Source organism: Watersipora subatra, chromosome 4, assembly GCF_963576615.1.
Source record: "Watersipora subatra chromosome 4, tzWatSuba1.1, whole genome shotgun sequence".
NCBI classification, from domain to species: Eukaryota; Metazoa; Bryozoa; class Gymnolaemata; order Cheilostomatida; family Watersiporidae; genus Watersipora; species Watersipora subatra.
The window spans coordinates 10,776,666-10,848,754 of NC_088711.1; the positions used below are offsets into that span (position 1 = coordinate 10,776,666).

At 33.5% G+C, this 72,089-nt stretch overlaps 7 protein-coding genes and 1 long non-coding RNA gene across 8 annotated transcripts; 7 read left to right on the plus strand and 1 right to left on the minus strand.

Annotated features, from left to right (window-relative positions):
- Positions 1-1,791: 1,791 nt before the first annotated feature.
- LOC137394842 (uncharacterized) lies at positions 1,792-3,139 on the plus strand. Its single transcript, XR_010978387.1, has 3 exons — positions 1,792-1,830; positions 2,008-2,299; positions 2,835-3,139. It is a non-coding gene; the product is annotated as an uncharacterized lncRNA (long non-coding RNA).
- Positions 3,140-10,613: 7,474 nt separating this feature from the next.
- On the plus strand, positions 10,614-12,135 carry LOC137393908 (uncharacterized). Its single transcript, XM_068080622.1, has 2 exons — positions 10,614-11,140; positions 11,256-12,135. The coding sequence occupies exons 1-2, from the start codon at positions 10,668-10,670 to the stop codon at positions 12,133-12,135; spliced, it is 1,353 nt and encodes a 450-aa protein (XP_067936723.1). The 5' UTR covers positions 10,614-10,667.
- A 2,213-nt stretch (positions 12,136-14,348) lies between these two features.
- Positions 14,349-14,705, plus strand: LOC137393910 (uncharacterized). Its single transcript, XM_068080623.1, has one exon. It carries the CDS (start codon positions 14,349-14,351, stop codon positions 14,703-14,705), a length of 357 nt encoding a protein of 118 aa, XP_067936724.1.
- An 8,123-nt stretch (positions 14,706-22,828) lies between these two features.
- On the plus strand, positions 22,829-23,179 carry LOC137393911 (keratin-associated protein 19-2-like). Its single transcript, XM_068080624.1, has one exon. It carries the CDS (start codon positions 22,829-22,831, stop codon positions 23,177-23,179), a length of 351 nt encoding a protein of 116 aa, XP_067936725.1.
- A 10,217-nt stretch (positions 23,180-33,396) lies between these two features.
- LOC137393912 (keratin-associated protein 19-2-like) lies at positions 33,397-33,717 on the plus strand. Its single transcript, XM_068080625.1, has one exon. It carries the CDS (start codon positions 33,397-33,399, stop codon positions 33,715-33,717), a length of 321 nt encoding a protein of 106 aa, XP_067936726.1.
- Positions 33,718-39,123: 5,406 nt separating this feature from the next.
- LOC137393913 (keratin-associated protein 19-2-like) lies at positions 39,124-39,459 on the plus strand. Its single transcript, XM_068080627.1, has one exon. It carries the CDS (start codon positions 39,124-39,126, stop codon positions 39,457-39,459), a length of 336 nt encoding a protein of 111 aa, XP_067936728.1.
- Positions 39,460-49,455: 9,996 nt separating this feature from the next.
- On the minus strand, positions 49,456-49,821 carry LOC137393914 (TATA-binding protein-associated factor 2N-like). The gene has a single exon (XM_068080628.1). It carries the CDS (start codon positions 49,819-49,821, stop codon positions 49,456-49,458), a length of 366 nt encoding a protein of 121 aa, XP_067936729.1.
- Positions 49,822-57,422: 7,601 nt separating this feature from the next.
- Positions 57,423-57,773, plus strand: LOC137393915 (keratin-associated protein 19-2-like). Its single transcript, XM_068080629.1, has one exon. The coding sequence runs from the start codon at positions 57,423-57,425 to the stop codon at positions 57,771-57,773; it is 351 nt and encodes a 116-aa protein (XP_067936730.1).
- Positions 57,774-72,089: the final 14,316 nt, after the last annotated feature.

Consider the following 72,089-nt stretch of genomic DNA (forward strand, 5'->3'; position numbering starts at 1 on the left):
GCGTGATGAAATAGTGGGAGCAGTGCCAGAAATATATAAGAGATTCTAAAAGTGAATCACCCTCCGGACATGCCAAACCTTCCTACTCCTGTTTGGTGGAAACGAAATCAATGAAAAACAAGAAATATTTTGGCAACTTGTATCTGGCTGAGTGCCTTTAGGAAACATGTCTGACAACGTGAGAGTAAATGTCTGTTAGAGGCCCATATTATTATTTATTTTTGTTATTTCATTAGCCATGAGAAGTTTTTGGTTATTTTTAATAAAAAATAGTGTAACGATGCCAACTGGCTTTAGCCAGTCTATTAGTAAAAACAAGGAAATACCAACTGGTTCTAAAGAGAGGATGGTACGGAGGAAGAAGACAAATTAATCTCTCTTCAACTCACGGCGCCAGATAAATACAGAAGCGTATGCTGTATGACCAAAAAAGCAACCTGAACATTTACGATGAAAAATTGAAATGTTTTGAAAGCGCGTGTCACATGTTAACATTACTCATGTAATAAAAACATTATACCAATTAAACAAGGCTTCCATTTCTTCTTGTTACCTGTTCAGATAAGTTCTACAGTAAGTAGGAATGTGCACATTACTATAGAAGTTCTTTTGAGGACCTTTTTGACTTTTTCATAAGCTATTTTATATAAAATGTGTGTTCAAATAAAATAATCTCTTGAGAGGCTCTTATAATATTAAGCTATAGATGGCTATGTTATATTATACATACGTTATACATTCTTCAATTAAGACATCTGCGGAAAGTTGAATTTAAATTCGCCGATATCAATAGATGCAGCTCACAACCCTCACTCATGCACATTTTAAGAGACACTTAAAATTATTCTATATCATTAATACTATTCTCTTTATACTTATTAAATATTACCATTTTAAACATTTCTATCATAATACTCTAGTAAATAAGAGTACTTAAATCAGTGTAGGTACTTTAAACTGATTATATATGATTGGAGATTTTTTTATGAATTAAAATTAAAGGAATTAATAATACTTGACTTCAAATAGATATGAGGTGGTATTATTTGCAATATGCTGGCACAAAACTCTGTAACAAAAATATGACCTTCGCACAAATTATAGATCAGACAGGCTAAAACATATGAGCTGACCTAATCATCTGGCTGCAGCAAACTCTAGTAATACACCACAGACATGAGTGTAGTCAACTCTAGGAATGACTGGAGTCAAGTGTAGTCTTAACTTTAGTACAAAAAGTTACAAACGAACTAAATACAGTAAGGATGTTATGTTCTGAGATGTTATTTAAACACCAGGTGTGTTACTGAGAGATGTGTAAGGCAGTTAAGTATGGTGCCTACAGTTCATGTCTGATAATATTCATAGAACAATGATTAGCCATATGAAGCTGTGCCAAATCAACTCTCTATGTATGCAGGTCTGTAGTTGAAGATGACAAGGAACATCGGATGGATGGTGGATCTTACGAGGAGACTAAAGTAACACCATGTAGGACCTTGCATCATCCAATCTCTCCAATATGACTAGCTAATTCAGGTGCAGACTTGCATTGCATCATGGAACAATGAATGATCATTTATAATGTGGGAAAATATGGCTTTGTACCATTCTGTGCTCAAAGATCGTGATACATACACTTTCCAAATATTAGGAATAACAAACTAGATTTTAATTTAGGAAGTGTCAAAAACGTTTGGCAGTCGGTATAATGATCTTGAGACATTTATGCAAATTCACTAGAGAAAAAAAGTATATATAGAGGTGTATTCTGTAGCTAACTGTACTTCACCTTCTTAACTCATATTCTACAGTCAGCTAGTAGATTCAGTAAGTAACCAGTTTAAACTCTCTAATTGTTAGAAATATTACAGTATATAATTACAGACTTTAGGATGTTATAAAGTTTATTATATTTTGTTTTACTTTAATAATTATTTCACAGCTGACAAATTCTCACATGAAAGTATTTTTAAAACTTAAACATTGTGTTCATCTTTGTTGCAGGCCTTCAAACAAAATGAAAGTTCTTGCAATCCTATTGGCTCTTTGCCTTGTACTTGTCAATGCAACCTACAGTGGCTACTATCAAGGCCAATATCTGACCAATGGTTATCGAGGAAACAACCAAGGAGGCCAATGGCGGCGCAGAGGTGATGACAACTTGAATAAATTTGGAGATGACTATAAAGACAGAGACTACTATGATGATGGCTATAAAGGTTTTGGCAGCGGTAATCAAAGGTACAGCGGTTACCGTGGCAACAGAGGAAACAGAGGACAGTACTAATATCAAAAGGTAGGATGACCCCTGCCTATGTTAAGCTTTGTTTTAACAAAGCTCAACATATTCCAGTCCAATAGACACTTTGAACAATAACTTAAGAGCCTCAAATCTGTGCTTTCTTCTATGGCGAACTTAAGTAACCAGCCAATAGTCACCAAGCCTTAGTGCGAGTGTCTCTGAGTAGACACAGGTGATAACAAGTTATAGTTGGCTCTATTCTCTTTAATATTCTCACTCGTGTTCAGTAATAGAGATTTTGAGGACATCTCTGATTGGCTGTATGTACTTGTGGCTTAGGTTTGAGGTTAAGGTAATGTTATACTATAGCAAAAAATTATTTAGCTATCAGAAGTAATATATTGAATATTTGCTTCTTTACTGAGTTCAATAGCTTGAAGCATGAATTTAGTACATATTTGAATTATTAAATTATTTATTTGAGTAGATGTATTGCTATTCATTAGGCAAGGTGGCATCATTTATTAAAGTGATGACTTTTCTTTTTATGTGGTTTTGCTCATCAAACTATGAGCTGCTTTTGTTTTAGGTTTCATCTCACAGAAGACAGAGTGATGAGCTGCCACAGACACAGAAATTGACTTGTTTTTTTATCTTAATTTTTGTTAGGTTATGTCTGATTGCGATCTGTGTGACCTGCCGTGATAAGTTTAGCTACCATACTTGTTATGTTTTACTTATGCATTGGCTATAATACACTGCTGCAACAACAATGTTTAACAACTGCAAAATTAAGTTGTCTTCTCATTCAGCAATCGCTCACAATCTACTAACAGCGTTGCTCGAAATATTGTAGTTGTCTACTAACTGATTTTCAACATGTTGCACCAGCCTTCTCTTTGTCGGGTACTGTTAACAAGCCAAAATTTAATTTTATACACACTAATATTTTCATAGAAATTAATCAAGGCCGTGAGACATCCACACTTGTTAGTTGGTAATGGCTATGATAATAAAGATAGCAAAAACAGCAGTAAACATAATAATAAGAATAATAATAATAGTAATAATACTAATAAGGATTATTATTACCAGCATAGGCTGAACAAACTTTGAGGTTAATAATAACAAGAGTAAAAATAATAGCAGCAATAAAACCACACTGCCAGGATCTAGTGATTACAATGAACTGAAAGAGCAAAACAAGAGCAATTCTGAAACTGATAGTAATTGAAACATTCGTGGTTGTCCATAGCCTGAGTAACTGGATGATATGCTCAAGATTGACTAAAAACAACTGAGCAATATACAGTATTACAAACAACCAGTCTAAGCTCAGTGGAGACCGTGAAGTGTTGTTTATATCACTGTAGGCAACCTAGAAAGAATAATAGGGTAATGAGAAACACAAGCTGAGAAACTTTGATAATAATAATAATAATTCAATTATAATTCAATAATATTAACAATTCAAAAACAATTCAGAAAACAACGCTACTAGGAACTGCCCAAATTCTAAGAAGACTCTTCGGTAGAAATAATCATTAAAGTGATAACCCTTTGACTTTAACTTGAGGCCTGGGTTCGCTTACTACCAACCACTGGTTGTGAAAACAGTTTTTATAATAATAATATTAATAATAGTATAACATTAATAGCGAAGTATTAATAGTGTAATGTTAATGTTGCTGATAGTAAACCATTCCAGTGATAAGTGACGAGGCAAATAGTATCTTTTGGGTTTTAGCAAAAGCCAGAGGCCATTTATTTTGTAATGTGCTAAAATACATGATAATAATAACCACATTAAAATTAACACTAAATTTACAATAAATTAAAATACAAAAAATTTACTAATATCATTATTATTTATAAAAACAAAAAGTACTGACTGAATGAGGCGAAGAAAGAAATATCATTGTAAAATTTCCTTTAGTAGTTTAGTCAGATGAGGAATTGCCTGCTCCGTCTGCTGCTAGCAGTATCAAAGCTATAAATTTGCTTCCAAATTCAATTAGCTTACTTATTATCATATTTCATCACTCTTAATCTTTTTACATCTTTAAACATGAAGCATAACATATCGTCCCAGTTTTTTTTATCAACAAACTGCAAGACAATGGTGATCCTATGTCTGGTCTTATAATGGTAGAAACTTTTAACAAGGCTTTATACAATATTGTCCTCTCCTGAATGTATGATACAAGCAAATAAAGTATATCATCTATAAGTAAGTGCGCTATATATAGTGCAGAATACAGAGAATGGATCATTCTAATGACTTCCATAGACTCTTCAGCTCTGAAAGATTATATGCATTACATAACAAATAATGTGCATAGAACATAAACTGGCCGAATATTTGAGAAACAATTTTTACCTGTGGACCTGTTAGCAATGCATTTAAGAACTTTTAGGAAACAGCATTTAATTATTCTCACTGCTTCAGATCAGCTTGTTACATGAAAACTTGAAAATCTACAAAAATCTCAAAATCTTTACAAAGTCAGGGACCATCTCTTTTCATACACTTATCTGCTTGCTCGAATTTCAAACAGCAATTAAACAAGATATGAAGACTTCTATATACCTATACATATGTGTGTATACGTATGCATATTCATATGCGTATAATACATACATATTTATACGTATGTATTGTATGTATACATATACGTATAATACATACACATGTATTATACGTATATGTATACATATACATGTATATGTATTAGAGTATGTGTATGCATATGTATAGGTACATATATATGTATAGGTATATTCATATGTACATGAATATGTATATGTTCATGTATACTGTATATGTTTATATGTAGCCTATATGTTTATTTATATGTATACATACACATATAAATATACATATATACATATACATGTGTATGTATTTGTATACTTATATGTATATTTATATGTGTATTTATATATATGCACATGTACCTGTAAATGTATCTGTATATATAAATATATGTAATATGCATCCTTTGTTGGTGGTCAGTATTCTATGTATTCAACAAAACACTTGAGAACAATAATGTATAATTGATTTCATTATTCAAAAATAAATAACTGACCTCACCTCTACTCAAAACTTTATGAAATTATCCATACTTGAATGACAATTTAAGATTTAAATGATGAATGTGAGGAGTGACTGTGTTAACAGCCCGCAATGAGCAAGGCAAAAATTTGTTATACTTGACTAAGCAAGCTAAACAATGTAGAATCTCTTTATTAGCAATAATTATTGTATGTGCATGTATACATTTATACTATTATAATATTCATGTACAGCTACATATGTATATACATACAGTAAATGTATGAATAAAGTAATGAAAATTTATATAAATCTTATTTAGACACAAATATATAAATGTATGCGAGTATGTAGATATTATTAACAAGATATTTGGTTGGAGCTGGTCATCAAAAGGTAACAAAAGTTTGACCTTTTTATTGTGCGCTTTAATGAGGTCATCCTTCACATTCACCAAGTAAGTGATCTAGTTAAATCGCATTCACCATTTTCATATGATATGTAGATCTAGTATGATCTAGATAAGAACGATTTAGTTAAATCACATTAACCACTAGTAGTAGAGCAGGAACATAAACTTATCTTTCAGCCTTTTCCTTCGGAGGGTGGGCTACTCAAACAAAGATGTTTTATAGTCAGAAATTTATGCTGAATTCAATTATAATGTTTCTACACCTATGTGTTTGCACATTTCTGAGCTAGAAACCACTTTCGAAATGGGAGGGGGCAACTCCAAGTTTGGTTGGAAAACCTTATATATCAGACAAAGAAAACTATTTTATAATCTCAAAAATTAATAAATGTTTTTATTTGAGATTAAGTGAGTCAATTCTCAGCATTCCTTAACCCATGCCAAGGATGCAGCAAGACCGCTTGTTTCACTGTCTCGCTTAGTCTGTGAATGAAGCCCTAGTCAGAGTGACTAAACTTCAATATGAGACAGCCAAACAGTATTCAAACAGATGATTAATATTAGAAGAAGAGAGCATTCAATGTGAAATTGCTCAAAAAGTGCTAAGCATTGAGAACTTCGATGAGAGTTCAGACTTGTTGTCATTATGCCTGTTATAAAAAGTATTGTAACAAACTCGTTATGGGAAGAGCTGAGAAAAGACATGAGAAGAGACAGAAAGAATGTGATACAGCAGAAGAGGTGAAATTAGATATTTATAACTTTACAAATTCATGATGATTACTCCATGATGATGGTACTTTGGTGGGAGAAAAAGAAAACATTTTCATTTTTGTCTGCATATTTTGTGAGCAGCAAAACTAACTCTTTGCAGTTTAAATGACGTGTTATGGCCTACAATTTGGACATAAATTTATAGATAAATTACATGTACGATCCTTCCTTGGTTTTTTGCATATGACCACACAAACTACGCTAGATATGGCACACTGTACTATGCAGAGGTGACTAATCTGAATGTATAGCGTAGCAAGGTGTATGAGGCTCTTATGAAGAAGGGGTATTTTACTTATCAATCACGACATCACTGTCCATTCAGCTCTATCGATTGTGATCAATCTATTGAGCAAACAGTTAAAAGAGACTCAAAGTCTCACGTTGGAATCATAGGGTTTACCAAAAATCATCGGCCTCTCAATGCTGGACTCTATCTCACCCAGAATGAACAGCTGTACATACAGACATGACGAAGATGCTAGTGCCTGGTGATTCGGATGCCGCAAGTTATGAGATGAGTGAAAAGGCTTGGAAGGCTGATGAGGAAATGAGGGAAGTCATGAAAGACTCATAACAGCAAGAATAAATTCGTTTGCGTTTCAAACCACCAAGCTATTACATATTACCCGTGGTGCAAAAGCCTCCATTGAAGTGAAGCAGGATCTTGAAATGGCAAATGTGATAGGAGAGAAACAGCTTTCAGAATTGGTCCAGAAGAGATTAAGTACCCAAGAGATTGATTTCAATACATCCATCAAGTCAAACAAGCTCAAAACCTTCACCACATTACTATCAGCTAAGAAAAAATCAGAAGAAAAAGTCCCAGAGTGTTCGCACAGACGGTTTGAGAATTTGTTAGTGATCAGCCAACAGCGTAACTTGGATTTGAGAAAAGTGTTATCATTCTCTCTTGGCAACATCAGCTGGTCCTTGGCTAACTCTGATGGCTCTATATTGAAAACTGCCAAGTCGGCTCTGATGGCTGCTGTTGAGGAAGATGTTGATGATCAACTATCAATCTATGTTAACCAGGATCAGCTACCAGTCTTTGATCTGTTGTGGTTGATGCTATGGCCAAAATTCAGACCCTAAAAGCTCCTCCAACTTTTGGCATGGTTGCAAGTCAGTTTTTGCAACGGATAGTTAGTATTACAAACGTATATCACACATTTCGTGTGGATTTTGTTTGTGACACATACTCTGATATCAGCATTAAAGGAGGTGAGAGAAGTCGTAGAAGTGTGAAAGGAAGGCAGAAGGTTGCTGTGTTTAGTCCGAACTAATTAGTGCCAAAAAGGTCTGAATTTTTAGCAGATGGCTCAAACAAGACTGCTTTAGTGAAATTTTTAAAGGATACATGGAGGAATTCAACTGTGAAGCAGATGGTAAAGAGACAAATTCCATCAATGAATTCACAGTGTAAGATCTTCTGCTCACTGTCTCGCACATCACAACCAAACCTACCACCCACACTAGATGAGTTAAATCTCCATATATCTAAGGCTGCATATCAGGCCGCAATATGGAGAAGAGCCAAGCAAATCATCATCAATGCCCCATCCCCCAGCAACATGGATGGTTTATGGAGGATGGAGAGCTTAAAGCTAGATAGATGACACAATAACCAGCACCTCCTGATGTGCTCGTGGACATGTTTTGTTGATGCAAAACTGGGTGTCAGTCTCGTCGCTGTCAGTGCAACAATACAGATCTCAAATGTACGGACATGTGCAGATGCTGCTGCTGTAGCAATAGAAATAAAAAGGATGGAGATGAAAGTAGTGATGCAGAAGACTCAGATGACTGTGAATTAGAAGGTTAGTATTTGAGTGGTGTTGTAACCAAAGGTGCACTTCATGTTTGATTAGAATACATATGTGTCACACTGTATAAAAGACTGACTAATTGCAATTTCACTTGCATAATAAAGTAAACGGTTCAACATAATAAGCATTAATGATGAATATATGTAGGGAAGGTGGGGCTAGTTGAGACAAGGGGCAAGTTGAGACAGTCCCATAATTTCTAGTTTGCTTCATATTAGAGAGTTGTCCTTTTTACTCAATAAAAGGCACTTCCTGTTGGTGTCATCTATGTTGGATACAAAGACATTGGATAACACTCATTCAAGTAAGAATAGATTTTCAAATTTTGAGTAATTTTTCTAAATATTTCCATTGACAGATATTTTTTAATTCTGAAAAAAGAGTTTGAATCATAAAGCTGAAACTTGGCCACATTTTAGTTTTGAATGTTCAACATAAATCACCAAATTTATAGATTGAAATAAAAAAGCATTTTTTATTTGGACCAATTTGGTCTTCAAAAGAAGTGAGGGGGCTAGTTGAGACAGTGTCGGTGGGGTAAGTTGAGACACTGTCTCAACTTGCCCCTAATACAGTACCAGTACACCCTCAGGTTACAAACTTAATCCATTCCAGTTTTGGACTCATATGCCAAGAAAATTGTATAGTGAGATATATAAACCCATAGTGAATATCTAAAGCAAACACTCCTAGTAAAATTCAACAAAATTTTATATACGTACTATATATATTAAAAATTAGTAACAAAACCTTTGTCAATTTTGGTAACTTTATTTACCTACAGTAACTTCAGTGTATTTAGTAGTTATGAGCTAGACTGAAATGTAAAACTACAATGTACTATGTATGTGCAGTGCGTTCGGTAGAAGTTTTTACTTTCTAGACAACTGGTTGTAGATCTTTAAATAATTATTGATTGGAAAGCTGATAAATATCTCTACAAGTTTGCTGTAATTGCATCAGTTAACCCACAAAGGTCTTATAAACTGCGCTGCAAAAAGCGTGGATTGCAATTTTTTGTTTCATTTTAATTTTGAAGGCATATTCTTTATTTTATAGGATATGTAACAATTTTGTAGAAAACTCATTGCACTCAATAACATGTTTGCAACAGTTTTCAGCAGCAACAGGCTTGTTGTAATGTCTTTTAATAATCTTTGTAAAAATTTATAACGTCAATTCCGGCTAACTTGTTTGTTATCAGCTAAATGCCAGTCCATCAATATAATGACATAACCACAGGTGCAAATCAGCCTGCAATCAGGTACAATGCCTTATCGCTGCCGATTCATATTCAAATGGACAACCACAAACTGCTGGAATTGTTTACCTTAGTAAGATTCACCAATCCTCAGCATCCTCATTCTTTTAAAAATAAATGTTTTCAGTATTGTCTCACAAAGTAAAAGAAATAAATGAAATCACTGCTGCCTTTATGTTGTCACTCTAAGCAATACGATGATTCTCTTCCAGTTTTATATAAATTTCCAGCAACCGTTTTCTTATTCATTTCATATTATATTCTCAGAGAGTGTAGACTTCTTTATAACTAAATAGAGCAGAAACTTATTGTACGCCTAAATCTCTCTTGGAAAGGAGTGTAAAAGGTATGTCTGTCTATATGTATGCTTTTATTTTTGGATTAATGTTGTTCATCTATGTTTTTAGTTTCTGCAATTCTTGTCAACACTTCACATTATATTTTATTAGCTATATGTCATATGTTAATCAAGCTTTAAAAACTTTCAGTTTCATGATGTTAAGATGTAAATATAACATGCAGATGTCAATTTTGTTGATTGCAGATCAGCATAAAACATGGTGAGAAACTACAAGAGGAAGACTGACAGAGGTAACAAAAATTTGATTGAGAAGCTTCAGTACGCTGTTCACTTGATGACTGCAGACAATGTTAGCTTGAGAGAGGCAGCAAGAAAGGCGAGTGTTGACAAATCCGCTTTGTCTAGATTTTGTAAAGGAAAACATATAGGTTACATTGCTCCACGCCAGGTTTTTGATGCTGCGTCAGAGGCAAAGCTTGCTGAATATTTGATAACGTCAGCTCACATGAATCATGGATTGACAATGGAAGAAGCAAGACGCCTTGCATATTCATTTGCATCGGCTAAAAATATCAGTGTCCCACAGTGTTGGAATGAAAAGAAAATGGCAGGAAAAGATTGGATTTTGAAGTTTATGGAACGGAATCCGGCATTATCTCTTAGAAAACCGGAGGCGACTAGCCTTGCCAGATCTACAGCATTTAACAAACATACAGTTGGCAAATTCTTTGAAAATCTCAAAGAAATTCATAGCAAGAACAATTTCACCGCTAACAGAATCTACAACATGGATGAAACTGGCCTAACTACAGTTCATGTACCGCCAAAGGTTATTGCCCCTAGAGCTATGAAGCAAGTTGGTCAGGTTACTTCTGGAGAAAGAGGCATTTTAGTCACCCTTGTTTGTTGCATAAGCGCTGATGGCAATTCAATTCCACCTACATTTATCTGGCCACGCAAAACTGAACGTAATCTGGAGTCATATATGACCAATTCTCCACCAGGCAGTCTAGGGCTAGTTCATGAGAGTGGCTGGATGACAACTTCAAACTTCAATAAGTGGATGGCACATTTCATCAGCTTCAGCAAGCCATCTAAAGAGTCACCAGTGTTGCTGATTTTGGATAACCACCAAAGCCATTTGTCCTACGAAGGAATTGAAATGGCAAAAGAAAACAACGTGGTGCTTCTCACATTTCCGCCACATGTGACCAACCATCTTCAACCATTAGACATATCTGTCTATGGACCTTTGAAAAAGTAAGCCTATATGAAATTAAACTAAAATATATAACTATATTATAGAGCCAATATTTATTGACGTTATCAGATTTGGTTATGATGCACTTTAGACACAATGTTCTCCTAATTGTAGATATTACTCTTCCGCCTGCAATGGTTGGATGTTGGACAATGCCGGAAAGGCGATTAGCCTATACCAGATAGCTGGCCTTGCTGGCAAAGCTCTACACCGATCCCAGACACCTGAAAACATTATTTCTGGATTTAGAGCGACAGGAATCTTTCCTTATGACCCCGAGAAATTCACAGATGCTGATTTTATGCCAGCCACTGTCACCGATCGTCCAGTTCCAGTTATGTCTGAGGGTTGCACCCCTACATCTGCCAGTGGAAGTGTGGTTTCCAATTTACTGCTTACTTCGGATCAGCCACACCCAATATCTAAAGTAACACCTGAAATGATAAGGCCTTACCCCAAGGCAGCATCAAGAAAAGGGCAAAGAGAAAGGAGAAGAGGTGAGACATTGGTGCTGACCAACACACCGATAAAAGAGAGAATCCAACAAGAAAGTTTGGCTAAAGAGAAAAAGCGTCGAACAGTCACACTAACAAAAAAGCGACAAATAGTGGCTGTAAGCAGTTCTGAATCATCAGATGACGAGCCAGTGCCTCTTGATGACTCTTCATCTTGTGCTTCTGAAGATGAAGAAATGCAGGTGGAGAAAGACTCGATAACAGAGGGGGCTTATGTGGTTGCAGAATATTTGAGCAGAAAAGTAAAAAAATACTATGTTGGAAAGATACTAAGCACTTCTACCCCCAAAGATGTCGCTGAAGTGACTTTCCTCAAAAGACTAGGTGTAGGGTTCATATGGCCAGATGAGCAGGACATCGACATCATTGATATTAGTGCCATTAAGCTCATATTGCCACCACCTCAACCTTGCCCGGGTACTTCTCGTTCCCGAGACAAACTTCTCTTTGAAGTAGATCTGGACATGGTTAAGGAATAGACTGTTTATATGTATCACACACAGAAATGTGACAGTATACAACATTGTATTTGCATATTATTTGAGTCTAATATAAATAATATATGGGCTGTAATGTTCTAGTTCCAAATATATGGTCAGATTTAATTGTTTTTTTCATAATATTTCATATTGTCTCAACTTGCCCCAGTGTCTGTCTGTACTTACCCCACTCCGGGGCAAGTTGAGACAGCTATTAGTCCTCCACTAAAATGGCCACAGAAATTAAATTTTTTGATCATATACCAAATTGACCAATGAACAATTTGAGCAACATGTGGCATGTTATTTTACACACATCTAATATCCTTAATTCACAATGACCTAAAAGTTATTGCAAAAAAACTGATTTTTGTCTCAACTAGCCCCACCTTCCCCTATATTAATATGTTATATATACATGGTCTGAGTCTTTAAAAATACTTTTCATTTTGTTTTGCAGATCTGTAATGATATATGAGTTGCGGAATAACAAGGACAAACTGTAAAGCTGCCACAATATCAACCAAACTGAGAATACATAATATTATATAATACACTTTTAATATTATAATATTTAAAGAATAAATATTTGAATGTTATCAGAATTGATTCCAATTTAGGTTATTGCTAACTATTTAGTATTTGTATGTCATTTTCATTATTACATTGTTGATAGAAGCACAAGAAACATTACAGACATTTATTTAATTAAAATAGTATAATAATTATATTGCTCAAAAATGAACAATCTGAGAGGTGTAGAAACCAGATATTTGAAATCAGCTCAAAATTCTGATCTAGATGCCACTCTTATCACATAGCCCACCTCCAAAAGGAATAAATCACTTTTTTTGACAGCTTTTTGATGCCCTCCTGCTTTACTATAGGATAAATCGTCATTTAAGTATTTCATATAGAGGTGATGATGAAACAATGAGACCCACCATCATCTCCTTACTGTTGATTATATTAAATTATAAAATAAATCATATGTATTGTTCTCAAAAGTTTTGTTGAATATACAGAACACTGAACATCAACAGAGGCTGCTTGTCACTTCAGTATCGGTATAGATACTTATAATTGTCCATATCTATTCTTTTATTCACAATATCTGCTTCATTCTTCTGAATATATTTTTCAGACAGATGCACATTCTCATAACACATAATCGAACATTAATTTTTTGTTTGTACTTACACGATAGCTCATTTTTATTATAACTCATACCTGAATGTTGCAATGAGTACAAAGTAACTCCTGTCTCACAAGAACTGGGATTCTATGTTATGTATAAACTGCAGTGAGAACTTCAAAAGAGCACGAATCATCATAACTGATGCTTTAAAATAAACAAGACAGATTGCATATATTTGATACAATCACCAAGGATAGACTGAAACCAAATAACATAGAAGGCCTTCGTGGTTGCTCAGATATAAACATACTCTTATTAATGAAAAAAGAATGTTTAGAAAGTCTTCTGCTGAGAATCATAAGTCTCTTGCAACAACAAACATACCTTTTGGAAAGGCTACAAAGAAAGGTTACTATAAATAGATGTGTAAAGGAAGTTGGTTGTTAGGGTCCGGTTCACTATTTCCTTTAAAATATTTTAAAGCTTTAAAAATTTAGATAAAATTAACATATTAATGATATAAACATTCTATTAGTGTTGATTCTGGCACTGATAGGCGAGAGAATTCAGCCAAATAAGCCATTAAACGAGATGACCAAAGGCGTCAATATATGTAAATTATTGGTAAAACGATTGATATTAATGAGGTACTCCACTGAATATATAGCAGCAGTCTGGCATTCAACCAAACTTGAAAGACTACAAATCAAACAAATGACAAGAGGGAAAGGTGCCAGTTATTACAGCTTGGCAGAGACAAGACAACCATAGGTATATAAAGAGCTAACTAGCAGTTAAGACTTCACACTTTTCCCTGCAGCAGAAGCAACTAGTGGGTTCTTTGAAAACACAAGGCAGGTGTCTAGTATATACTGTTAATTGCTTTATTTATTGCTAAAGAATGCAATGATTTGAGACTGTTTTATTAGCTCACATTCAGAGCCCTGATTTTAGAAGTTTATGGTTTAAGAAGACTTTGAAGTAGTGAGGGCACATAGTCACTGACAGTTACAACTCTCATATTTACCTGTTGTATATGTTTTCCTACATAAATTTTACAGTTTTCAAACTAAGAATGAAGGTCCTTGCACTCTTCTTGGCTCTTTGCCTAGCTCTTGCGGCTGGATATGGAGGTGGCGGCTATGGAGGTGGTGGCTACGGAGGTGGCGGCTATGGAGGTGGCGGCTATGGAGGTGGCGGCTATGGAGGTGGCGGATATGGAGGTGGTGGTTATGGTGGCTACAGCAGTAGAGGGTACAAAAGTTACGGACATAAGAGTGCATACAGCAGTGGATACAGCCGTGGATATGGCGGTGGTGGATATGGTGGATATGGCGGTGGATACGGTGGATATGGGGGTGGTGGATATGGTGGACGTGGCGGATATGGAGGCGGTGGATATGGTGGACGTGGTGGATATGGAGGCTACTAAAAACCTAAACAGGTATTAAATTATGTATTTAAAAAAAATTTACATACCTTCTATGAAAGTTTAGTGTTTAACACATGTTTTTATGATTTGGAGAACTTATAGCTTTTCTGTACATTTTAGGTACTTGAACAAGTACAGCCAATAACAACAAACTGGGAGCACATCTCAGAAGATCTGTTGATTTTTTGTTTATTTTTGTTGTCTTGATTGCAGTATTGTGATACTTTTTTGGATATTGAAATAATAAAATGGTTAGTAAGATAAAAAGTACCTTTTCTCATAACGCCATTATATCATACAATATATATTGTGTAATAACATGTATATTCAACTGGTGAATGCACATAATATAGAACAAATAGGGTATATTATTAAAACGGATACAAACTGAGTTGATCCTCTGAGAATAATTGGAAAAATGATTAACTTTACCATTTAAGGTTAAGAAAATACAAGTCACAATAATCATCCTGTAACAGCAGAAACTATAGCCTATATAAACTGCATCTTCTTCACTTTGTTATTTCAAGGTTTACTTTCAATGATAAGGAAAAAAATTGTAAGTGTTAAACGTTTTGTTCAAAACAGAGGTCAAAAATTTATAAATGAAAAAAAATTAAACTTAAATATTTATCGAGGGCCTGAAGAGTGGAAGTTGACCTGATATAATATTTAATTGACTATTATATACTTGATGCAAACTAAAGTGGACCATTTTGAAGTCCTATGTGATTTGTCCAAATAGAAGTCAGCAGTAGGTAAGCTTGCTATTGGGAATGGCTAAGATATTGAGGTGAATGTTCAAAGTACTGTTAGTAAACACAATTAATTTTTATGAAATTATGATTTCTTGTCTCATATTGGCTAACTGATTTTTTAATAATCTCACCTATTAATATGCAAAGGTGATCTAGTAAAATCACACTAACCACCATGATAAACTGTCATTTAAGGATTTCATATAGAGATGATTATAAATCATTGAGACTCGCCATCATCTCTTTACAGTTGATTGTATTTAAATAATAAAATAAACCATCTTATATACTAATTCCTATAAGAGTTTATTAAATATACAGAATACTGAACATCAACAAAGGCTGATTGTCGCTTCAGTATCAGTATAAATACTTAAAATTGTCCATACCTATTCCTCTATCCACAATATCTGCTTCATTCTTCTGAACATGTTCTTCTGATAGAGATCCACGTTCTCATAGCGCGTAATCATACGCTAGTGATGATGTCAGGCTATTTTTTGAAACTGGCCAACTAAGCAATTTTAGCGAAGTCTTGAGTTCTTTGCAAATTGCTGTATAGCAAATAATTGGGAACACAACTGCTGGTGCAAATTGAATGGATTATCCCAAAAATATTGGTCTGAACCAAGTAGCTCATGCACTTAAAATTCTCCTCAGATGTAGGCCTATTGGCTGGAAATTTTCTGTTATTCAGAAAATCTTAAGGTGAAGAAAGCTCTTGGTCAGTGCTAGGACCACCCAAGCATCTTAATCAGTCTTGATGGTCCCTTTCAAAGATGTGAAACAATTCAAGCTTTGATAATTAGGACAGAAACATGCCATACCTTCAACTAAACCACAGGTTCTTATTGATTAAAGTAAAAACACTAGTTGAAATATCTTAAAAAAGCCATATAATAGGTAAATATTAAACATATAAATAAAAATAATATTCTTAAGGAGACAAGAAGTTGACAGACAGTGTTCCAAAGTCAACTCTTAGTTCACTAGACATAGAGATGTTATCTCACTCAACTTACTGCTTACTAAGGCTAATCAGCTGACAAAAGAAGTGTACGAAATTATTTGATCATGTGTATACAAATTTTTCTCATCACGCCAAGATTTCTGGAGTAGTTAAATTGTCTATGAGTGATCATAATTTGGTATTTATTGTGAGAAAAATTGGTGTTGCACATAAACCATTTCCTCGGAAAATCACTTATAGAGATTACTCCAGATTCGTTCCTGATAATATTTCAAATAAGTTTTCCTTCATCAGTTGGAATGATATTTTGATTAAAAAGAACACTAATGACATGATTAACTTATTTATTCAAAAGTTTTCTACGGCTGTCAATGAGTTAGCACCTTTTAAAACTAGAAAAGTCAAGTCAGAATCTTTACCTATCTGGCTTGACAAAGAGGTACAGCAAAATATAAAGTTGAGAGAAAAACTGAAAAACTGCAAAGATTGGACTGCTTACAAAAAGCAGCGCAATTTTGTCACAAATCTCATTAAAAGAAAAAAAACAAAATGTATCAATGACCTTGTTAAACAGTCAAAGCCTGGTAATACGCGTAAGCTTTGGCAAGCTTTGAATGTGAAAAATAAGAAACCTCAAAGCTGTGACACTTGTTTGTCAGCTTCAGAACTTAACTCACATTTTGTGTCTATTGCAAGTAAACTTTCAAATTCAATTTTACAGTCATCCAATCTTTATTTGTCTTGTCAAAACACTGAGTTGAAGACCACCTTTAATGAGTTTCCAAAATTAACTCCTCATGATATTGTAAAATATTTCAGTAACATTCCTAATTCCAAAGCCTCAGGCATAGACAATATTTCTGTAAAAATGATAAAAGCAACTCTTCCATTCATTGTACCTATTATCACTGATATGTTTAACAGAATATTGATTGATGGCTATTTTCCTTCAGCATGGAAACATGCATGAGTTACTCCATTGTTTAAAGGAGGAGATAATAGCAACCCATCAAATTTCCGCCCTATTTCAGTACTCCCTATTTTATCTAAAGTTTTTGAAAAGCACTTAAATATTCACATCTACTCTCATTTGTCCAAAAATAATATTTTACATCCTTATCAGTGTGGTTTCAGAAAAAGTCATTCATGCACTGATACTGCTCATAAACTAATCTCAGATTGTTTGAATTTGAAAACCAGAGGTGAGAAGATTTGCTTGATGTTTTTGGATTTCAGCAAAGCTTTTGACTGTGTCAATCACAAAATATTATATATCATAAACTAGAACTTGCTGGTTTTAAAAATAAATCGTTGCAAATACTTCAATCCTATTTTCACAAAAGGCGCCAAAAGGTCGTGTCAAAGTGCCAATGCCAAAGTGTCAATGATTCCTTGTCATGAATGGCAAGGAATCATTGACACTAGATATTGATGTTGGTGTTCCACTTATTGCGCCACTATTATCTTTAATATATATAAATGATCTTCTTAGACTTATTCCAAAAGGCTTTACCTACGCCGATGATACTGTTTTTGTCAGTTATCACAAAGATGTGCAACTTCTTGAGACGAACTGCAATCTCATCATGCAAATTATTAGCAACTGGTGTACAGCAAATCATATGACAACCAATTTACAAAAATCACACTTTCTTCTTTATAATACTGATGAAAACCTTCGAAACAGTTTTACTCTAAAGTTTAACAGTCAATCCATCACTTGTAGACATGAGACAAAATTGTTAGGATTTGTTTTGACAGATCGACTCTCATGGAATAATCATGTCGAAACTATTTGTAGTAAGGTCACGAAGTCGTTGACTCTGCTCCAGTTTTGCAGGCCATACATGAACTCAAAATCTGCTATTGCATTTTATTATCAGTTTATATTTTGCCATATTATTTATGGTATCCACATTTATTATAATCTAGCTCCAAGATATGTCACTAAGAATTTATTTTTGTTGCAAAAAAGAGCATTTCGACTCATGGCAAATTTACATCATATGCCTGCATATATTATTCCAACAAATGATCTTTCCAAATCTCTGCGTCTTCTTACTCTGCCTATGCTAAATATTTATTTTACTTCAATTCAATGTTTCAAGATTTTTCATGGTTTGTGTCCTCGTTTTTTACATGACAATTACAGGTTCTCAACTCATTTCAACTTACGTGATATGAACAAATTGCATACAATCACTAACAATCATTTTGAAAATGTCATTGCCAGCTGCTTTAACAATCTTCCACCTAATATCCGTTCTCTTAGCAGAGAAAGGCATTTTAAACACTATTTGTCAGACTATTTATTCAATTTTAATGGCTAACTGTTGCTTTTTTTCCCCTTTTTTTTCGTTTTACTATTGTTGTATGGCCTAATTTGAAAAAGATTTCTATTTGTGAAATGAAATTATTGCCAATAAAGTTCTATATATATATATATATACGACTTAGTGTCAGTTTATGCTGCTCTTTACAGAGAAGAAGTGTACGACGTGCAAATATTGGCTATGAGGCCATGCATGCATTGTAGCTGTTATATAAACTCCTGTAGAAACTAACTGTGAGACCATGCATGCATCGTAACTGTTTTATACACTCCTGTAGAAACTAGCCATGAGACCCTGCATGCATTGTGACTGTTTTATACACTCCTGTATAAACTAGCTAGGAGACCCTTCACGCAACTTATTGTAAAATTACCACAATCAGGGTCAATAAAACAAGTAAGATTGATCAAAGAAAGAAGAAAAGTTGTCGGTGCAAACCAATTATACTGCAGTTACGGTACAGCCCACAAATTAAAAGAGCTAAGTCAAGTTTTTCCTTTTTGTCTGGCCAATGGAGTGAGTTTAGAAAGATCTTGAAATGATTTAAACAACTTCCATGTACATTACTATTCTTATAACGTAAAATCTCTATAACGCAAACATTCCTGTAACGGATTATTTACGTTGTAGGAGCGGCTACTGTGCAATTATTTTAAGCCTCAGCAAGGTGGCTTCATGGCTTAGTGGTAACTCGCTTCCTACATATCTGTGTATCCAATGAATATATTAGTTCAATTCCGGTGAGAGGCAATCTTTTTTCTCAACGTCCAGATGGAAGAACAGACACGGCTCTTATTATAGTAAAGACTTTGACTAGCTTAAGTTACTAGCTTAAGTTACTCAAACTTATTGGGTAAAGAAACTTAGCCAATGGCAAATACATTACCTGCCACTATTTTTAAGCTAGTTTAAATTCAGTTGTTAAAACTTTTTTCAACAATTTGTTTTAGCTGATTTTCCAAATATTGTTCCAAATATTTTAATTATGCAAGCTTAATTTGCATAATTAAGCTTGCCTGACACACAGAGAAATAAACAAACTCTTTCATTTAAAGGTTGAATAATAAATTTTGTATATGTTGATTAAAAATAGATCTTCAGTGCAAAAACTTTTGTATTACCTGTGCATTCACCTAGTATATTTGTATATTTGATACAATCACTAAGTCATACTAAATTGTATTTATACAATTTAATATGGACTGAAGCCAAATATGTAGAAGGCTTCTATGGTTGCTGAGACATAAATACACTCTTATTAATGATAAAAGAATGTTTAGGAACTTATTAAGTGAGAATCATAAGTCTCTTGCAACAACAAACATAATTTTTGGAAAGGCTACAAAGAAAGGCTACTATAATAAATAGACGCGTAAAGGAAGTTGGTTGTTAGGATCTGGTTCATTATTTGTAACATTGGTAAAATATTTTAAGACTTTCAATATTTAGATAAAAATAGCATATTGATGATATAACATTCTATTAGTGTTGATTCTGGCACTGGTAGGCCAGAGAATTCAGTCAATTAAGTAATCACACGACATGACCAAAGGTGTCAATATATGGAAATTATTGGTAAAAGGGCTGAGATTGATGGGGTACTCCATCGAATATAGCAGCAATTTGACAGTCAAAGTAACTATCACCTCACAAGAACTAGATTACTCACTAACTCACGATAGCTCCTTTTTATCATAACTCATTATACCTGAATGTTGCAATGAGTACAAAGTAATTCCTGTCTCACAAGAACTGTTATTCTATGGTATGTATAAACTGCAGTGAGAACTTCAAAAGAGCATGAATCATCATAACGGATGATTTAAAATAAATAAGACGGATTGCATATATATATATGTGTGTGTGTATATATATCTACACGTATAGATATATATATATATATATATTTATATATATATATATATCTATATAAATATATATATGAAACTTCGTCTTTTATGTTGTTCTGTCATCCGTATGTCCAGTTATGAACATGAAGTTACAGGAACTAAAAACCACTTCACACTGGAATTGAATTCAGAACCACCAGTTTGGCAGACTGGCATGTTAACCATTACATTACCCAGCCACCTTACATTAGTCTCGAATAATTAACACTAATACTAACGCTATAGTGCGCTTGAAGACCATGATTGTGTGAGAGATCATGACGCGTAATGTTTATAAGTACAGTAGACACCTTTACATGCATAACATATACCTCCTATAACATAAATCCATGTAACGTAAAGAATTCATGTGAAGCTTTGCTTTTTATTACGTAAAAATTCTACATAAGTGTCAATTTGGATGAGTTCTGAAATTTGATTTAAATGTTAACCTATTGTACTTCCTTTAAAGGTTGACTTGCCACAAAATTCACATTCCAGTTATTTGGTATCAAAAGGTTCACCATGTCTTACTCTGCTGTGTTGTAGGCGCAAAATATGTGGAAATGTGATTACAAGCTTTTAAAACCTCAAAAATGAAAAGTCTAATCTACTGCGCTTTCGTGATGGTTGTGATTAACTGTTCGTTTTTGAGCTTTTAAGAGCTTGTAATCACATTTCCACATACGGTATTTTGCGCCTACAACACAGCAGAGTAAGACATGGTGAATCTTTTGATACCAAATAACTGTAATTTTCGTGATGGCTGTGATTAACTGTTCGTTTTTGAGCTTTTAAGAGCTTGTAATCACATTTCCACATACGGTATTTTGCGCCTACAACACAGCAGAGTAAGACATGGTGAATCTTTTGATACCAAATAACTGTAATGTGAATTTTGTTGCAAGTCAACCTTTAAGTTACTCAAATTCATTGGGTAAAGAAACTTAGCCAATGGCAACTACACTACCTGTCACTTTTTTTAAGCTGTTTTAGATCTTGAACGAATGTGTAGCATAAGAAGTAAAAAATGTTTTTCAACAATCTGTTTTAGTTATTCCTCGACCATTCAAGTATTTTAATTATGCGTCTGCCGAACAAACACAGAAATAAACAAACACTTCCATTTAAAAGTTAGAATGATAAATTTTGTATATGTTGGTTAAAAAAGATCTTCTGTGCAAAAACCTTTGTATTACTTGCGCATTCATCCAGTTAATATATTTATATATATTTGATACAGTCACCAAGTCATACTAAATTGTATTCAGTACAATTTAGTATAGACTGAAGCCAAATAATGTAGAAGGCTTTTTGGTTGCTAGAAATAGATAATAAATTCACTTCTTAATAAAATAATTTTTAGGACTTTATCTGCTGAATATCATAAGTCTCTTGCAACAACAAACATACTTTTTGGAAAGGATACAAATAAAGGTAACTTTAAATAGACGTGTAAAGGAAGTTGGTTGTTAGGGTCCGGCTCACTATTTGTAACATCTCTAAAATATTTTCAAACTTTCAATACTTAGATAAAAATAGCTTATTTAATGATATAAACATTCTTTTAGTGTTTATTCTGGCACTGCTAAGCAAAGAATGCAGCCAATTAAGTGATTACTTGAGATCATCAAAGGTGTCAATATATGTGAATCATTGGTAAAAGAACTGAGATTAATGGGGTACTCTTGTGAATATAATACCAATCTAGCAGTCATACAAACTTGAGAGACAAATCAAACCAATGACAAGAGGGGAAAGTGCAAGTTATTAAAGCTTGGCAAAAACAAGACGGCCAGATGTATATAAAGAGACAGAAAACACTCGAAACTTCACACCTTTCCCTACAGCAGAAGTAACCAGTGGGTTCTTTGACAAGACAAAGCAGGTGTCTAGTATATACTGTTAATTGCTTTATTTATTGCTAGAGCGTGCAATGATTTGAGGCTGTTTTATTAGCTCACATTAGGAGCCTTGATTTTAGAAGTTTATGATAATGAAGAAGTTGTAGTAGTGAATGCACGCAGGCACTGACAGTCACAACTCTCATATTTACTCTCATGGTTTATGAAGACTTTGTAGTAGCCAGTGCATGCAGTCACTGACAGTCTCTTCCTAATGTTTACCTGTTGTATATGTTTTTGGTATAAACCTTACAGACTCCAAACTAAAAATGAAGGTCCTTGCACTCTTCTTGGCTCTCTGCCTCGCTTTTGCGGCCGGACACGGAGGTGGCGGCTACGGAGGTGGCGGTTACGGAGGTGGTGGCTACGGAGGTGGCGGCTACGGAGGTGGCGGCTATGGAGGTGGTGGTTATGGTGGTCGTGGCGGATATGGCGGCTACAGCAGTAGAGGGTACAAGAGTTACGGATATAAAAGTGGATACAGCAGTGGATACAGTCGTGGATATGGCGGTGGTGGATACAGTGGATATGGAGGCGGTGGATATGGTGGACGTGGTGGATATGGAAGCGGTGGATATGGTGGGCGTGGTGGATATGGCGGTGGATATGGAGGCTACTAAAAACCTAAACAGGTACCAAATTATATGTTTTTAGAATTCACATACTTTCTATGAAAGTTTAGTGTTTAACACATGTTTTTATGATTTGGGAAGCTTATAAATTTTTGTATACATTTCAGGTACTTGAACATGTACAGCCAATCCCAACAAACTGGGAGCACATCTGAGAAGATTTGTTCATTTTTGTGTATTTTTGTCTTGATTGCAGTATTATGATACTTTTTTGGATATGGAAATAATAAAATGGTTAGTAAGATAAAAGTACCTTTCTTCATTACGTCATTATATCATACAATATATATTGTGTAATGACATGTATATTCAACTGGTGAATACACATAATGTAGAACAAATAGGGTATGTTATTAAAAAGTTATTGGTCAGTGTTAGGACCACCCAAGCAGCTTAATCAGTCCTGGTGGTCTCTTTCAAAGATGTGAAACAATTCAAGCTTTGTTAATTAGGACAGAAACATGTCGTACTTTTAACTGACTCACAGGTGCTTATTAATTAAAGCAAAAACACTTGTGAAAATCTTACTGAAATTCTACATTGTATTGAATGTTATATATTAAACATATATACCCATAAAAATAATATTCGCAAGGAGACAAGAAGTTGATAGACAGACAGTGTTCCAAAGTCAACTCTTAGTTCACTAGACATAGAGATCTTATCTCACTCAACTTACTGCTTACTAAGGCTAATCAGCTGACAAAAGAAGTGTATGACTTAGTGTCAGTTTATGCTGCTCTTTACAGAAAAAGAAGTGTACTGGCTATACTAGCTATTACTAGCTACTACTAATGCTAACTATGAGACCCTGCATGCATTGTAGCTGCTTTATATACTCGTATAAACTAGATATGAGATCATGCATGCATTGTAACTGTTTTATACACTCCTGTAGAAACTAGATATGAGATCATGCATGCATAGAAGCTAATTTATACGCTACTGTGAAAACTAACTATGAAACCCTGCATGTATAGTAACTGCTTTATACACTCCTGTAGAACCTAGCTAGGAGACCAAACATGCATAGGAGCTGTTTTATACACTCTTGTAGAAGCTAGCTATGAGACCCTGCATGCATTGTAGCTGTTTTATACGCTCCTGCAGAAACTAGCTAGTAGACCAAGCAAGCATAGGAGCTGTTTTATACACTCTTGTAAAAACTAGATATGAGACCCTGCAGGTATAGTAACTGTTTTATACGCTCCTGTAGAAACCAGATATGAGACCGTGCAGGTATAGTAACTGTTTTATACGCTCCTGTATAGAAACCAGATATGAGACCGTGCAGGTATAGTAACTGTTTTATACACTCCTGTAGAAACCAGATATAAGACCCTGCAGGTATAGTAACTGTTTTATATGCTTATTATTATGATATGAAGAGAATTGGTATAGCCAGCATCTACATGTATTTGTGTTTTCATTCAAAAAGTATAGTTCAAGGTGGTCAGTATAATTAACCAATCGCATTCTAAGATTATTGAATACCTTCATGTCAACCAAAATTCAGGTTGCTACACACGACATTCCTGAACTTTGTTGTTTTTCAAAGATTTTATTAGAAAAACTAGTTTTTTTATTGAACCATCAGCTCAAATAAACAGACCTCATGGTAAACTAATAATTTACACACAGATTGACAAATCACATGATGGCATGATTGATTCTTTCTAAATACAGTTTGCTTGCAATCAATATAAGTTTATAGTGGGTGCTGAGTAACTCTTGTCCCACAAGAACTGTTCTTCTTTGTTATGCATAAACTGCTGTGAGATTTTCAAAAGAGCACAAATCATTATAACAGATGATTTAAGATAAACAAGATAGATTGCATATCTATATACATGTATATGGATCTCAGTGATTTTTTGTTGTTCTGTCATCCATAAGTCCACATCGCACTGGAATATAATTCGGAACCACCAGTTTTGCATACTGGCATGCTAACCATTACATTACCCAGCCACCTTACATTAGTCTCGAATAAGTAGCACTAATACTAACGGTAGCACGCTTGAAGAACATGATTGCGTGAGAGATCATGACACGTAACGATCATAAGTACAGTAGACACCCCTATAATGTATACCTGCTATAACGTGAATTCAAAATACTGTAAAGAATTTATGTGAAGTTTTTGCTTCGTAAGATGTAAAAATTCCATATAACATAAAGTGTGAAGTTCGGCGAGCTTTCAAACTTGGTTTAAATGTTAATCTATCTCACCACACTTGCAAGAGAAAAAATGACATGACATTATATATACGTATACAGCTTCCATGACATGAGATTCAGATGTGCTGACAAGTCGGATAATAACTAGCTGCATGATTGTTCATAAACGCTTAAAGGCGATCAATTGGTGTCGAGTATTGTCGGAAGTTATCTTTTATCCTAACTTTGACCTTCTGGGTACGAATAGACGACAAACAGATAGTACCGCTTATTTACATTAAAAATATGTTGTTGTAGGCCTACTGCTTTATTGTAAGTGTATAAAATATTTTTTATTAGTTTTAATTTACAGAGTAGACTTTGCTGTTTGAAAAAAACTAATTGTTATAAAAAAAACTTTGAAGATGGACGCTCCTCATCAACTTGTTTTAAAATTACTCCAATCATGATTTATAAAACCAGTGAGATTGATCAGAAAAAGGATAAAAGCTGTCAATACAAACCAGTAATACTGCAATACTGCAAGCCGGTAATACAACACTTGTGGTACGGCTTAAAAATTGTGGTACAAAATAAAAAAATTAAGTCAAGTTTTTCCTTCTTGTCTGGCCAATGGAGTGAGTTTGAAAAAATCTTGGAACGAATTAGGCAATTTCATGTACTTTACTGTTTTTATAACGTAAAATCTCTATAACGCAAACATTCCTGTAATGGATTATTTACGCTGTAGGAGTGACTACTGTACAATGATTCTAAGCCTCAGCAAGGTGGCTAATGGTTTAATGGTTAGTGGTAATGCACTTCCTTCATATTTGTGTGTCCAATGAATGTAAATGCTCAATTTTGATGAAATGAAATCTTTTTCTTAATGTCCAGATTGAAGGATGAACACAGCTCTTATTATAGTAAAGACTTTGACTAGCTTAGGTTTCTCAAATTCATTGGGTAAAGAAACTTAGCCAATGGCAACTGCATTACCTGCCACTGTTTATAAGCTGTTTTAAATCTTGAACGAGTGTGTAGCATAAGAACTTTTTTTTTGACAATTTGCTTTAGCTATCTTGCAAGCTGTCAAATGTTTGAATTGTGCATTTGCCAAACACGCACAGAAATAAACAAACATTTTCATTTAAAAGTTAGAACAGTAAGTTTTGTATATGTTGATTAGAAATAGATTCTCTGTGCGAAAACTTTTGTATTAAATGTGCATTCACCTAGTATATTTATATATTTGATGCAATCACCAATTCATACTAAATTGTATTTGATATAATTTAGTATAGACTGAAGCCAAATAATATAGAAAGCATCTATGGTTGCTGAGATATAAACATACTCTTATTAATGATGAAAAAATGTTTAGAAAACCATCTGCTGGGAATCATAAGAACTTTGCAAGAACAAACATACTTTTTAAAAAAGGTACAAAGAAAGGCTACTTTAAATAGTTGCCTGAAGGAAGTTTGTTGTTAGGGTCCAGCTCAGTAATTCCTTAAAAATATTTTAAAGCTTTGAATATAATGGCATGTATATTCAACTAGTGAACGCACATAATGTAGAACAAATAGGGTATATTATTAAAATGGAGACAAACCGTGTCGATCCTCTGAGAATATTTGGAAAAATGATTAACTTTACCGGTTAAGAAAATACAAGTCCCAATAATCATCCTGTAACAGCAGAAACAATAACCTGCAAAGACTCCCTTTTTATCGCCTGCAATTTGTATTTCCCAGGTAATCAACATTTTTGTTCAAAACAGAAGTCAAGAACTTTTAAAAGAAAAAATGAAACTGAAATATTTATCAAGAGCCTGAAGAGTGGAAGCTGACCTCCTGTAAACATATAATTGACTAGTATATACTTGATACAAACTAAAGTGGACCATTTTGAAGTCTTATGTGGTTTGCCAAAATAGACGTCATCGATAGAAATGTATAGAGAGAAGAGATGTATACATTATACTATTATTTACTCTTCACATAGTGTATTGAGTGCTTTTTCTTTACTCTTCTTTACGAAATTAGAGTTGCAATAATATATAATTTATATATATATTTGTATATATATAAAGACATTGGAAAATTGAGTCTGAACAATAACATCTGAACATCAAGTTTGTGTTTGTCCAGGTAGAAGTTAACAGTAGGTAAACTCGCCATTGGGAATGTCTAAGATATTGAGGTGAATGTTCAAAGTACTGTTAGTAAACACATTATTAATTTTCATGAAATGATGATCTCTTGTCTCATATTGACTAACTGCTTTTTTAACAATCTTACCTGGATGCAAAAGTGATCTAGTAAAATCACATTCAACACTATGATATACTGCATATTATATTGAGGTGAATATTCAAAGTACTGTTGAAATCTATTGAGTATAAAGAATACTGAACATCAACAAAGGCTGCTTGTCACTTCAGTATTAGTATAAACACTTATAATTGTCTATATCTATTCTTTTATTCACAATATCTGCTTCATTCTTCTGGATATATTCTTCAAATTGCCATCCAAATTTTCAGAATGAGTAATCGTATGGTAGTGACGATGTCAAGCTATTTTTTAAAAACTGGCCAAAGTGCAAATCTCAAGAAGTCATGCGCTTTTTGCGAATTGCTGTATCACAAATAATTGGGAATGCAACTTCTTGTCCAAAATGAAATGCACGGTGGGTTATAAAAAATATTGGTCTGAACCAGGCCTGAGGCAGCTCCTGGCCTGTATTGGCCAATATTGGCCAATATTAGAAGTAAAATGCACTAATAACTATATTAATAATATTGGTTATTCTAATAATATTAGTAGTAATAGAAAACCAATGCACAATTTTGTTTACAATTCCAAACGTCATAGCTAACAATATCAAGAAGTTGTGATATTTATATAGATTTTTAGAAAATCTATTTAATAAAGTGTTTGGTCATGACAAACAGCAATATTGAAAGGAAAAGATCATAAGTTTATATCTCTCCCCTTGCAATAGGAGAAATGCAATAATAGAAGTAAAATGCACTGATATTATTAGAATAACCAATATTATTAATATAGTAATACAGTAATAACAGAAGACCAATGCACAATTTTGTTAACATTTCAAAACGTCATAGCTAACAATATCAAGAAGTTGGGATATTTATATATCTAGATTTTTAGAAAATCTATTTAACAAAACTATTTAGAAAAAATAAAAACAGTAAATTACTGCCCATCATCAATGTTGTTAGTGTGACTATAAGACTTCAATAGTCATCCAAGCTTATAATTAAATATTGTAATAAACTCATAAAAATCGTTAGAAAAAAATACCATCGTCATTTCCTTTACTTTTGCTGCTCTGGACATCAGTTAGAATACCAAAGTACTCAAAAGGGTCCAAAATGTCAGTTTCTTTGAAATCGGCAAAAAAGAAACGATTTCTGTACTTCTACGTTAATTACAGAAACCTTCGGCAATTCAACAATGCTATAGACTGGTGAAATGTGCACGTTATTTTTTCATGAAATACGCACGACTTAATGGTTCTGTTCTCTGCCGCTCGGCGTTTTGTTTGCCGGTCTTAATTTTGATAAAAGTAAGGCTTGGCCAGTTTTAATAAAGATTTTTGGCCAAATTAATCTGTCTATTTATGTATAATCCGATCAGATGGGTTAGTTATAAGATATTGCGGTAACCTTTCAAAGACTTGGTAACATATTTAGATAGGCTCATATGTGTTTTGTATCGTTATTATACTTTAACAACTTTACAAAAAATGGTTAAATTTTTTGAAGAGATTTCGATGCAAGGGTTTGCAACGTTGTTGATGAATAATTTTCGTAAGTTGTGTGCACATGCATTTATCATAAAAACTCTCAAACTTTGCTCCGCTCGTTTGATCGTGGGATAGAAATCTATAAGATTCAGGAAATGGATATAAAAGAACCAGATAAAGAAATGACAGCTAAATTCCAGCTGCTAGAGTTTTATTGAGAGCCATAGCGGGTGCTGAGTAACCCTTGTATCTCAAAAACAATGATTCTATATGTTATGTATAAACTCCAGTAAGAATTTCAAAACAGCATAAATCATTATAACTGATGATTTAAGATAAACAAGCCAGATTGCATATATTTGGTACAATCACCAAGGATAGACTGAAGCCAAATAACATAGAAGGCTTTCATGGTTGCTGAGATATAAATACACTCTTATTAATGATAAAAGAATTTTTAGGAGTTCATCAGTTGAATCATAAGTCTCTTGCAACAAAAAACATACTTTTTGGAAAGATTACAAGAAAGATTACTTTAAATAGGAATACTTCCTTATAAATGAAGTTGGTTGTTAGGGTCCGTCCGGTTCATTATTTCCTCAAAAATATTTGAAAGCTTTAAATATATAGATAAAAATAGCATAATAATGATATAAACATTCTACTAGTGTTTATTCTGGCACTTATAGGCAAGAGAATTCAGCCAATTAAGCCATTAAAAGAGATGATCAAAGGTGTCAATATATGTAGACTATTGGTAAGAGGACTGATATTAATGGAGTACCTCAGCGAATATAGCAACAGTCTGACAGTCAAAGTAGTTCTTGTTCCACAAGAACTGTTATTCTATATCTACTATATAAACGGCAACCGTTGTCTGTCTGTGTATGTGTCCGCCTTATAGAGTACCGTACTTTTCGGACTATTAGCCGCTACTTTTTTCTGATGGTTTGAGCCATGCGGCTTATATATAAGGGTGCGGCTATTCTGTGGTGTTTTCTTTCACCGCTAGGGCGCATTAAAGGAAATCTCCAGTTAGTGCGCCTCTATACATAACCTATTCATCGTTTTTACACAAAAATCACGTGATCTCTGGTTAGCGCGCCTTTTTACAGTGCCCAACGGTTATAATCTCCGGTTAGTGCGCCAACTAAATTAATATGAGTAGTATAAATCTACTATATAAACGGCAGTCATTGTCTGCCTGTCTGTGTAATTGTGTGTTCGCCTTATAGAACGGTTTTTCCTTTTATCATCATACGAATTTTGGTCGTACGAAGCGAACTGAATTAATATGAGTAGTAACAGTAAATAAATTGTAGAGCAATCTTTCTTTTTTCAATCGGTTGTACGAAGCCAAATGAATTAATATGAGTAGTAAAAATCGTAATTTCGGACTATTAGTCGCTACTTTTGTGTGACAATTTGAGCCAAGCAGCTTAATTAAAGGTGCGGCAATTTTGTTGTTTTCCTTTCACCGCTAGGACGCATTAACAGAAATCTCCGGTTAGCGCGACTCTTTACAGTGCCTAACCGCACTGTTCCGTTTTAAACAGCAAAGTTGTTGCCGTGTTAAAAAGCACCGTCCTGAGTTCTGCGGCCTATACAAAGATGTCTATAATACAGCTATACAAATGTACTACTCATTAAATAAAATAAATTAATGAGTAGTTATTTACATGCAATTAATACTTACTGCCAATGTGTACCGAGAAGGTCACGTAAACGTTTGTTTCTTGCGGCCTCTGGAAAAAAACGGAGTTCTCACCTAGTTATGTACAAACTGCAGCGAGAGTTTTAAAAGAGTACGAACCATCATAACGAATGCTTTAAGATAAACAAGACAGATTGCATATCTATATATATATGGATCTCAGTGTTTTTGTGTTATTCTGTCATCCGTATGTCCAGTTCGCACTGGAATATAATTCAGAACCACCGGTTTTGCAGTCTGGCATGCTAACCATTACATTACCCAACCACTTTGCAGTAGTCTCGAATAATTAACACTAATACTAACGCTAGTGCGCTTGAAGACCATGATTGTGGGAGAGATCATGACCCGTAACGATTATAAGTACAGTAGACACCCTTATAATGCATACCTGCTATAACGTAAATTCCAGATAACGTAAATAATTTATGTAAAGGTTTTGCTTCGTACTACATAAAAAATTCCATTTAACATAAAGTGTGAAGCTCGGCGAGCTTTCAAATTTGGTTTAAATGTTAATCTATCTCACGGCACTTGCAAGAGAAAAAATGACATGACATTATATATATGTATACAGCTTTCATGACATGAGATGAGATTCAGATGTGCTGACAAATCGGATAATAAGTAGCTGCATAATTGTTCATAAACGCTTGAAAGGTGATCAATCAGTGTCGAGTACCGTCGGAAGTTATCTTTTATTTTAACGTTGACCTTCTGGGTACGAATAGACGACAAACAGATAGTAGCCTACCGCTTATTTACATTTAAAATATTTTGTTGTACTGCTTATTGTAAGTGTATAAAATATTTGTTATTAGTTTTAATTTGCAGAATAGACTTTGCTGTTTAGAAAAAAAGTTAATTGTAATAAAACAAACTTTGAAGATGGGCGCTCTTCATCAACTTAATGTAAGATTACCCCGATCATGGTTTATAAAAGCAGTGAGGTTGATCAGAGAAAAAAAGTTCTCCATGCAAGCCAGTAATACTACAATTGTGGTACGGCTTAAAAATTGTGGTACAAATTAAAAAAATTAAGTCAAGTTTTTCCTTTATGTCTGGCCAAAGGGGTAAATATGGAAAGATCTTGGAACGAATTAGGTAATTTCCATGTATTTTACTGTTCTTATAATGTACAATCCCTATAACGCAAACATTCCTGTAACAGATTATTTTGGTTGAAAGAGCGACTACTGTACAATTATACCAAGCCTCGGCAAGGTGGCTAATGGTTTAATAGTTAGTGGTAATGCACTTCCTTCATATCTGTGTGTCCAACGAATGTAAATGTTCAATTTCTGTGAGGTGCAATCTTTTTTCTTAACGCCTAGATAGAAGGATGAACACAACTCTTATTATAGTAAAGACTTTGACTAGTTTAAGTTACTCAAGCTCATTGGATGAAGAAACTTAGCCAATGACAACTGCATTACCTGCCACTGTTTATAAGCTGTTTTAAATCTTGAACGAGTGTGTAGCATAAGAACTTTTTTTTTGACAATTTGCTTTAGCTATCTTGCAAGCTGTCAAATGTTTGAATTGTGCATTTGCCAAACACACACAGAAATAAACAAACATTTTCATTTAAAAGTTAGAACAGTAAGTTTTGTATATGTTGATTAGAAATAGATTCTCTGGGCAAAAACCTTTGTATTAAATGTGCATTCAGCTAGTATGTTTATATATTTGATACAATCTCCAATTCATACTAAATTGTATTTGATATAATTTAGTATAGACTGAAGCCAAAATTTAATAATATAGTAAGTTTCTATGGTTGCTGAGGTATAAATAGACTCTTATTGATGATAAAAGAATGTTGAGGAGTTTATCTAGTGAGAATCATAACTCTCTTGCAACAACAAACATAATTTTTGGAACGGGTACAAAGAAAGGTTACTTTAAATAGACACATGAAGGAATTTGGTTGTTAGGGTCCGGCTCAGTATTTCCTTAAAAATATTTTAAAGCTTCGAATATATAGATATAAATAGCATATTAATGATATAAACATTCTATTAGTGTTGATTCTGGCACTGGTAGGCGAGAGAATGCGGCCAATTAAGTCATTACATGAGACGACCAAAGGTGTCAATATATGTGAATTTTTGGTAGAAGGACCGAGATTAATGGGGTACTTCATCAAATATAGCAGATAAACTTGAACGACTACAAATCAAACAAATGACAAGAGGGAAAGGTGTGGTTATTAAAACTTGGCAGAAACAAGACAGCCAGAGGTATATAAAGAGACGAAAAACAGTCAAAACTTCACACCTTTCCCTACAGCTGCAGAAGTAACCCGGGAGTTCCTTGACAACACAAAGCAGGTGCCTAGTCTAAACTGTTACTGTTAAGTAGTTTATTTATTGCTAGAGAATGCAATGATTTGAGACTATTTTATTAGCTCACATTCAGAGCCCTGATTTTAGAAGTTTACTGTTTATCAAGACTTTGTAGTAGAGAGTTCATGTAGTCATTGACAGTTTCATATTAATGTTTACCTGTTGTATATGTTTTTGGTATAAATTTTACAGACTCCAAACTAAAAATGAAAGTCCTTGCAGTATTTTTGGCTCTCTGCCTTGCTTTGGCAGTCGGATACGGAGGTGCTGGCTACGGCGGTGGTGGCTACGGAGGTGGCGGATATGGAGGAGGTGGTTTTGGTGGTAGTGGCGGATATGGCGGCTACAACAGTGGTGGGTACAAGAGTTACGGATATAACAGTGGATACAGCAGTGGATACAGCCGTGGATATGGTGGTGGTGGATACGGTGGATATGGAGGCGGTGGATATGGTGGACGTGGTGGATATGGAGGCGGTGGGTATGGTGGGCGTGGTGGATATGGCGGTGGATATGGAGGCTACTAAAAACCTAAACAGGTATCAAATTATTCTTTTTTAGAGTTTACATACCTTCTATGAAAGTTTAGTGTTTAACACATGTTTTTATGTTTTGGTAGACTTATACATTTTCTGTACATTTCAGGTACTCAAACACGTACAGGCAATCACAACAAACTGGGAGCACATCTCACAAGATCTGTTGATTTTTTGTTTATTTTTGTTGTTTTGATTACAATATTATGACATTTTTTTGGATACTGAAATAATAAAATGGTTAGTAAGATAAAACTACCTTTTTTCCTACAATACATATCATACAGTATGTTACTTTGTGTAATGACATGTATATTCAACTGGCCAGTGCACATCATGTAAAATAAATAAGGTATATCATTAAAACGGATACATACCGTGTCGATCCTCTGAGAATAATTGGAAAAATGGTTAACTTTACCGGTTAAGAAAATACAAGTCACAATAATCATCCTGTAACAGCAGAAACTATAACCTGCAAAGAGTCCCTTTTTATCCCCTGCAATTTTTAATTCCCAGGTGATCAACATTTTTGTTCAAAACAGAAGTCAAGAACTTATAAATAAATAAAAAATTAAACTGAAATATTTATCAATGAGCCTGAAGAGTGGAAGCTGACCTCGTGTAAACATATAATTGACTAGTACATTCTTGATACTAAGTAAAGTAGACTATTTTGAAGTCTTATGTGGTTTGTCCAAGATAGTCGTCAGCGATAGAAATGCATGGAGAGAGTAGGGATTTATACATTATACTATTATTCACTCTTCACATAGTGTATTGAGTGCTTTTTCTTTATTATTATTTATGAAACTGGCGTTTCTAACAATAATATATAGTTTTTTTATATATGTGTATATATATATAATAAAATTAGAAAATTGAGTCTGAGCAATAACATCTGCACGCCAAATGTGGTTTGCCTAAATAGAAGTCAGCAGTAGACAAGCTCCCTATTGGGAATAGCTAAGATCTTGAAGTGAATGCTCAAAGTACTGTTGAACTTTGTTGAATATACAGAATACTGAACATCAACAAAGGCTGTTTGTCACTTCAGTATCAGAATAAATACTTATGATTGTCCATATCTATTCTTCTAGCCACAATATTTGCTTCATTCTTCTGAACATGTTCTTAAAATTGTGATTCACATTTTCATAGTGTGCAATCGTACGCTCGTGATGATGTCAGGTTATTTTTTAAAACTGGCCAAAGGGCAATTCGCACAGTCATGTGCTTCTCGTAAATCTTATGTATCACAAATTATTGAGAACAGAACTGCTCATGCGAATTGGAACGCACAATGGGTTATCAAAAAAATTGATCTGAACCAAGCTTGAGGCAGTTCCTACACCTACATTTCTCCTCAGGTATATTGCCAAGGACTTTTCTCTGATTCAGCCAATTTTGAGGTGAAGAAAGCTCTTGGTCAGTGTTAGGACCACCCAAGCAGCTTAATCAGTCCTGGTGGTCCCTTTCAAAGATGTGAAACAATTCAAGCTTTGTTAATTAGGACAGAAACATGTCGTACTTTTAACCAACTCACAGGTGCTTATTAATTAAAGCAAAAACACTTGTGAAAATCTTTCTGAAATTCTACATTGTATTGAATGTTATATATTAAACATATATACCCATAAAAATAATATTCGCAAGGAGACAAGAAGTTGATAGACAGACAGTGTTCCAAAGTCAACTCTTAGTTCACTAGACATAGAGATCTTATCTCACTCAACTTACTGCTTACTAAGGCTAATCAGCTGACAAAAGAAGTTGAAAAAAAACTAACTGTGAGATCATGCATGCATTGTAGCTGTTTTATACATTCCTGTGGAAACTAGCCATGAGACCCTGCAGGTATTGTAACTGTTTTATACAATCTTTACTATGGTGTGAAAAAAATTAGTATAACCAGCATCTACATGTATTTGTGTGGGTCATAGAAAAGTATAGTTCAAGGTGGTCAGTAGAATTAAACAATCACATTCTAAAATTATTAAATACCTTCATATCAACAAAAATCAGGTTGCTACACAAGACATTCCTGAACTTTGTTGTTTTTTAAAACACCCTGTAAAAACTGCTTCTTTTATTGAACCATCAGCTCAAATAAACAGACTTCATGGTAAACTAGTAATTTACACACAGATTGACAAATCACATGATGGCATGATTGATTCCTTCTAAATACAGTTTGCTTGCAATCAATATGAGTTCATTGATCAGTGTTAGATGAATGTAGCTATTGAACCATCATGACAGTATTTGATATCAGCTATTTTCAAGATATGTTTAAAAACTAAATTGTCTCGCTAGTTGAAAAACTTGAACATGGTGCATATATTTTGTGGTTTCTTAGAGTTGCATTGATGTCATGCCATGTTTCTACCAACTTTGGAGACCCCATTCTATGTCCGTAAAGTCTTGTTCTTTGCCAATGATTTTTTATGAGTAAATATTCAAATCGTGTTTTATTCGTGCTGACCTTCCATATCAATAATTATTTATCTGTAATTAAAGTATATTCGGGTAGAATTTTATGTAAACGATCTCTAACAGTTCAATGATTTTGCATTTACATAAACTAGAAATTCACTGTCATACAGCCCACGACCAAAGTGATATTGGAATAAAGAAAGGGTACTGATGGTTGAGAAATGCAATATTAGCAGTCAAATGACACTGCAGTGCAATAGGATAACTGCAATGGTAGCTGTAATGTACTGGGTGTAGGTGTTATTATATACAACAAACAGCAATAATGAAAGGAAAAGATTATATATGTTTATATCTCTCCTCCTGCAATAGGAGAAATACAATATTGGCCAATATTAGAAGTAAAATGCACTAATAACTATATTAATAATATTGGTTATTCTAATAATATTAGTAATAATAGAAAACCAATGCACAATTTTTTTTACATTTCAAAACGTCATAGCTAACAATATCAAGAAGTTGAGATATTTATATACCTAGATTTTTAGAAAATCTATTTAACAAAACTATTTAGAAAAAATAATAACAGTAAATTACTGCCCATCATCAATGTTGTTAGTGTGACTGTAAGACTTCAATAGTCATCCAAACTTATAATTAAATATTGTAATAAACTCATAAAAATCGTTAGAAAAAAATACCATCGTCATTTCCTTTACTTTCGCTGCTCTGGACATCAGTTAGAATACCAAAGTACTCAAAAGTGTCCAAAATGTCATTTTCTTTGAAATCAGCAAAAAAGACACGATTTCTGTACTTCTACGTTAATTACAGAAACCTTCGGCAATTCGACAATGCTATAGACTAGTGAAATGTGCACGTTATTTTTTCATGAAATGCGCACGACTTAATAGTTCTGTTCTCTGTCGCTCGGCGTTTTGTTTGCCGGTCTTAATTTTGATAAAAGTAAGGCTTGGCCAGTTTTAATAAAGATTTTTGGCCAAATTAATCTGTCTATTTATGTATAATCTGATCAGATGGGTTAGTTTTAAGATATTGCGGTAACCTTTCAAAGACTTGGTAACATATTTAAATAGGCTCATATGTGTTTTGTATCGTTATTATACTTTAACAACTCTACAAAAAATGGTTAAATTTGTTGAAGAGATTTTGATGCAAGGGTCTGCAACGTTGTTGATGAATAATTTTCGTAAGTTGTGTGCACATGCATTTATCATAAAAACTCTCAAACTTTGCTCCGCTCGTTTGATCGTGGGATAAAAATCTATAAGATTCAGGAAATGGATATAAAAGAACCAGATAAAGAAATGACAGCTAAATTCCGGCTGCTAGAGTTTTATTGAGAGCCATAGTGGGTGCTGAGTAACACTTGTCTCTCAAGGACAATGATTCTATATGTTATGTATAAACTCCAGTAAGAATTTCAAAACAGCATAAATCATTATAACTGATGATTTAAGATAAACAAGCCAGATTGCATATATTTGATACAATCACCAAGGATAGACTGAAGCCAAATAACATAGAAGGCCTTCAGGGTTGCTGAGATATAAATACACTCTTATTAATGATAAAAGAATTTTTAGGAGCTCATCTGTTGAATCATAAGTCTCTTGCAACAAAAAACATACTTTTTGGAAAGATTACAAGAAAGATTACTTTAAATAGGAATACTTCCTTATAAATGAAGTTGGTTGTTAGGGTCCGTCCGGTTCATTATTTCCTCAAAAATATTTGAAAGCTTTAAATATATAGATAAAAATAGCATAATAATGATATAAACATTCTACTAGTGTTTATTCTGGCACTAATAGGCAAGAGAATTCAGCCAATTAAGCCATTAAAAGAGATGATCAAAGGTGTCAATATATGTAGACTATTGGTAAAAGGATTGAGATCAATGGGGTTTTCTGGTGAATATAGCAACAGTCTGACAGTCAAAATAACTCTTGTCTCACAAGAACTGTTATTCTATATGTTATAAATTTTGCATATGTTGATTAAAAATAGATTCTCTGGGCAAAAACTTTTGTATCACCTGTGCATTCACCTAGTACATTTATATATTTGATACAATCTCCAATTCATACTAAATTGTATTTGATATAATTTAGTATAGACTGAAGTCAAATATATAGAAAGCATCTATGGTTGCTGATATATAAACACACTCTTATTAATGATAACAGAATGTTTAGGAGTTTATCTAGTGGGAATCATAAGTCTCTTGCAACAACAAACATACCTTTTGAAAAGGATACAAAGAAAGGCTACTTTAAATAGACGGGTAAAGGAAGTTGGTTGTTAGAGTTCGTTCCTTATTTGTAACATTGATAAAATGTTTTAAAACTTTTAATATTTAGATAGAAATAGCATATTAATGATATAAACATTCTTTTAGTGTTGATTCTGGCACTGATATGCAAGAAAATTCAGCCAATTAAGTGATTGCATGAGATGATCAAAGGTGTCAATATATGTGAATCATTGGTAAAAGGACTGAGATTAATGTGGTACTCCAGTGAATATGGCAGCAGTCTGGCAGTCAACCAAACTTGAAAGAATAATCAAGAAACAAATGACGAGAGGAGAAAGTGCCAGTTATTAAAGCTTGGCAAAAACAAGACAGCCAGAGGTATATAAAGAGACAAATAACAATTAAGACTTCACACCTTTCCCTACAGCAGAAGTAACCAGAAGGTTCTTTGACAATACAAGGCAGGTGTCTACTGTAAATTGTTAATTGCTTTATTTATTGTTAAAGCATGCAATGACTTGAGACTGTTTTATTACCTCACATTCAAAACCCTGCTTTCAGAAGTTTACTGTTTATGAAGACTTTAAAGTAGCGAGTGCACATAGTCACTGACAGTTTCATCTTAATGTTTACCTGTTGTATATGTTTTTGGTATTAATTTTACAGACTCCAAACTAAAAATGAAAGTCCTTGCACTCTTCTTGGCTCTCTGCCTAGCTCTTGCAGTCGGATACGGAGGTGGCGGCTATGGAGGTGGTGGCTATGGAGGTGGTGGCTACGGAGGTGGTGGCTACGGAGGTGGTGGTTATGGTAGTCGTGGTGGATATGGCGGCTACAGCAGTAGAGGGTACAAGAGTTACGGATATAACAGTGGATACAGCCGTGGATACAGTCGTGGATATGGTGGTGGTGGATATGGTGGATATGGAGGCGGTGGATATGGTGGACGTGGCGGATATGGAGGCGGTGGATACGGTGGACGGGGTGGATATGGCGGTGGATATGGAGGCTACTAAAAACCTAAACTGGTATCAAATTATTCTTTTTAGAATTTACATACCTTCTATGAAAGTTTAGTGTTTAACACATGTTTTTATGATGTGGGAAACTTATAACTTTTTTGTACATTTCAGGTACTCAAACACGTTGAGGCAATCACAACAAACTGGGAGCACATCTCAGGAGATCTGTTGATTTTTTGTTTATTTCTGTTGTCTTGATTACAATATTATGATACTTTTTTGGATATTGAAATAATAAAATGGTTAGTAAGATAAAAGTACCTTTTCTCATAACGCCATTATATCATACAATATGTATTGTGTAATGACATGTATATTCAACTGGTGAATACACATAATGTAGAACAAATAGGCTATATTATTAAAATGGAGACAAACCGTGTCGATCCTCTGAGAATAATTGGAAAAATGATTAACTGTACAAAATACAAATCACAATAATCATCCTGTAACAGCAGAAAGTATAACCTGCAAATACTCCCTTCTTATCCTCTGCAATTTGTAATTCCCAGGTGATCAACATTTTTGTTCAAAACAGAAGTCAAGAACTTATAAATGAATAAAAAATTAAACTGAAATATTTATCAATTAGCCTGAAGAGTGGAAGCTGACCTCATGCAAACATATAATTGACTAGTACATAATTGATACAAACTAAAGTGGAACATTTTGAAGTCTTATGTGGTTTGCCAAAATAGTCATCAGCAATAGAAATGTATAGGGAGAAAGTAGAGATGTATACATTATACTATTATTCACTCTTCACATCGTGTATTGAGTGCTCCTTCATTATTATTCTTTACAAAACTAGCGTTTCTAGCAATAATATATTGTTTTTTATATATGTGTATATATAATAAAAATGGAAAATTGAGTCCGAGAAATAACATCTGCACGCCAAATGTGGGTTTGCCTAAATAGAAGTCAGCAGTAGACAAGCTCGCTATTAAGAATGTCTAAGATCTTGAGGTGAATGTTCAAAGTACTGTTAGTAAACACATAATTAATTTTATGAAATAATGATCTCTTGTCTCATATAATAACTGACTAACTCTTTTTTAATAATCTTACATATCGATGTGCAAAAGTGATATAGTTAAGCCACATTCATCACCATGATAAACTGTATATTATATCGAGGTGAATGCTCAAAGTACTGTTGAGATTTGTTGAATATACAGAATACTGAACATCAACAAAGGCTGCTTGTCACTTCAGTACCAGTATAAATAATGTACTTATAATTGTCCATATCTATTCCTCTCTCCACAATATCTGCTTCGTTCTTCTGAATATGTTCTTCAAATTGTGATTCACATTCTCATAGTGTGTAATCGTACGCTCGTGATGATGTCAGGTTATTTTTTTAAACTGGCCAAAGGGTAATTTGCACAAAGTCATGCGCTTTTCGCGAATTGCTGTGTCGCAAATTATTGGGAACACAACTGCTCATGCGAATTGGAACGTTCGATGGGTTATCAAAAATATTGGTTTGAACCAAGCTTGAGGCAGTTCCTACACCTAGAATTCTCCTCAGATAGATTGCCCAGGACTATTCTCTGATTCAGCAAAATTTGAGGTGAAGAAAGCTCTTGGTCAGTGTTAGGACCACCCAAGCAGCTTAATTAGTCCTGGTGGTCCCTTTCAAGGATGTGAAACAATCCAAGCTTTGCCAATTAGGACAGAAACATGCCATACTTCTAACTAACTCCCAGGTTCTTATTAATTAAAGCAAAAAACACTAATTGGAATTTTTCAAAATTCTCATATAATGGGTAAATATTAAACAGAAATTGAAACAATATTCTCAAGGAGACAAGACGTTGATAGACAGTGTTCCAAAGTCAACTCTTAGTTCACTATACATAGAGATCTTATCTCACTCAACTTACTGCTTACTAAGGCTAATCAGCTGACAAAAGAAGTTGACAAAAAACTAGCTATGAGACCCTGCATACATCCTAACTGCTTTATACACACCTGTAAAAATTAGATATGAGACCCTGCAGGTATAGTAGCTGTTTTATATGCTCCTGTAAAAACAAGATATGAGACCCTGCAGGAATAGTAACTGTTTTTTACGCTCCTTTAGAAACCAGAGATGAGACCCTGCAGGTATAGTAATTGCTTTATAGGTTCATAATCATCGTATGAAGAAAATTGGTATAACCAGCATCCACATGTATTTGTGTTGTCATTCAAAAAGTAGAGTTCAAAGTGGTCAGCAGAATTAACCAATCACATTCTAAGATTATTGAATACCTTCATGTCAACCAAATTCAGGATGATACACATGACATTCCTGAACTTTGTTGCTTTTTAAACATTCTACCGTATTAGAACAACTAGTTCTTTTATTGAACCATCAGCTCAAATAAACAGACTTAAAGGTAAACTAGTAATTTACACACAGATTGACTAATCGCATGATGGCATAATTGATTCCTTCTAAATACAGTTTGCTTGCAATCAATATGAGTTCATTGATCAGCGTTAGATGAATGTAGCTATTGAACCATCATGACAATATTTGATATCAGCTATTTTCAGGATATGTTTAAAAACTAAATGGTCTGGTAAGTTGAAAAACTTGAACATAGTGCATATAGTATGTGGTTTCTCAGATTTGCGTTGATGTCATGGCATGTTTTTACCAACTTTGGAGACCCAATTCTATATGCGTTAAGTCTTGTTCTTTGCCAATGACTTTTTATGAGCAAATATTCAAATCATGTTGTCTTCATGCTGACCTACCTTAACAATAATTATTTATCTGTACTGAAACTACTCCATGTAGAATTTTATGTAAATGATATTTAACAGTTCAATTACTTTGCATTTCCATAAATAAAAATCTATAAGATTCAGGAAATGGGTATAAAAGAACCAGATAAAGAAATGACAGCTAAATTCTGACTGCTAGTGTTTTATTAGGAGCCACAGTGGGTGCTGAGTAACTCTTGTCTAACAAGAACTATTATTCTATATATTATGTATAAACTGCAGTGAGAATTTGAAAAGAGCATAAACCATCAAAACTGATCCTTTAAGATCAACAATACAGATTGCATATATTTGATACAACCACCAAGGATTGACTGAAGTCAATTAGTATAAAAGGCTTTTCTGGTTGCAGCAATATAAATACACTTTTATTAATGATAAAAGAGTTTTTAGGAGTTCATCTGCTGAGAATCATAAGTCTCTTGCAACAACAAACATACTTTTTGGAAAGGGTACAAAGAAAGGCTACTATAAATAGCTGCGTAAAGGAAGTGCATTGTTAGGGTCTGGCTCATTATTTCCTCCAAAATATTTTAAAACTTTTAATATTTAAATAAAAATAACATTTTAATGATATAAACATTCTATTAGTGTTGATTGATTTATTTGATTAATTGTTGATAGGCGAGAGAATTAAGCCAAATAAGCCATTACATGAGATGACCAAAGGTGTCAAGATATGGAAATTATTGGTAAAACGAATGAAATTGATGAAGTACTCCATCAAATATAGCAGCAGTCTGGCAGTCAAAGTATATAACTCTTGTCTCACAAGAACTGTTATTCTATATGTTATGGATAAACTGCAGTGAGAACTTCAAAAAAGCACGTATCATCATAACGGATGCTTTAAGATAAACAAAATAGATTGCTTATTTATATATATGGATCTCAGTGTTTTTTTGTTGTTCTGTCATCCGTATGTCCAGTTATGGAGATGAAGTACAGGAACGAAAAACTACTTTGCACTTGAAAATAATTCAGAACCACCAGTTACATTACCTAGTCACTTTACAGTTGTCTGGAATAATTAAAACTAACACTAATGCTAGAGCGTTTGAAGACCAAGATTGTGTGAGAGATCATGACGCGTAACGTTTATAAGTACAGTAGACACCCCTACAATGAATATCTGCTATAACGTAAATCCATTTTATGTAAAGAATTTATGTGAAGTTTTTGCTTTTTATTACATAAAAATTTTATATACCATAACATAAATTTTCGAGCCGGGCGAGTTCTGAAATATTTAAAAATTTAAATGTTAATCTATTTTGCTGCACTTGCGAGAAAAAAAACGGTATTTTGCATATTCCGTTATATTTATTATATATATATATGTATACAGCTTTCATGAAAGTCTAGCTCGTCATGATAGATTGTCAGATGTTTTAACAAAACAGAGAATAGGTTGAGAAGGCGATTGATTAGTGCAGGTATTACAGCATTGTCGGTCCACCAATCTGAATGTCACGAGTTGGAGTATTTCCGAAAGTTGTTTTATATCTTAACCTTTACCCCATGAATACAGATATACGACGGCCAAGTAGAACCGCTTTTTATAACGAAAATATTTTATTGTTTTGCCATATTGTACAGATATAAAATATTTGTTATTAGTTTTACCTTGCAGAATAGACTTCTGTTTAGAAAAAAATATAAATCCTAGTAAATAGACTTTGCAGATGCACGTTCCCCATCAACTTGTTGTAAAATTACCACAATCATGGTCTATAAAACCAGTGAGATTGATCATAAAAAAGGTTGTCAATGCAAACCAATGATACTGCAATTACGGTCCAGGTCACAAATTAAAAAAATTAAGTCAAGTTTTTTTCTTTTTGTCTGGCCATTGGAGTGAGTTTGGAAAGATTTTGGAACGGATTAGGCAATTTCCATGTATATTACTGTTCTTATAAGCTAAAATCTCTTTAACAAAAACATTCCTGTAACGGATTATTTACGTTGTAGGAGCCCCTACTTTACAATTATTCCAAGCGTAAGCAAAGTTGGCTACATGGCTTAGTGGTAATGCACTTACTTCATACGTGTGTGTTCAATGAATTTATATGCTCAATTTCTGTGAGATGCAAACTTTTTTCTTAACGCCAAGATGGAAGAACAGACACGGCTCTTATTATAGTAAAGATTTAGACTAGCTTAAGTTACTAGCTTAAGTTACTCAAATTCATTGGGTAAAGAAACTTAGCCAATGACAACTACATGTATATTACTTGCCACTATTTTTAAGCTAGTTTAAATCTTGACCAAATTAATAGCATAAGAAGTAAAAGATGTTTTTTGACAATTCAATATAGACTGAAGCCAAATAGTGAAGAAGGCTTCCACATGTATGGTTGCTGAGATGTAAATACACTTTTGTTTAAGGAGAATAATTTAAGTCTCTTGCAACAACAAACATACCTTTTAGAAAAGGTACAAAGAAAGGCACCAGATAAAGAAATGAAGGCTACATTCTGACTGCTAGTGTTTTATTGAGAGCCACAGTGGGTGCTGAGTAACACTTGTCTCACAAGAACTATTATTCTATATGTTATGTATAAACTGCAGTGGGAATATCAAGAGAGCACGAATCATCATCACTGATGCTTTAAAATAAATAAGACAGATCGCATATATTTGATACAATCACAAGGATAGACTGAAGCCAAATAACATAAAAGGCTTCTATGATTGTTGAGATATAAATACACTCTTATTAATGATAAAAGATTTTTTAGGAGTTCATCTGCTGAGAATCATAAGTCTTTTGCAACAACAAACATACTTTTTGGAAAGGCTACAAAGAAAGGCTACTTTAAATAGACGTGTAAAGGAAGTTGGTCGTTAGGGTCCGGTTCACTATTTGCTCAAAAATATTTTAAAGCTTTAAAAATTTAGATAAAATTAACATATTAATGATATAAACATTCTATTACTGTTGATTCTGGCACTGATAGGCGAGAGAATTCAACCAATTACGGGATTACATGAAACGACCAAAGGCGTCAATATATGTAAATTATTGGTAAAAGGACAGAGATTAATGGAGTAGTCTAGTGAATATAGCAACAATTTTGTTTTCTACAAAAAATAAACAAATTATATATTATACTCCACATTATACGTACTATTATTAACACTTCACATGGTGTATTGAGTGCTTTTTCTTTATTATTCATTACGAGACTAGTTTTTCTTGTATGTTTTTGTATATTTATATATATATAATAACACTAAAAAATTGAATACGAACAATAACATCTGCGCGTCAGATGTGGTTTGCCTAAATAGAAGTCAGAAACTATAACCTGCAGAGACTCCCTTTTTATCCTCTGCAATTTTTAAGTTTCAAGTGATCAACATTTTTGTTCAAAACAGAGGTCAAGAACTTATGAAGGAAAAAAAATTCAACTGAAATATTTATCAAGAGCCTGAAGAGTGGAAGTTGACCTGATGTAAACATATAATTGACGAGTATATACTTGATACAAAGTAAAGTGGAACATTTTGAAGTCTTATGTGGTTTGCCAAAATAGAAGTCAGCAGTAGGTAAACTTGCCATTGGGAATGGCTAAGATCTTGAGGTGAATGTTCAAAATACTTTTAGTAAACACATAATTAATTTTCATGAAATGAAAATCTCTTGTCTCATATTGACTAACTGTATTTCTCACCTATCAATAGTAAAAATGATCTAGTAAAATCACATTAACCACCTTATTAAACTGTCAGCTGAGTATTTCATATAGAGGTGATGATGATGATGATGATGAGAACCAATGAGACCCGCCGGTATCTCCTTACGTTTGATTATGTTAAATAATAAAATAAATCGTATTATACTGTAGTATATTTTTCTCTGGTGTTTTGTTGAATATACAGAAAACTGAACATCAACAAAGGCTTCTTGTCACTTCAGTATCAGTATAAATACTTATAATTGTACATATCTACTCCTCTATTAAAATGCGATTCACAATCTCATACTGTGTAATCGTACGCTAGTGATGATGTCAAGCTGTTTTTTTTTAACTGGCCAAAGTGCAAGTCGCACAAAGTCATGCGCTTTTTGCGAATTGCTGTATCGCAAATTATTGGGAACACAACTGCTCATGCCAATTGAAAAGCACAGTGGGTTATAAAAAATACTGGTCTGAACCAGGCCTGAGGCAGCTCTTGAACTTATAATTCTTCTCAAATATATTGCCCAGGACTTTTCTCTGATTCAGCAAATTTTGAGATGAAGAAAGCTCTTGATCAGTGCTAAGACCACCCAAGCATCTTAATCAGTCCTGGTGGTCCCTTTCAAGGATGTGAAACAATCCAAGCATTGCCAATTAGGACAGAAACCTGCCATACTTCTGAATGAATCACAGGTTCTTATTGATTAAAGTGAAAACACTTGGTAAAATCTCTAAAAGATTCCATATAATGGGTAAATAATAAACAGAGATTGAAATAATATTCTCAAGGAGACTAGAAGTTGATAGACGGTGTTCCAAAGTCAACTCTTAGTTCACTAGACATAGAGATCTTATCTGACTCAACTTACTGTTTACTAAAGCTAATAAGTTGGCAAAAGAAGTGCGCAAATACTAGCTATGAGACCATGCGTGAGAGTTTGAAAAGAGCCCGAGTAATAACGGATGCCTAAAAGTAAACAAAATAGATTGCATATATTTTACTCAATCACCAAGGATAGACTGAAGCCAAATAACATGAAAAGGCTTCTTTGGTTGCTGAGCTATAAATACACTCTTATTGATGATAAAAAAATGTTTAGGAGTTCATCAACTGGGAATCATAACTCTCTTGCAACAACAAACATACTTTCTGGAAAGGATACAAATAAAGGCTACTACAAATAGACACTTAAAGGAAGTTGATTGTTAGGGTCCGTTCCTTATTTGTAACATTGATAAAATTAGCAAAATATTTTAAAGCTTTGAATATATAGATATAAATAGCATATTGATGAAATAAACATTCTATTAGTGTTGATTCTGGCACTGGTAGGCCAGAGAATTCAGCCAATTAAGTAATTACATGACTTGACCAAAGGTGTCAATATATGGAAATTATTGATAAATGGACTGATATTAATGGAGTACTTCAGTGGATATAGCGACAGGTTGACAGGCAGAGTAACTCTTGTCTCACAGGAACTATTATTCTATACGTTTATGTATAAACTGAAGTGAGCACGAATAACAGATGATAATAACATAATAATAATATCATAACAGATGCTTTAAAGGTTGACTTGCAACAAAATGCACATTACAGTTATTTGGTATCAAAAGGTTCGCCATGTCTTAATCTGCTGTGTTGTAAGTGTAAAATATGTAGAAATCTATGGCGTTTTCATGATGGCTGCGATTAACTGTTTGTTTTTGAGCTTTTAAGAGCTAGTAATCACATTTCTACATATTTTGCACCTACAACACAGCAGAGTAAGACATGGGAAATTTTTTGATACCAAATAACTGTCATGTGAATTTTGTTGAAAGTCAACCTTTAATATCTCCCTTGTTGTATGTTCTCTTCTTTTCAAAACCTCTTTTCAAAATATAGGTTCAGAACTCATAATTGTTAAAAGAAATTGAATTGAAACATTTATCAATGAGTGTAAAGAGTAAATATAAACATATTATTGACTTGTATACTCAATACAAACTTACCTAGAACATCTTCAAATATTTGACTATAAAAGTTTTTATTGTCAAATATAAAACCTGATGTTTCTCTATAACCTTTAACAACTATAATAATCTAATTACAAAGTTCTAGTAGTTTTAATAGTTTTAGCTACTTATAAAAGAATCAAAACTGGTATGAATATTTTATCTGCAGATTGCTCGTAACAAGCATAAAACTATTAGTAAAGTGTTTTATCTAAAGTAGTAGTTTAGTTTACCAACATATATAGTTGTATGGTATATATATATTATATATATAGTAGATGTAGTAGTATATGTGGTTTACACTGTAAAGTAAAGTGCTCAATAATCGAGTCAATTAGAGCTGTGTATGAAGTTTATTAAAAACTACTGGTTAAAATCATTACTGCTATTAGTTTCATGCAATCGCGTTGCAATCTTCAGGTAGAAGATTGCAACACGATTGCATGAAACTAATAGTAGTAATGATTTTAACCTGTAGTTTTTAATAAACTTCATATAGTAGATGTATATATATATATATATATATATATATATATATATATATATATATATATATATATATATATATATATATAATATATATATATATGTATGTATATATACACATATATACATATATATATCCTTATATATGTATACATATACTATATAAAAAGTATAATTAATAGGTCTATGATACATATTGTATATATACATTAGAAGTATATATGTCAGTAAACCGGACTATTGCTTTAGATAAAACACTTTACTAATAGTTTTATGCTTGTTACGAGCAATCTGCAGATAAAATATTCATACCAGTTTTGATTATTTTATAAGTAGCTAAAACTATTAAAACTACTAGAATTTTGTAATTAGATTATTATAGTTGTTAAAGGTTATGGAGAAACATCAGGGTTTATATTTGACTTTGATTCACTGATTCATTAATATATTCGAAACTTAACACCTGATATTGTTTTTCATTTTCGTTAAATAACAAATTGCAGAGAATGAAAAGGGAATATTTACAGGCTATAATTTTAATTTTGTTGTTGGAGGAAGAGAATTGTGACTTATCTTCTCCCAAGCATTAATATTAATAAATTGCTAACGTTTTCAATTATTCTCAGAGGATCGACACAGTTAGTCTCCATTCTAATGATATACCGTAATTGTTTTACATTATGTGCACTGACCATTTGAGTGTTTATGTTATAACACAAAGTGACATACTGTATGATATAATTACATTATGAGAAAAGTAGTTCTATCTTACTAACCATTTTATTATTCGAATAGCCAAAACATATATCATAAAACTGTAATCAAAACAGCAACAAAATAAATAAATAAAATATCAAAAGGTCTTCTCCAATGTGCTCCTAGTTTGTTGTGATTGGCTGTACTTGTTCAAGTACCTGAAATGTACAGAAAAGTTAAAAGTTTCCCAAATCATAAAAACATGTGTTGAACATTAAACTTTCACAGAAGGTATGTAAGTTCTAAAAAAGACATAATTTGATACCTGTTTAGGTTTTTAGTAGCCTCCATATCCACCGCCATATCCACCTTGCCCACCATATCTGCTGCCTCCATATCCACCACGTTCACCATATCCACCGCCTCTATATCCACCATATCCACCACCACCATATCCACGACTGTATCCACTGCTGTATCCACTTTTATATTCATAACTCTTGTAACCTTCACTGCTGTAGCCGCCATATCCGCCACGACCACCATAACCACCACCTCCATAGCCGCCACCTCCGTAGCCGCCACCTCCGTAGCCGCCACCTCCGTAGCCACCACCTCCGTAGCCGCCGACTCCATAGCCGCCACCTCTGTGTCCGACCGCAAGAGCGAGGCAGAAAGCCAAGAAGAGTGCAAGGACCTTCATTTTTTGTTTGGAGTCTGTGAAATTTATGCCAAAAACATATACAACTGGTAAACGTTAATATGAGACTGTCAGCACTATGTGCCCTCACTACTACAAAGTCTTGATAAACCGTAAACTTCTAAAATCAGGGCTCTAAATGTGAGCTAAAAAAGCAGTCTCAAATCATTGCATTCTCTAGCAATAAATAAAGCATTTAACAGTTTACACTAGACACCTGCTTTGTGTTGTCAAAGAACTGACTGGTTACTGCTGCTGCAGGAAAAGGTGTGAAGTTTTGAGCGATTTCTGTCTTTTTATATACATCTGGCCGTCTTGTTTTTGCCAAGCTTTAATAACTCGGACCTTTTCCTCTTTTCATTTGTTTGATTCGCCTTTCAAGTTTGGTTGAGTGCCAGACCGCTGCTATATTTGGAGTACCCCACTAATATCAGTCCTTTTATCAATAATTTACATACATATTGACACCTATGAGCATCTCCTGCAATGACTTTATTGGCTGAATCTTCTCGCCTATCACTGCCAGGATCAACACTAATAGAATCTTCATATCACTAATATGCTATTTATATCTAAATATTCAGTCTTAAAGTATTTTAACAATGTTACAAATAGTGAACCAGACCATAACAACCAATTTATTTTACGTGTTTATTTAAAGTAGCCTTTTTTTGTATCCTTTCCAAAAGGTATGTTTGTTGTTGCAAGAGACTTATGATTCCCAGCAAATAAACTCCTAAAAATTCTGTTATCATTAATAAGAGTGTATTTATATCTCAGCAACCAGAGAAGCTTTTTAAATATATTTCACTTCAGTCTATACTAAATTATATCAAATACAATTTGTAATGAATTGGTGATTGTATCAAATATATAAATGTACTATCGCTGAATGAACAGGTAATATAAAGGTTTTTGTGCAGAGGATCTATTTTTGATCAAAATATACAAAATTTATCATTCCAACTTTTAAAAGAAAATGTTTATTTCATTTTGTGTGTGTTCGGTAAATATATAATCAAAATATTTGAAAGCTCGAAAAATAACTCAAACAGATTGTTGAAAAAAATTTCAACAATTTGATTTAACACAGTTTAAAAATAGTGGCAGGTAATGTATTTGCCATTGGCTAAGTTTCTTTACCCAATGAAATTGAGTAACTTAAGCTAGTCAAAGTCTTTACTATAATAAGAGCCGTGTTCATCCTTCAATCTGTGTGTTAAGAAAAAAGATTGCATCTCACCCAAATTGAACATTTATATTCATTGGATACACAGATATGTAGGAAGTGCATTACCACTAAGCCACCTTGCCGAGGCTTGGAATAATTGTACAGTAGGGGCTCCTACAACGTAAATAATCCATTAACGGAATGTTTGCGTTATAAAGCTTTTACGTTATAAGAACAGTAATGTACACGGAAATTGCCTAATTCATTCCAAGACCTTTCCAAACTCATTCCATTGGCCAGACAAAAAGGAAAAAGCTTGACATAACTTTTATAGTTTGTGGGCTGTACCGTAACTGCAGTATAATTGGTTTGCATCGACCACTTTTCGCCTTTTTCTGATCAATCTCTCTATTCGTACTTAGAGGGTCAAAGTTAAGATAAGAAATAACTTTCGACCATACTCCAACTCGTGACATTCAGATTGGTGTACCGAGGCTGTAACACCTGCACCAATCGATCGCCTTTAAGCGTTTATGAACAATTATGCAGCTACTTATTCTACACTTGTATATATTGTCGACACATCTGACGATTTATCAATATAGATATAATGTTGTACGCACGCCGTTTTTTCTTTCACAGTTGCGGTGAGATAGATTACCATTTACATCAAGGATGAAAGCTCGCCGAACTTCACACTTTAAGATATATAGAATTTTTTATGTACTACAAAGCAAAAACTTCATATATATTCTTTACATTATCTGGAATTTACGTTATAGCAGGTATACTTTATAGAGATGTCTACTGTACTGTACTGTCTACTGTACTTATAAACGTTACGCGTCATGATCTTTCACGCAATCATGATCTTCAAGCGTGCTAGCATTAGTATGAGTGCTAATTATTCCAGGCTACTGTAAGGTGGGTGAGTAATGTAATGTTTAGCATACCAGTCTGCAAAACCAGTGATTCCGAATTATGTTCCAGTGTGAAGAAGTTTTCATTCCTGTAACTTCATTTCCATAATTGGACATACGGATGACAGCACAAGAAGAAATAATAATATAATTTTGTGTATAGATATGCAATCTTTTTTGTTTATCTTAAAACATCAGTTATGATGATTCGCGCTATTTTGAAATTCTCACTGTAGTTTATACGTAACATATAGAAAAATACTTCTTGTAAGACAATAGTTACTCTGACTGTCAGCCTGTTCCTATATTCACTGGAGTACTCCATTAATATCAGTCCTTTCACCAATTAATCTCATTTATTGACACCTTTGGTCATCTCATGTAATGGCTTATTTGGTTGAATTCACACACATATATCAGTGCCAGAATCAACACAAATAGAATATTTATATCATTAAAATGTTATTTTTATCTAAATACTCAAAGTTTTAAAATATTTCGGAGTAAATAATTAACCAGACCTTAACAACCAACTTCCTTTAGGCATCTATTTAAAGTAGCCTTCTTTGTATCCTTTCCAAAAGGTATGTTTGTTGTTGCAAGAGACTTATGATTCCCAGCAGATGAACTCCTCAATATTCTTTTATCATTAATAAGAGTATATTTATACCTCAGCAACCATAGAAGCCCTTTCTATATTATTTGGTTTCAGTCAACCCTTGGTGATTGTATCAAATGTATGCAACCTATCTTGTTTATCTTAAAGCATCAGTTATGAGGATTCGTGCTCTTTAAATATATATAAACATATATATGAAACGCTAATCTCGTAAATTTAATACATATTATTGTGTATAATATATAATTTGTTTTTTGTAGACAGCAAAGTTTATACCGTAAATGAAAACTAATACCAAATACTTTATACATATACAATAATGTTAAACAAAAATGTGTTTTCACTATATTGAGAGCTGTGTGCACCTGTCTGTCATTTATCTGTATCTAAGGGATCAATGTTAAAATAAAATATATCTTTTGACGATACCCCAACTTGTGACATTCAGATTGGTAAGTCAATATAAGTATTTCTTAAATATTTTGCGCAGCTACAATACTGTACTTATTCACCCTATTTTGTCGGCACACCAGATGCTCTATCACGGCGAACTCGAATGTCATGAAACTTGAATATGTAATAGATGCTAAACGCTATATGCGCTTCATTTTGTCATTTTATGGCAAAATAACTACAAGATAATCGTTATTTAAGTCGAATTTGAAAACTTGCCCTGTTTTGACACTTTACGTTATATGCAATTTTTATTGTAGTGCGAAACAAAACTTTCACGTCAAATTGTTACGTTATGTGGAAGTTAAGTTATAGGAGAAATACGTTATGGTAGTGTTGACTGAATATACATTGCATACTAGCCATGCTACAGTTCAATGATGTTGCGTTTACATAAATAAAAATCTATAAGATTCAGGAAACGGATATAAAAGAACCAGATAAAGAAATGAAGGCTACATTCTGGCTGCTAGTGTTTTATTGAGAGCCACAGTGGGTGCTGAGTAACACTTGTCTTACAAGAACTATTATTCTATATGTTATGTATAAACTGCAGTGGGAATATCAAGAGAGCACGAATCATCATCACTGATGCTTTAAAATAAATAAGACAGATCGCATATATTTGATACAATCACCAAGGATAGACTGAAGTCAAATAACATAAAAGGCTTCTATGATTGTTGAGATATAAATAAACTCTTATTAATAATAAAAGATTTTTTAGGAGTTCATCTGCTGAGAATCATAAGTCTTTTGCAACAACAAACATACATTTTGGAAAGGGTACAAAGATAGGTTACTTTAAATAGACGTGTAAAGGAAGTTGATCGTTAGGATCCGTTCCTTATTTGTAACATTGATAAAATATTTTAAAATTTTAAATATTTAGATAAAAATAACATTTTAATGATATAAACATTCTATTAGTGTTGATTCTGGCACTGATATGTGTGTGTGAATTCAACCAAATAAGCCATTAAGTGAAACGACCAAGGGTGTCAATAAATGAGATTAATTGGTGAAAGTACTGATATTAATGAAGTATTCCAGTGGATATAGCGACAGTCTGACAGTCAGAGTAACTATTGTCTGACAAGAAGTATTATTCTATATGTTACGTACAGTGAGAATTTCAAAATAGCATGAATCAACATAATTGATATTTTAAGATAAGCAAGAAAGATTGTCTATCTATATACATAATTATATAAATATCCCACGACCAAACGAGCGGATGCGAAGTTTGGGAGTTTTTATGATAAACGCATGTGCACACAACTTATGAAATTTATTCATCAACAATGAGACGAACCCTTGTATCAAAATTTCATCAACAAATTTAGCTATCGTTTTATAGATTAGTTAAAGTATAATAATGATACAAAACACATATAGGCCTAATTAAATATGTTACCAAGTCTTTGTAAATTATTGAAATTCTCTAAAAACTTACCCACCTGATTGGATTATACACAAATAGACAGATCTATTTGGACGAAAATCGTCACAAAACGCTTGAAAAGCTTGGTTTAATAAAAGTTAAGACCGGAAATTGAAACGCCCGGCGACAGAGAATAGAACGATTAAATCGTGCGCATTTCGCGAAAAAATAACGTGCACATTTCACCAGTCTATGGCATTGTCGACGGTTTCTGTAATTAATGTAGGAGTACTGAAATCGTTTCATTTTTGCCGATTTCAAATTGACATTTTAGACACTTGAATACTTTGGTATTCTAACTGATGTCCAACGCAGTGTAAGTAAAGGAAATGACGGTATTTTTTCTAACGATTCTTATGAGATTATTACGATATTTAATTATAAGTTTAGATGACTACAGAACAATGACTACGTAGTACAGATGTTCTAAAAATCTATATAAATATCACAACTTCTTGATATCGCTAACTATGACGTTTTTAAATGTAAACAAAATTGTGCATTGGTTTTATATTATTACTATATTAATAATGTTGATTATTCTAATAATATCAGTGCATTTTACTTCTAATATTGGCCAATATTGCATTTCTCCTATTGCAGGGGGAGAGATATAAACATATAATCTTTTCTTTCATTATTGCTGTTTGTTGTATATAATAACACCCAGTACATTACAGTTACCATTGCAGTTATCCTATTGCACTGCAGTGCCATTTGACTGCTAATATTGCATTTCTCAACCATCAGTACCCTTTCTTTTATCCAATATCACTTTGGTCGTGGGCTGTATGACAGAGGAACTTCTAGTTTTTTTTTGTTCTTTCATCCATATGTCCAGTTATGGAATTGAAGTTACAGGAAAGAAAAACTACTTTGCACTGGAATATAACTCGTAACAACCAGTTTTGCAGACTGGCATGCTTACCAATACATTACCCACCCACCTTACATTAGTCTCGAATAAGTAGCACTAATAATATTGCTAATAGGCTTGAAGACCATGATTGTGTGAGAGATCATGACGCGTAATGTTTATAAGTACAGTAGACATCCCTATAAAGTATACCTGCTATAACGTAAATTCCAGATAACGTAAAGAATATATAGGAATTTTTTGCTTTGTCATACATAAAAGATTCCATATATCTTAAAGTGTGAAATCAGGCGAGTTTTTATGCTTGATGTAAGTGTTAATCTATCTCACCACAATTGCAAGAAAAAAAACGGCGTGCGTACAGCATTATGTCTATTGTGATAAATCGTCAGACGTGTCGACAATATATACAAGTTTAGAATAAGTAGCTGCATAATTGTTCATAAACGCTTAAAGGTGATCGATTGGTGCAGGTGTTACAGCCTCGGTACACCAATCTGAATGTCACGACTTGGAGTATGGTCGAAGGTTTTTTCTTATCTTAACTTTGACCCTCTAAGTACGAATAAAAAGATTGATCAGAAAAGAAGAAAAGTTGTCGATGCAAACCAATTATACTGCAGTTACGGTACAACCCACAATCTATCAAAGTTAAGTCAAGCTTTTTTCTTTTTGTCTGGCCAATGGAGTGAGTTTGGAAAAATCTTGAAATAATTTAGGCAATTTCTTTAGCGCAAACATTCCTTTAATAGATTATTTACGTTGTGGGAGCCCCTACTGTACAATTGTTCTAAGCCTTGGCAAGGTTGCTATGTGGCTTAGTGGTAATGCACTTTCTACATATCTGTGTATCCAATGAATGTATGGGTTTGATTTGGGTGAGATGCAATTTTTTTTCTGAACGCCAAGATAGAAGGATGAACATGGCTCTTATTATAGTAAAGAATTTGACTAGCTTAAGTTGCTTGAGTTCATTGGGTAAAGAAACTTAGCCAATGGCTAATACCTTACCTGCCACTGTTTATAAGCTGTTTTAAATTCAGTTGTTGAAATTTTTCAACAGTCTGTTTTAGCTGTTTCTCAAGCTTTCAAATATTTTAATTAGGTATTTGCCGGACACACACAAAACGGAACAAACACTTTCATTTAAAAGTTAAAATGATAAATTTTGTATATGTTGGTCAAAAATAGATCCTCTGTGCAAAAACCTTTATATTACCTGTGCGTTCAGCGATAGTACATTTATATATTTGATACAATCACCAATTCATTCCAAATTGTATTTGATATAATTTAGTATAGACTGAAGTGGAATATATTTAAAAAGTTTCTCTGGTTGCTGAGATATAAATACAGTCTTATTAATGATGAAAGAATGATTAGAGATCTATTAAGTGAGAATCGTGAGTCTCTTGCAACAACAAACATACTTTTGGAAAGGGTACAAAGAAAGGCTACTTTAAATAAACACATAAAATAAATTGGTTGTTAGGATCTGGTTCCTTATATATGTAACATTGGTAAAATATTTTAAGACTTTTAATATTTAGATATAAATAGCATATTAATGATATAAAGATTCTATTCGTGTTGATTCTGGAACTGATAGGCGAGAAAATTCAGCCAATTAAGTCATCGCACGAGATGGTCAAAGGTGTCAATATGTATGTAAATTATAGATAAAAGGAATGATATTAGTGGGGTACTCCAAATATAGCAGTGGTCTGGCACTCAACCAAACTTGAAAAGCAAATCAAACCAATGAAAAGAGGGAAAGGTGCGGGTTATTAAAGCTTGGAAAAAACAAGACGGCCAGATGTATATAAAGAGACAGAAAACGCTCGAAACTTCACACCTTTTCCTACAGCAGAAGTAACCAGCCGGTTCTTTGACAACGCAAGGCAGGTGTCTAGTGTAAACTGTTAATTGCTGTATTTATTGCAGGAGAATGCAATGATTTGAGACTGTTTTATTAGCTCCCATTCAGAGCCCTGATTTTAGAAGTTTACTGTTTATAAAGACTTTGAAGTAGTTAGGGCACATAGTCACTGACAGTTTCATCTTAATTTTTACTTGTTGTATATGTTTTTGGTATAAATTTCACAGACTCCAAACTAAAAATGAAGGTCCTTGCACTCTTTTTGGCTTTCTGCCTCGCTTTTGCGGTCGGACACAGAGGTGGCGGCTATGGAGTTGGCGGCTACGGAGGTGGTGGCTACGGAGGTGGCGGCTACGGAGGTGGCGGCTATGGAGGTGGTGGTTATGGTGGTCGTGGCGGATATGGCGGCTACAGCAATGAAGGGTACAAGAGTTATGAATATAAAAGTGGATACAGCAGTGGATACAGTCATGGATATGGTGGTAGTGGATATGGTGGATATGGAGGCGGTGGATATGGTGGACGTGGTGGATATGGAGGGCGTGGATATGGTGGACGAGGTGGATATGGCGGTGGATATGGAGGTTACTAAAAACCTAAACAGGTACCAAATTATCTCTTTTTTAGAACTTACATACCTTCTGTGAAAGTTTAATGTTTAACACATGTTTTTATGATTTGGGAAACATAACTTTTTTGTACATTTCAGGTACTTGAACAAGTACAGCCAATCACAACAAACTAGGAGCACATTGGAGAAGACCTTTTGATATTTTATTTATTTTGTTGTTGTTTTGATTTCAGTATTATGAAATATCTTTTGGCTATTGGAATAATAAAATGGTTATTAAGATAGAACTACTTTTCTCATAATGTCAGTATATCATGCAATATGTTACATTGTGTAATAACATGAATATGCAACTGGTGAATGCACATAATGTAGAACAAATGAGGTATAATTATTAGAATGGAGACAAACCGTTATTCTCGATCCTCTGAGAATAATTGAAAACATTAGCATTTTATTAACATTAATGTTTCAAAGAATATAAGTCACAATTCTCTTCCTCTAACAACAAAATTATAGCCTGTAAATATTCCCTTTCCATTCTCTGCAATTTATTATTGCTAGGTACGATTTAACTAAAATGAAGAACCATTTCAGGTGTTAAAAATTTCTTTTGAAAATATAGGTTAAGAACTCATAAGTGTTAAAAGAAATTGAATTGAAACATTTATCAATGAGTGTAAAGAGTAAATATAAACATATTATTGACTTGTATACTCAATACAAACTTAACTAGAACATCTTCAAATATTTGACTGTAAAAGTTTTTATTGTCAAATATAAACCCTGATGTTTCTCTATAACCTTTAACAACTATAATAATCTAATTACAAAGTTCTAGTAGTTTTAATAGTTTTAGCTACTTATAAAAGAATCATGGATAACTCGCCCACGGATAGCTCGAACACATGGTTAATTCGAACGGTTTCTTTAGTTCGTTCCCACGTAATGATAAATTGCTATAGATAACTCGAACTCAACACTGTTAGCTCGAACTGTTTTTTCCCAACGGCTACCGAAACGGTTGTTATCGCTTTAGAAAATCACTTTATTCCAAGCCATAAAGGTAAACCTCAACTTTTCGTAATTCATAAGCATCGTTATTACCACCATCGGCAAAATATTTTTGTCAACGACTTTTCTAAAGGTTTGGTGAAATTTGATTTATACCAAACATTCGCTTAGCGATCGCCCTTCGGAAGCAAGGTAAAGTGAGGTAATCTTTGCATAAACTTCAAGAAAAATCGGCAAAATTGATCGTGGGTAAAATGCTCAAAAGAAAAAGATGTCTTTTCCTTTGAGCATTTCAACAATGATCAAGTTTTGCCAATGTCAATCTAAAAAACGCCCTGGCAATAACATCACTTCAAACAACAAACCCATCTCAAGTGATAGAAAAATCTCTATACTTTTTGATAAAAACGTTTTAAACTTTACATTAGAAGCGTTTAATTTGAAACAAGCCATTTGTGCTTTTGATTTATATTATAGTTTGTATACGTACATGTATCTACTAATAAATAAGTAAATACATGGACTTGTGACAGTGCTCTGATAACTCGAACGTTCTGATAATTCGAACACTTTTGCTTGGTCCCGTGAAGTTCGAGTTATCCATGTTTGACTGTATATGTATAGATATATAAATATACAGTCAAACATGGATAACTGGATATATATATAACTATATATATTACTAAGATATAAAGATATACTTACTAACTATACGTTATATATAGTATACGCATATATATATTTATATGTCTATATATAGATATATAAATATATATATATATATATATATATATATATATATATATCTTGTATAAGTACTATATACAGTAGACACTCCTGTAGCGTATACCTCCTATAATGTAAATTACACATAACATTAAAACTTTATGTAAGGTTTTTGTTTTGTACTACATAAAAGATTTCATATAACAGAGTGTCAAATCAGTTAAAGTTCTCAAATTTGATTTAAATAATGATAATCTTGTAGTTATCCTGTCGAAAAAAAAGACACACGTATAGCTTTATCTCTATTATATTTACAGGTTCCATGACGCTCTAGTTCGCCGTGATAGGGCATCTGGTGTGCCGACAAAATAGCGTGGATAATTACAGTATTGTAGCTGCGCAAAATTGTTCAGAAATACTTATGTTGGTTTACCAATCTGAATTTCATAAGTTGGAGTATCGTCAAGAGAGATCTTTTATTTTAACCTTGACCTCTTATATACAGATAGATGACAGACAGGTGAGCACAGCTCTCAATATAGTGAAGATACACTTTTGTTTAACATTATTTTATGTGTATAAAGTATTTGGTATTAGTTTTCATTTACAGCATACACTTTGCTGTCTACAAAAAACAAATTATATATTATACACCATATATGTATTAAATTTATGAGATTAGCATTTCTTATCTATATTTAAAGAGCACGAATCATCATAACTGATGCTTTAAGATAAACAAGATGGATTGCATATATTTGATACAATCACCAAGGATAAGCTGAAGCCAAATAACATAGAAAGAGTTTATGGTTGCTGAGATATAAATACACTTCTAATAATGATAAAATAAATTTTAGGAGTTCATCAGCAGGGAATCATAAACAACAAACATACCTTTTGGAAAGGATACAAAGAAAGGCTACTTTAAATAGACACATGAAGGAAGTTGGTTGTTAGGGTCAGGCTCATTATTTCCTCGGAAATATTTTAAAACTTTGAGTATTTAGATAAAAATAACATTTTAATGATATAAACATTCTATTAGTGTTGATTCTGACACTGATATATGTGTGTGAATTCAACCAAATAAGCCATTAAATGAGATGACCAAGGGTGTCAATAAATGAGATTAATTGGTGAAAGGATTGATATTAATGGAGTACTCCAATGGATATAGCAACAGTCTGACAGTCAGAGTAACTCTTGTCTAACAAGAAGTATTATTCTACATGTTACGTATGAACTGCAGTGAGAATTTCAAAAAAGCACGAATCATCATAACTGATGTTTTAAGATAAGCAAGAAAGATTGCTTATCTATATACATATTTATATTATTATTGTTTGTTGTTCTGTTATCCGTATGTCCAGTTATGGAGATGAAGTACAGGAACGAAAAACTACTTCGCACTGGAATTGAACTCAGAACCACCAGTTTTGCAGACTGGCATGTTAACCATTACATTACCCAGCCACCTTACAGTAGTCTCAAATAATTAACAGTAATACTAAGGCTAGCACATTTGAAGACCAAGATTGCGTGAGAGATCATGAAGCGTAACGTTTGTAAGTACAGTAGACACCCCTGTAAAGTATACTTGCGATAACGTAAATTCCAGATAACGTAAAGAATATATATGAAGTTTTTGGTTTGTAGTACGTAAAAAGTTCCATATATCCTAAAGTGTGAAGTCAGGCGAGTTTTCATGCTTGATGTTAATGTTAATCTATCTTACCGCAATTGCAAGAGAAAAAACAGCGTGCGTACAACATTATATCTATTGTGATAAATCGTCAGATGTGTCAACAATACATACAAGTGTAAAATAAGTAGCTGCATAATTGTTCAGAAACGCTTAAAGGCGATCGATTGGTGTAGGTGTTACAGCCTCAGTACACCAATCTGAAAGTTAGAGTATGGTCGAAAGTTATTTCTTATTTTAACTTTGACCTTTTGGTTACGAATAGAGAGATTGACCAAAAGAAGAAGAAAAGTTGTCAATGCAAACCAATAATACCGCAATTACGGTACAGCCCACAAATTACAAAAGTTAAGTCAAGTTTTTTCCTTTTTGTCTGGCCAATGAAGTGAGTTTGGAAAGATCTTGAAATGAAGTAGGCAATTTCTATGTACCTTACTGTTCTTATAACGTTAAAGCTTTATAACGCAAACATTCCTGTAGCAGATTATTTACGTTGTAAGAGCGCCTACTGTACAATTATTCCAAGCCTCAGCAAGGTCGCTACGTGGCTTAGTGGTAATGCACTTCCTACATTTCTGTGTGTTCAATGAATGTATGGGCTTGATTTGGAGGAGGCAACCTTTTTTTTTAATGCTCAGATAGAAGGAAAAACACAGCTCTCATTATAGTAAATATTTTGACTAGCTTAAGTTACTCAAATTCATTGGGTAAAGAAACTTAGCTAGTGGCAAATACATTACCTGCCACTGTTTATAAGCTCTTTTACATCTTGAACGAAAGTGTAGCATAAGAAATAAAACATGTATTTTGACAATTTAATATAGACTGAAGCCAAATAGTAAATCTGCTTTAGCAATTTACATGTAGCTATTTCAACTTTTAAATATTTTAACGATGAGTTTGCCAGACACACACAGAAATAAACAAACACTTTCATTTAAACATTGGTTTCGCGTATGTTGGTTAAAAATAGATCTTCTGTGTAAAAACTTTTGTATTTATTACCAGTGCATTCAACTAGCATATTTGTATATTTGATATAATCACCAAGTCATACCAAATTGTATTTGATATAACTTAATATAGACTGAAGCCAAATAATATAGAAAGCTTCTATGGTTGCTGAGATATAAATACATTCCTATTAATGATAAAAGAATGTTGAGGAGTTCATCCACTGGGAATCATATCTCTCTTGCAACAACAAACCTAAATTTTGGAGAAGATACAAAGAAAGGCTACTTTAAATAGACAGTTTCCTATTATCCCGGTTCCTTATTTGTAACATTAGTAAAATATTTTAAGTCTTTTAATATTTAGATAAAAATAGCATATTATTGATATAAACATTCTATTAGTGTTGATACTGACACTGATAAGTGAGAGAATGCAGCCAATTAAGCCATTGCATGAGATGATCAAAGATGTCAATATATGTGAATTATTGGTAAAAGGGCTGAGATTAATGGGGTACTCTTGTGAATATAACAGAAGTCTAGCAGGCAGCTAAACTTGAAAGACTACAAATCAAACCAATGACAAGAAGGGAAGGTGCCAGTTATTAAAGCTTGGCAAAAACAAGACAGCCAGATGTATATAAAGAAACAGAAAACACTCAAAACTTCACACCTTTCCCTACAGCTGCAGAGGTAACCAGTGAGTTCTTCGACAGCACAAGGCAGGTGTCTAGTGTAAACTGTTAAATGGTTTATTTATTGCTAGAGAATACATTAATTTGAGACTGTTTTATTAGCTCACATTTAGAGCCCTGATTTTGGTAGTTTACTGTTTATCAAGACTTTGAAGTAGTGAGGGCACGTACGTAGTCACTGACAATCTCATATTAATATTTACCTGCTGTATATGTTTTTGGTATAAATTTTACAAACTCCAAACTAAAAATGAAGGTCCTTGCACTCTTCTTGGCTTTCTGTCTCGCTCTTGCGACCGGATATGGAGGCGGCGGCTATGGAGTTGGCGGCTATGGAGTTGGCGGCTACAGAGGTGGTGGTTTTGGAGGTGGCGGATACGGAGGTGGCGGATATGGAGGTGGTGGTTATGGTGGTCGTAGTGGATATGGTGGCTACAGCAGTAGAGGGTACAAGAGTTACGGATATAAGAGCGGATACAGCAGTGGATACAGTCAAGGATATGGTGGTGGTGGATATGGTGGATATGGAGGCGGTGGATATGGTGGACGGGGTGGATATGGAGGCGGTGGATATGGTGGACATAGTGGATATGGAGGTGGTGGATATGGAGGCTACTAAAAACCTAAACAGGTATCAAACTGTGTCTTTTTTATAATTTACATACCTTCTATGAAAGTTTAGCGTTTAACACATGCTTTTATGATTTGGTAAACTTATAACTTTTTTGTACATTTCAGGTACTTGAACAAGTACAGCCAATCACAACCAACGTGGGAGCACATTGGAGGAAATTTGTAGATTATTTATTTGTTGCTGCTTTGATTACAGCATTATGTTTTATTTGGCTATGGAAATAATAAAATGGTTAGCAAAAAAAAACTACCTTTTTTCATAATGTATTTATATCATACAATATGTTACGTTGTGTAATAACATGTATATTCAACTAGTGAATGCACATAATGTAGAACAAAAAGATTTAATTATTATTAGAACAGAGGCAAACTCTGAAAATAATTGTAAAATTAGCCAGTTATCAACTTTAATGTTTAAGGGAGTATAAGTCACAACTCTTTTCCTTCAACAACAAAATTTATAGCCTGTAAATACTCCCTTTTCATTCTCTGCAATTTTTTATTGCTAGTACACTTTAACTAAAACAAAAAACCATTTCAATTGCTTAACATTTCTTTTCAAAAAAAAGTTAAGAATCCATAAATGTTAAAAGAAATTGAATTAAAACATTTATCAATAAGTGTAAAGAGTAAATATAAACATATTATTGACTCGTATCCTCAATACTCAGTACTCAATACTCAATATACTCAATATTCGTATATTCAATAGAACATCTTCAAATTATTTGACAATAAGAATTCTTACTGTATAATTTTAAAACATGATGTTTCTCAAATTTTTTTATCAACTTTAATCTTTTAGTTGCAAAGTTTAAATAGTGTTAATAGTTTTTGCTATCTATAAAATAATCAAAACTAGTATGAACATTTGATCTGCAGATTGCTCTTAACAAGCATTAAACTATTTGTTAAGTGTTTCATCTAAAGTAATAGTCCAGTTTACCGACGTATATACATATACGGTATATATATATACCGTACATGTCTATACATGTACATACATATATATACCGGTGCATGTACCGTATATATATATTTCCCATTTTGATGGATTTGAACTCACGGAGATTGCAACCACAGGTTTGGAATCCACACCCTCTACTAATGAGCTATACAAGGTGTATTGGTCAAAAGCATTATCATATAGGGTATAGCGTAAGCAGACACTAAATGACGTATTATTGAAGCATATTACTCTGCCCCTGTTATAAAATATTTCTTGCTTAACTTTTGGAAACACGATGTTTTTTCATTATTTCGTCGTTAAGGTGAATTTCTTCTGCCAAACGATATCGACAATAATTTCTCTTGAAATTAAAATTTGGCAATTTTCATACCAGGCCTTTATTTCCTGGGGCGGCTAAGCGGCTGAGCCGCCTCAACTTTTTAGTGATTTTCTGCGGCCAAGTACTAAGAATTGCAGTCTGAGCCCATTCACTTGAAAATTTCAGCAACTAATTTACCAGCAACTTGCATTCTCTATTGTTTCCGTGAAATCTCCCCAAATGAGTGATCTTGTGAGACTTTGCCAAAACTTGGAAACTGAATTTTATTGCTTATAGTGGGGGTGTGAAGAAGACCCCCAAACTTGCATTTTCCTTATCATATAAAACTTAATCAACATACAATCAAAACATCGACGAGGAGCGCTATGGGGCAGGCTCGTGTCAATAATCTTCTAATATTACAAATATATAAAGATGTTGAAATAGATACAGAATTAGTTGTGAAAGATTTCTGCCATAGACACATTGACAGAATAAGAGCTATTGCAATAAAGAATTAATAGTTCTTGTTCTGTCAATGTCCCTTACAGAAATCTGTAGTGTCATGAGTTTTATATCGCTTGTTGAATAAAGAAAAGGTTTTGCCTACCATGAACCATAAACAATATATTTATGTAGCTTTTGATGCTTACAATTGATTGCATTTATGCATACTTTGAGGGTTGTTGATGCTTTCAAGGTCCAGAGCTTCGGGGTGCTGATACGAACCCCTTTGGGTGGCTTACATCGCCCCCAAACCCCCAGATGTTCATATCTAGTCGCCTAACATTTGCCGCACCAACTTGCAACTAGGAATACAGACCTGTTGTGTAATGATACTATATGTTGTTAAGAGGTATACCTTGCTCGCCATGGTGAGTTTAGCGTTAACTGTTAACTGGTAAAGGCGAATAAATGATAAAATTTTAGTCGAAAGTTTGAAGTTTACTAAAGTACATACTAAAACTTCCTTCAATTATGTATTTAGTAAGCTAAATTCATTTAAGTTAGACTCAGCGTTTATGTTACACATTTGTCTCAAAGGTAAGAACTCTCTACGTAGTACAATGTAATGTTATATTATCTTGCAGATCATAACCACCAAATGCACTAAACTGACTAAAATCATTGTAGGTACCTATAATTACTCAGGCTAACATATTGTTTTGTTACTAATTTTTAATGATGATGGTTTTTACCGTGATTGCATTAGATAATTACTATGGGTTTCTATACCACTCTATATATACGTCTATAGACTACGATATTTTCACATGCCAACACTGACATGCAAAAATTAGCATGCCAACTTTTGCATGCCAACACTGAAACTAAAACACACTGAACTAAAATCATATCATTGTATACTAAATAGTTTTTCCTTGTAATCATAGCAAAACAGACTATATTTATCCATTACTCGCTAATGATTTCACATCTACATTTAACTACCTTTAGATTTTTATTTTTTCTCCTAATTTATTTCAAGGTCACACTTTTTTCAAGGTATGAAATTTAAAACCTACAGCTGTTTGAAAATGTTTGAAAACCTTTAAAGTTGTTTTATTCTTTTTCTTAATTCATTTGAACTGCACAAAAATATTTTTCTCATGATATGAAAATTAAAAGTTAGAATAGTAAATGTTGTATATGTTAATAGAAACAAATTTTCTGTCCAAAGACTTTTTTATAACCCGGGCAACACCAGGCATTCATCAAGTATATATATATATGCGATTTTATGTTATAAGAACAGTAAAATGCATGTAAACTACCTATTTCGTTCCAAGATCTTACCAAACTAACCCTTTGGTCATACAAAAAACTTGACTTGACTTTTTTAATATGTGGACTGTACCATAACTGCAGTATTATCGGTTTGTATGAACAACTTTTCTTCTTTTTCTGATCAATTTCACTGGTCTCTCTAGTAATATCACATTCACCACTATGATAAACTGGCATTTAAGGATTTCATATAGAGGTGATGATGATAAACCATTGAGATTCACCATCATCTCCTTATGATTGATTATATTTAAATAATAAAATCAATCATATTAAAATTTTTCTGGTGTTTTGTTGAATATACAGAATACTGAACATCAACAAAGGCTGCTTGTCACTTCAGTATCAGTATAAATACTTATTATAATTGTCCATATCTATTCCTCTATCCACAATATCTGCCTCTGAATATATTCTTCAGACAGAGACCTAGATTCTCTTATTACGGAATTGTATGTTAATATATTGTTTATGCATAGATGACAGCTCAGATGCTTGGATGAGCTATAATTATACATGATGATAGTACTATTAAATGTCCTCTACATTGTGGGCGAGTGCCTGCGATTATACATGTTATTACATGTAGTGCAATATTTCATGATATACTTATGTTATGAAAACAGAAGATATATTTTGCTAGCCAATTTATTATATTAGTAACAACCAAACTTATTATAATATTGTTTCCAAAATACAACAAAGATTAGACAAAAAGGTCAACGAATCTCTTCAGATATGTGTTCTGTTCCATTGTTCCCGTACCTAAAATATTTAAAGAAAGCTATAAAGATCATACAAACAAATGCTAAATACTGAACTTTCCTAAAAATTATGTTAATTTTAAAATACACAATTTATTACCTGTTTCAGTTTTTAGTACAGCCCATATGCATTTCTGGAACCTCTATTGTACCAATCATATCCATCCCTGTAGTCGCTCCTGTATCCATCTCTGTTCCTAAGATATCCTCCATTTCTGCTTCTGTACCCACTGTATCTGCCCTGCGCATCATACCCACCATGGCTGTCATATACATTACTTCTATAGCCCGGATTATAGTTGAAGTTGCGATAGCTTCCTGAATAGCCAGCGGCAGCAAGAGCAAGGCAGACAGCCAAAATGCAAGCAATTACCTTCATTCTCCAACTGAAATCTGTAAGCACACAGGCTGAAAGATATATTTTTACCAAAAGTACTATGATATGTTTCTTAAACACATAATATCACTGAATGTAATTTTTATTCAAAACATATTTTTAAACATTAATTTATTTTGTAAAAAATAAAAAATACACTCTAAAGAATCTTTAACCCAACACAAATATTATGGTGGCTAGCATATATTTTAATAAAATATCACATGTTAAAATATAATCTGTAAACAATATTTTAAGTTTGCCTAATGCATTAATAAAAAATCGGAACAGTTTTATAAGTATATATTTATGATAAGTTTAAAAAAGTATATTACCTAAAGATGACATCATTCCATGAGAGACATTAAACAAGTAGATTTTTGTTAGTTACAAAGTTGCCTCGAGATGGTAGCTATTTTAAAACCAAAAATGTACATGTAGACCTTAAGCTCCGAAGTCGAGCTCAGCTTGATGTCAGACCATCAGATCATATCTTGAATAAACACACCAAACAGAGTAAATAACCTGTAGATAAGATTTAAAATGTGCTTAATACATTATTCAATCAGATTTTTGAAAAAGGTCTGTTAGCTGCAGGTTAGCCTGACTTGGAATGTAAGGACTCGGTAAAGATTAGGGCCTATATTATTCTTCACGAGCAAATGTTCTAGCTAATGATTTAACAACGACTTTGAACACTTTCACTTACATATGACACTTGTCTTGATAACACCTACTGTAATCACTTAATACTTACCTTTATAATATCTATTGTAATCATTTAATACTTACCTACTTAATACTTAACTTTATCAAAAAAAATGTAAGCATAAGAGCAAAAGTGGTTCTCTTTTATAGCTATACATACTTTGAAAAACTATCAAATAGTTTTATTATTCTACACTACTTTACAGTGTTAGTTATAATATGCATTAGTTATGAGGCGTGTATGTTAGTAATGAAATTTTTATGAAAACTGTTTCAAACTTTTGAATATTGAATATAGTGTTTATCAGCACTCATAAGCTCCACTAGCTGTAATGTTAGAGCAGTATTAAAATATCACAGAGCTCTGCAGCTGAAGCTTTAAGATACTCACTATCTTGTTTGATGTACTAGATAATAAATGTTGAATGATGCCTTCACCAACGTCAGCTCTTTTTATACTTTTTAGACCTGCTTCCATCTCCGCTGCCATCTGACATCAGGAAGCCATACCTCTTACAATTTCCTTTTTTTGGCGATAACAATCCACACTTGTCTTATTTTAGGTTCAGCCAGTTGTCTGGCAATATATTTAATGCTTTAATGTTACTTCCATAAAATTCTTTTGATTTAGAACTTTTGAGATATGCTTTGTCATTGGCTGCCTTATCTTTTTTGCAGCATCAGTTTGTTTGTTGCTGATAAAAATCACTCATTAACTAACCAGTCATGCAAGTAGCTTGATGCTTTATCTTGAGATTTGGTATTATGGGTAGAGGTTATCTCTCATATGACTGCTTTAGCATGACAGGCAAGGTGAGCTCTTGATACACCATTGCAAGTTAGAATAAGTTCACATATTCGTGTCATCTGGTATATCCCATATACTATGAAATTTTTAAAGAACAAGTAATAATGGATGCTCTCTTAACTACAGGAAGTCAAGAGAGCATCCATTATTAAATTGCTTCTGTGCTCAGCAAAACACAGAGTTGGAGCCTCAATAAAGCGCTGTACTCTTGCATGGTAGATTTCTTCGGCAGTTCCTGCATCTAGAATTCACCTCAGATGTATTGGCTGGGACATTCCTACGATTCAGCAAATTTTGAGGTGAAGAAAGCTCTTGGTCAGTGCTAAGACCATCCAAGCAGCTTAATCAGTCCTGGTGGTCCCTTTCAAGGATGTGAAACAATCCAAGCTTTGTTAATTAGTACAGAAACATGTCGTACTTTTAACTAACTCACAGGTGCTTATTAATTAAAGCAAAAACACTTTTTAAAAATCTTTAAACACTTCCACACAATGGGTAAATATTAAACAGAAATTGAAATAATATTCTGAAGAAGGCAAGAAGTTGATAGACAGTGTTTCAAAGACTACTCTTAGTTCACTAGACATAGAGATCTTATCTCACTTAACTTACTGCTTACTAAGGCTAATCAGCTGACAAAAGAAGTCTACGACTTAGTGTCAGTTTATGCTGCTCTTTACAAAGAGTCAGGTGAAAAATGTTTTAAAAACTAGCTAAACATCTTCACAAATCCATGGCTGCTCATAATCTTTTAATGTTTAGAAAATTACGTAAGAGATCAGAGTCTCACACTAGCAATGTACATGTATAAACATGAATAACACAAAGATCGAAAACTTCGTTTTTCAAAAAGTTTGTAATTTACTGTGATTAATTTTTAATGACATATTTTAACTGGTTCTTTAATTTAGAACACTGTTGTACTTGAGTAGCTTAGGAAGTTGTGTTCCTGCTGTAAAAAGCTGTTTTATTATGTTCTTCAGGACAAAGTTATCACATTACCACAGTTATGAGTTACGCAAAGCATAGCAAGGACTACCACTACAAATCTAAGTCTATCACATGTAAACCCCTTATGAGAAAGGTATCTAATATACACATAAATGTCTACAAAATGACTGACAGAGATCTAATACAATTGAAGTCTATAAATCATGAAAGAGAAAAATATCTATCATAATACATGTCTATGAATTAGTTGACTGATAGATGTACGCATTAGCACATAAGTGTTCAATATGGCCGACACAGAGAAATATCTATAACAAACAGAGTTCTATAAAATAGCTGACAAATAATAATGTTGTGGAGAAATGCTGTAACTGTGGGATATAAAAATTTTTGTTCACCATATCATATGTAATCGACCCTGGATAATCATAGATTGGCTCATTGATCTGCGTAATTCTATGTCAATTTTGCTACTGATCCAGTCTATAACCTATCGACACCAAAATGGCGTATTTCATTATATGTATAGACTGTAGATAGACAGATATTTTAGTTGGCTTATCTTAATACAGTATACAATCAGCTGTAGCTGTATTACAGTCAACTGTAACTTGTACTAATTAGAGCTTGTTATTGTACTTGCTCAACATTTGGCACCTTCGTACAGTAAACTTTGTTATACTAGACCATAAATCTGAGAAAAAACTTGTGCACTCATAAGCAATAGAAACAAAATCTAGTTTATTGCTTGCTTTGGCCAGCTGTAACTGAGGCTATTCCCATTGTTTGTAAAGTTGTTGTAAGCAGTTGTCAAGCAATTGGAGGTTCATTAGCCAAGCTGGATTACTAGCTTGGCATGAACATTGATTGCTAAGTTAGTACACTGCTCAAGGGCAAGGCTATAGTTCAGCTAGCTGTAGCAGAAAATCTTGCCTTGTAGGTAGCGCAAGGATTGCGACAAGAACATAAAAGAAAGAGTCATCTGCTCTCGTCTATTTGGCTAAAATTGAGCAGACAACTCAAACTATTTACTTGAACTGTTTTCAAGAGGTTCAAGGCTGGTTTAGTGCATGAATAGGCTGAAGTGAAAAAAAGCTGTAGTCAATCTTGTGTAATTTCATTAAATCAAATTAACTCAAAGCCTGGCTGATAAGGAATGTTTTGGTAATAATTTCTAGGTGTACCCATATCTAGTATGTTCTCTATTACAAATATAAGTCTATGAAATGGTTGATAGAGAGAGGGGTCAGCTGCAGACACAATACTAACAAAGTCAGGTCAAATTTCACAAAAATCAATAATAGTTGACTTTCCAGAAATCCAGGTTAGTGCTTTTCTGTTATCAAAAGGATTTTGGATTAACAACGCCTTTGCTTCACTATTTACCATTCTTTGTAATAATTCAATCTAAAAGCTCCCTTTGTTTGCTACAAAAAAGCTTGATACTTGAAAAGTTAAGGAAACCCTTATAGTAAAAACAGAAATGGGAGACAGACAAACATAAAATGTTTGATTTAAAATATCATTTTAAATCCTCTTTGTTCGATCGTATGTAGACCATCAGACTCACCCTCCAATCTATTCCATGACAAAGCACATCTGGCTTTATGCATAAAACATCACAATTTTATTTAAATGATTTTTAACAGTTCAATGATTTTGTATTTACATGAATAAAAATCTATAAAATCAGGAAAGAGATATGAAAGAACCGGGTATAGAACATGACAGCTAATTTCTAACTGCTAGATTTCTATTGAGAGCCACAGTGGACTCGCTCACAGCCAGCTCTTGTCTCTCAAGAACTCCGACCCATTATATGTCTTTTATGAACTGTCATTGACTTTTATAGACTTTTACATGTTTGGATGATGACAATAAACCATTGAGACTCTCATTCATTTCCTTACGGTTGATTACACTTAAATAATAAAATCAATCA

Excerpts from the sequence above, each read along its gene's own strand:
- LOC137393908 (XM_068080622.1), top strand. The coding sequence starts at position 10,668 with ATGGATGAAACTGGCCTAACTACAGTTCATGTACCGCCAAAGGTTATT. Across the intron at positions 11,141-11,255 it reads GTCTATGGACCTTTGAAAAA|ATATTACTCTTCCGCCTGCA; the intron begins GTAAGCCTATAT and ends TCCTAATTGTAG.
- LOC137393910 (XM_068080623.1), top strand. The coding sequence starts at position 14,349 with ATGAAGGTCCTTGCACTCTTCTTGGCTCTTTGCCTAGCTCTTGCGGCT.
- LOC137393911 (XM_068080624.1), top strand. The coding sequence starts at position 22,829 with ATGAAGGTCCTTGCACTCTTCTTGGCTCTCTGCCTCGCTTTTGCGGCC.
- LOC137393912 (XM_068080625.1), top strand. The coding sequence starts at position 33,397 with ATGAAAGTCCTTGCAGTATTTTTGGCTCTCTGCCTTGCTTTGGCAGTC.
- LOC137393913 (XM_068080627.1), top strand. The coding sequence starts at position 39,124 with ATGAAAGTCCTTGCACTCTTCTTGGCTCTCTGCCTAGCTCTTGCAGTC.
- LOC137393914 (XM_068080628.1), bottom strand. The coding sequence starts at position 49,821 with ATGAAGGTCCTTGCACTCTTCTTGGCTTTCTGCCTCGCTCTTGCGGTC.
- LOC137393915 (XM_068080629.1), top strand. The coding sequence starts at position 57,423 with ATGAAGGTCCTTGCACTCTTTTTGGCTTTCTGCCTCGCTTTTGCGGTC.